This window comes from Dasypus novemcinctus, chromosome 17 (genome assembly GCF_030445035.2).
Source record: "Dasypus novemcinctus isolate mDasNov1 chromosome 17, mDasNov1.1.hap2, whole genome shotgun sequence".
NCBI lineage: Eukaryota > Metazoa > Chordata > Mammalia > Cingulata > Dasypodidae > Dasypus > Dasypus novemcinctus.
The window spans coordinates 67,679,689-67,748,735 of NC_080689.1; the positions used below are offsets into that span (position 1 = coordinate 67,679,689).

At 48.4% G+C, this 69,047-nt stretch overlaps 1 protein-coding gene across 50 annotated transcripts; it reads right to left on the reverse strand.

Annotated features, from left to right (window-relative positions):
* Positions 1 to 27,029: 27,029 nt before the first annotated feature.
* Positions 27,030 to 57,290, reverse strand: DCTN1 (dynactin subunit 1). 50 transcript variants are annotated; one of them, XM_071208917.1, is made up of 34 exons: positions 57,101 to 57,290; positions 56,230 to 56,317; positions 49,892 to 49,970; positions 43,330 to 43,575; positions 42,984 to 43,062; positions 42,751 to 42,785; positions 42,129 to 42,149; positions 39,838 to 39,855; positions 38,481 to 38,501; positions 36,988 to 37,179; positions 36,505 to 36,702; positions 36,141 to 36,345; positions 35,986 to 36,064; positions 35,667 to 35,826; positions 35,470 to 35,574; positions 35,076 to 35,267; positions 34,846 to 34,962; positions 34,456 to 34,608; positions 33,714 to 33,874; positions 33,425 to 33,593; positions 33,094 to 33,162; positions 32,810 to 32,872; positions 32,549 to 32,698; positions 32,226 to 32,387; positions 32,012 to 32,143; positions 31,688 to 31,813; positions 31,408 to 31,550; positions 30,977 to 31,131; positions 29,484 to 29,498; positions 29,155 to 29,288; positions 28,851 to 29,043; positions 28,514 to 28,593; positions 27,902 to 27,991; positions 27,030 to 27,500 (listed from the first exon to the last, which is right to left on the reverse strand). In XM_071208917.1, the coding sequence occupies exons 1-34, from the start codon at positions 57,273 to 57,275 to the stop codon at positions 27,363 to 27,365; spliced, it is 4,143 nt and encodes a 1,380-aa protein (XP_071065018.1). In that variant the 5' UTR covers positions 57,276 to 57,290; the 3' UTR covers positions 27,030 to 27,362. The 50 variants fall into 50 exon arrangements, with proteins under 50 accessions (XP_071065018.1, XP_071065017.1, XP_058134914.1 ...); XM_071208916.1 differs by having other exon boundaries at positions 30,965 to 31,131; XM_058278931.2 differs by having other exon boundaries at positions 30,965 to 31,131; positions 57,094 to 57,215.
* Between the last annotated feature and the right edge of the window lie 11,757 nt (positions 57,291 to 69,047).

Genomic DNA, 69,047 nt, shown 5'->3' on the forward strand with positions numbered 1-69,047 from the left:
CTACCACATGGGAGGTCCACGGTTCAAACCCCGGGCCTCCTTGACCCATGTGGAGCTGGCCCATGCGCAGTGCTGATGCGCGTAAGGAGTGCCCTGCCACGCAGGGGTGTCCCCCGCGTGGGGGAGCCCCACGCGCAAGGAGTGCGCCCGTAAGGAGAGACGCCCAGCGCGAAAGAAAGTGCAGCCTGCCCAGGAATGGCGCCGCCCACACTTCCCGTGCCGCTGATGACGACAACAGAAGCGGACAAAGAAACAAGACGCAGCAAATAGACACAGAGGACAGACAAAGCGGGGGAGGGGGGAGGAATTAAAAATAAATAAATAAATCTCTAAAAAAAAAACAAAAACAAAAACAAAAACAAAAAAAAAATCTCCCAACAAAAGTCCAGGACCAGATGACTTCACGGGTGAATTCTACCAAGCATTTTGAAAAGAATTAACACCAATCCTATTTAAACTCTTCCAAAAAATTGAACAGGAAGGAAAATTATCCAACACATTTTATGAAGCCAACATCACCCTAATACCAAAGTCAGATAAAGACACTATAAGAAAAGAAAATTACAGACCAATCTCTCTAATCAATATAGATGCAAAAATTCTCAGCAAAATATTTGCAAATCGAATCCAACAGCATATCAAAAGACTTATACGTAATGATCAATTGGGAATTATTCTTGGTGTGCAAGACTGATTCAATATATGAAAATCAATCAACGTAACATGCCACATTAATAAATTGAAGGAAAAAAACACATAATCATCTCAATTGATGCAGAAAAGGCATTCAACGAAATCCAGCATCCTTTCTTGATAAAAACTCTTCAAAAGACAGGCATAGAGGGAAGCAGATGTGGTTCAAGCAATTGGGCTCCCATCTACCATATAGGAGGTCCAGGGTTCAATGCCCAGGGCCTCCTGGTGAAGGCGAACTGGCCTGTGTGGTGAGCTGGCCCACCCAGAGTGCTGGCCTTCACAGAGCACTGCCCCATGCAGGAGTGCTGGCCCGCACAGAGAGCTGGTGCAGCAAAATGACACAACAAAAAGACAAACAGCAGAGAGAGAATAAGAGACACAGCAGATCAGGGAGCTGAGGTGGTGCAAGAGAATGATCACCTCTCTCCCACTCCAGAAGGTCCCAGGATCAGTTCCGGGAGCCGCCTAATGAGAATGCAACAGACACAGAAGAACACAGCAAATGGACACAGAGAGCAGACAATGGGGGAGGGGAAGTGGGGGAGAGGATAAATAAATAAATAAATAAATGTTTTTTTAAAAAGATAGACATAGAAAGAAAATTCCACAATGACAAAGGGCATATATGAAAACCTCACAGCCAGCATCATACTCAATAGGGAAAAGTTGAAAGCTTTCCCTCTAAGATAGGGAGCAAGACGAGGATCCTCACTGTCACCATTGTTATTCAACATTGTACTAGAAGTTCTAACTAGAGCAATTAGACAAGAAAAAAAAAAATTAAAGGCATCCAAATAGGAAAAGAGAAGTAAAGCTCTCACTATTTGCAGATGATATGATCTTATATTTAGAAAATTCTGAAATGTCTACAACAAAACTACATGAGCTAATAAATGAGTTCAGCAAAATGTCAGGTTACAAGATCAACATGCAAAAATCAGTAATGTTTTTGTACACTAGCTGAACAATCTGAGGAGTAAATCAGGAAAAAAAATCCCATTTACAATAGCAACAAAAAGATTCAAATTCCTAGAAATCAACTTAACCAAAGAATTACAGGACCCATGTGCAGAAAACTGCTAAATAGTGCTAAAAGAACTCAGTGAATACCAAAACAAATGAAAAGATATTCCATGTTTATGGATTGGAAGACTAAATATCATGACAATGTCAATCCTACCCAAACTGATTTATAGATTCAATGCAATATCAGTCAAAATTGCAACAGCTTACTTTACAGAAATAGTAAAGGCAATTACCAAATTCATTTAGAAGGGAAAGTGTACCTGAATAGCCAAAAGCATTCTAAAAAAGAGTGACATGGAAGGAATCTCACTGCCTGACCCTGAAACATATTACAAAGCTACAGTGGGCAAAACAGCATAGTACTAGCATAAAGATAGACACTTCAATCAGTGGAATAGAATTGAGAGTCCAGAAATAAAACCTCACCTATAAAGTCAACTGACTTTTGACAAACCTACCAAGTCCATGTTAGCAGAACAAAACTGTCTCTTCAACAAATGGTGCTGGGAGACCTGGATATCTATACCAAAAGACTGGAAGAGGACACCTATCTCATTCCCAATACAAGAATCAACTCAAAATGGATGAAAGACCCTAAATAGAAAAACCAGGACTACTAGAAAAAAATGTAGGGGAATATCTTAAAGACCTTGTGGAAGGTGGTAGTTTCTTGGACCTTACACCCAAAGCATGCACAACAAAAGAAAACAGATAAATGGGACCTCCTCCAAATTAAACACTTTTGTACCTCACAGGGCTTTGTCAAAAGGGTAAAGAGGCAGCTGACTCAATGGGAGAAAATATTTGGAAATCACTTGTCCAATAAGAGTTTAATATCCATGATCTATAAAGAGATGTTATGGGAAGCAGATTTGACTCAACTGATAGAGTGTCCACCTACCACTTGGGAGGTCCAGGGTTCAAACCCAGGGCATCCTGACCCGTGTGGTGAGCTGGCCCACGCGCAGTGCTGATGCATGCAAGAAGTGCCACACCATGCAGGGGTATTCCCCACATAGGGGAGCCCCAAGCACAAGGAGAAACGCGTAGCCTGCCCAGGAGTGGTGCTGTACACAGAGAGCTGACGCAGCAAGATGACGCAACAAAAAAGAGACACAGATTCCCAGTACCACTCACAAGATGCAAGTGGACAAAAAAGAACACACAACAAATGGACACAGAGAGCAAACAATGGCAGGGGAGAGGTAGGAAAGGGAAGAGAAAGAAATAAAAAATAAATCTTTAAAAAACTAAAAATTAAAAATAAAAATAAATAAAGAGATGTTATAACTCACAATAAAAAGACAAATAACTCCATTTAAAAATGGGCAAAACACTTGAGTGGACATTTGTCCAAAGAAATAACAGAGTGGTCAAAAAAACATATGAGAAAACATTCAACATCACTCACAATTAGGGAAATGCAAATCAAAACTACAATGAGATATCATTTCACACCTATCAGAATGGTCACAATTAAAAAAACAGAGAACTACAAGTGTTGGAGAGGATGTGGTGGGATAGGAACCTTTATTCACAGTTGGTAGGAATGTGGAATGGTACAGCCACTGTGGAGGACTGTTTGGGAGTTCCGAAAGAAGCTGCATATAGATTTGCCACATGACCTGGCAATACCACTACTGGGTATATACCCAGAAGAGCTGAGAGCAGTGACAAGAACAGACATCTGCACACCTATGTTCGTAGTGGCGTTATTCACAATTGCCAAGAGTTGGAAACAACCCAGATGTTCATCAACCAATGAATGAATAAACAAGCTGTGGTGTATTCACATGATGGAATATTATGCAGCTGTAAGAAGAAATGACATCATGAAGAATATGACGACATAGATGAACCTGGAGGACATTATGTTGAGTGAAGCAAGCCAGACAACACAAGCACAAATACTAGTATGATTGCATTACTATGAACTCAATATATTGTGTAACATATGGTATGATTCCATTTATATAAAATGTAAATATAAATCAATTTATAAAGAAGAAAAAAATCATGAAACTGCAACACAAACACAAGCAATGAACCTTAGGTTAAACCTTAGGTTAACTATAGTTAATTATAAAAATGTGCTTTCATCAACTGTAACAAATGTTCCACACCAATGCAATAGAGTGGTATATGGGAACCCTGTATTGTATTTTATGCATGACTTTTCTGTAAAACCACCACTTCTCTAATAAACAAACAAAAATCAGAAATTACCCAATGTGTATCAATAGGGGACTGATTTTTTAGAAGTTTTGTCTGTACATTGAAAAACCATGAAGCTTTAAACAGAATGAGGATACACTCTCTTTCCACTCTGCTATGGAAGGATATTTTAGAAATATCAAGTGGAAAGAAACCAAGGAGGCCACCATTTGTGTGGGGTGTGCCTCTGAGTGCACAGTCTACCCCAGAAAGGGGTCACCAGAAACTGGTCGTGGAGATGCTTCTTGGGAAGGGAGCTTAGAGGCAGGGGAGCAGGGGCACTGTATAGCCTCTTGTGCCTTTTATAAGGTAATGTGACAATTTGAAGTCATTTAATGAATCCCAAAAAGAAAAGGATTATGTTCCTGAACTAATCCATTCCTGTGGGTGTGGGGTGGAGGGGGTTCCTTTTGATTGGACTATGTCAGTGAGGCATGACTCAGATTGGGTCTCCACCCACTTACTGGAGCTTTAAATCAACAGAGACACAGAGAGAGAGACAGAGAAAGGAAGCCACCATTTTTTACCCTGCCATGTGAGAGAGGACTCAAAGATTGGTAGAAGCCAAAGCTTAAGTACAAAGCCCCAAGAGGTTGGGCCCATGGAGCAGCTCAAGGCTGAAGAGATGAGTCATATGCTTGACAGCCCACAGCTGAACTTGGAAAGAAAGTGGGGCAGCTGAGACTGAGCGAGGAGGCCCAGAATGAGACAAACCCTACAGTTGGTTGCCCACAGCAGAGCTTTGGGAGACGGTAGATTCTGGAAGGGAAAGTAGGGACCTTGGGTAGAGTTCAGCTGCCATCTTTGGCATGTGGCAGGTCACAAGGATAACCAATAGCTGACTTTTATACGAAAGCATCTCTTATGGTGTATTTTTTGTTTTTTGTGGGTTTTTTAGTCTTTTTTTAAAACGCATAGATCACAAAAAATGTTACATTAAAAAATATAAGAGGTTCCCATATACCCACCCCCACCCCTCCCCCACTCCTCCCACATCAAGAACCTCTTTCATCACTGTGGCACATTCATTGCATTTGGTGAATACATCTTGGAGCACTGCTGCACTGCACGGATTATAGTTTACATTGTAGTCTACACTCTCCCCCAGTCCATTCAGTGGGGTATGGCAGGATACAGAATGTTCAGCATCTGTCCCTGCAATGTCATTTAGGACAAGTCCAAGTCCCGAAAATGCTCCCACATCACATCTCTTCTTCCCTCTCCCTCCCCTCAGCAACTATTGTGGCCATTGTCTCCACATCAATGATACAATTTCTTCCATTGCTAGAGGCACAATTGTTCTATAGTAAAATACAAGTCCACTCTAATCCATAATTTTTAAAAAGATTTTTTTATTTTTATTTATTTCTCTCCCCTCCCCCTGAGTTGTCTGTTCTCTGTGTCCATTTTGCTGCGTGTTCTTCTTTGTCCGCTTCTGTTGTTGTCAGCGGCACGGGAATCTGTGTCTCTTTTCGTTTCATCATCTTGCTGCGTCAATTCTCTGTGTGTGTGGCACCATTCCTGGGCAGGCTACACTTTCTTTCACACTGGGTGGCTCTCCTTACAGGGCGCACTCCTTGTGCATGGGGTTCCCCTACGTGGGGACACCCCTGCATGACAGGCACTCCTTGTGTGCACCAGCACTGCGCATGGGCCAGCTCCACACGGGTCAGGGAGGCCCGGGGTTTGAACCACCGACCTTCCATGTGGTAGACGGACGCCCTATCCACTGGGCCAAGTCCGCTTCCCCTAATCCATAATTTATTCCCCCATCCTGTGGACCCTGCGATGGTGAAAGCCACTCCACCTCTAAATCGAGAGGGGGCTTAGATCCCACATGGCTGATGGATGCAATTCTCCTGCTTGCAGGTGTAGACACTCCTAGTTCCCTGGTGTGGTGGCTGACCATCTTCGCCTCTCTGCTAGCTGACCTAGGTACGTCCAATGAACCATAGAGTAGGTGTTGCAACTCTGCTGAGGCTCAGGGCCCAGCTGGCACATGGTGCTTTAATTTGGACATTTCACGGCCTCAGAACTGTAAGCTTTTACCCTAAATAAAATCCCCATTATAAAAGCCAGTCATTTCCGGCAGCCCTGTGGCAAACTAGGACAGGACACAATAAAGATATATGCCCTCTTCAAAAGCAATTAAGAATGTGAGGGCAATCTGGCTGCAACATCTGTCACCCCGTTGATCGCCAGGGTGGATTCGTCTGATCTGGCTGGCTAGGCGGGTGTCCCCTTCCTCCCTCACGGCTCCCTGTGCGTCCCTCCTGAAGCTGTGCGCTCGGCCGAGGAGGACGACCTTCCCGGCTAGAGGAGGACCATTCTGCGGTCAAGGGTATACGAGTAGCTGTGCTCCCCTGCTGGAGCCTCGAAACAAGCTCTCAAAAATAATGAAATACTTTTTTTCCGGCCATTATAATTTATTCACATGTCATGAATAACAAATGAGGAATGAGCTGAGCCACAGGTGAGATTCATTCTCTTTCTGCAGTGTGACAGCAATCACCAAGGTCCTGGAACTAGAGAATTTAAAACACCAAAACAAACTCCAATGTTAGGCCAATGGAAACACAAAAATACAAAAAGCATGGAAAACTTCCATTTTATGAAAGAAGGATACACAATGAAAGTTAAAAGATCTTGACAGTCTTAATGCACCCATCTACATTTCACAGTGTAAAAAAAGAGTAAGAGGGAGAGGTTACGGTTCTGACCTAGCATAAGAAATAAAGCATCCATTCATGCCCCTCGCACTGTACCAGTGCACTCTTTCAAACAAATAATGAACTTAGGTACATAAGCAAATAAAGAGACAAATCTTCATGACTTGGTATTTAGAATTCAGGATTTTACAAAGAGAAAATTTGAAGTCACTCTAACTCCTAAAAGGGTTGTTACTTTGTATTGTTAGGTATGAAGGATAAATGAAAAGGATTAGAATTATTCAGCATAAAAGAGTAAAAGGAAATCAGAGCCTGGTTATCATTAACTGCTCCGAAGAGCTCTAAGGTGCTAAGTGTTTTTGCTTCACTAAAGTAATGCAAAATCTTTTAATGCTTAATTTTTTAAAAAAGTCTTTTACATTACCCTAGATGTCAGCACATATCTCCTGGTCAGTAAACTAAGTAAAGTGTCTTTTATAGTAACAAAAAACTAAGTTTTTAAAATACTTTTAACAATGATATTCCTCTATTACTTTGACCTAGGTTATGTTAAATGTAGAGATTAATTACAAGGAACAGAACAAACAACGCTTTCCAAAAAAAGGACACTTGGTCTCCAAATACTGGCACTTTCCACACCAGGTGAACCTGCTCTGTTCTGCTGCCTGGCTTTTCGGGAATTTGTGGTACAGAGCTGAGGAGGTGAAAGGGCTGAATCAGGACCAGGGGAGAAGGGCAGCTTCGTCCAGGTCAGGAGGAAACACAGGAGAAGAGCTGATGGAGAGGCAGAAGCAGAGGAAATTTCCACCGGATCATGTAGACGTTCTCCATGAGGAAGGAGGCAACGTCATCTTCCAAAGGTGAGAGGGTGGGAGCTGGGGAGAGATTCTGAGAAGAGCAGAACAGCTTGGCCTTTGAGGAGAATATCAGAAACATCAGACCAGGGATGTGTAAAAGAATCGCCAAGTTCCACCAAGGACGCTGGTGAGGCTGAAGACCATAAATGTTGGAGAAAACTGTCCTACCCCTCCCCCCTCTTCTCCCTCTCCAGGTCACAAGCCCAGAGGGGTCAGAAGCCCTGTTAGTTAATACAGGAGGAAAAGCCGAAACCAGGGAGACCCCATCCAGTCCACCAACCACCACAGGCCCTTCTGTAGCCCCAAGCTGGGAATGAGAAGATGCCTCACCATAAATCAAGATTGAAGTTTGGATTATGATATGGTACTGGACATTATACTTAAATGAAACGGAGTCCAAGAGTGATCAGAACAATCATGTGACTTGCCTAAATTTCATCCAGAGCAAGATCCAGCCCCACAGAATAAATTTAAGAGAAGAGTGAGAAGCAACAATCAAGTTGCTTGCTGACTTTACCCCACGAGTCACCCTATTCCAAGGAACCGCGAGTGACACATTATTGATCGCCTTCCGGTGTTATTGTGCATGCATATCTTGCACCTCCCACTAGACTATGAGCTTTCTGAGGGCAGGGTCCATGTGCTATTTCTCCCTCCAAAGTAGCACGTGGAGGATATCGCCTCCAAAGCCAAGCACCGAAATGTCTGCTGATTGAAATGCGGACAACAGCGATGACCCTGCATTCGACAGGATTGTGCCTTTACTGTGCTAATACTGCACCCACCGAGAGCAGGTGAGAAATAAAGACTAAGCGAATTGAATGGGCTTTTCCTAAAGAGAGAAACTGTTTTAGGGAGTCACTATAAACTGATGGTGCCAGTTGCCTGGACTTAGGGTAAGAGGAGCAGAAATGACGATGGTACGGATGGTCCTTTCTGCTTTGGTCTGAATTAAGGAGAGGAAGGCGAAGACACAAGAGAAGGACATGCCGGACTCGGCTTCCCGCCCACGATACCAGAAGGGAGCACAGCTTGCTCCACTAGGCTTCAAACAATTTCTGAGTAAGAGTCATAAAGGGCTTTTGTCCTCAAGATAGTACAAATTACGTACTTCTGACAGAACAAATGATCAGAAGAAGCACAAAGTCTCAACTTTTGAAATTTAGAAGTAGGTCTCAGGTAGCTCAAGAAGCAAACTTTTCTGCAGATGGAGGCTGAGAAAAGAAAACCCATGACTGGTTGATTCTGGTTTGTGGAAGAGTTACGTTGGAGAACGCGCTCTACTGCCCATTTCTTGTGACTGCGTCACGGGGCTAAGGCATCTCCTTTGGTAACATGGCCCGCACAGTAAGAGGTTAAAAAGCTGTCATTTATTTAATCTAAGTGCTTAATTACTGCCTCTCTGGGAAGATAAACTAGAGAGAGAATGAGCAGGCATTCAAATCACCTACTGAACACCTTCTGTTGATGGCAAAAGCTGACTGTCCTTAGACAGGTCCAGCCAAAATAAATTGTGGGGGAGGGGAGGAAAAGCAAGGACAGTGGGTCTTCAGGGACCACTTTCTCAGGGACAGAGGTCCACAGGGCTAGGGGATCTGGGTTTCTAAGTTAGAATTCCCAAAGGGCTGCCTGACACTTTCTTTGGAAAGCCAGCTGGTCTCCAAGAGTCCCGAAACGCGAGAACCACTCAGCCACTAACATCTAAGAAGAGAGAAAAAGGAGGCAGCCAAGGTGGAACAGTTCCCTGGTTCTCACCTCCCTCGGTCCATAAAACCCCAAGAAGCAGATCCTCCTGGAAGGATGTCTCCTTCGGGTCAGAAAGACTAGTTGTCGTGGGGGGTTTTATCCAAGTCCCATGTCTCCTGGATGCCTAAGCACCTCAGAGAAGATGCTGGAAATAGCCCTTACTGAATCAGAAGCAGCACGAAGCAGGGACAGGATCAGCCACTGTATCTTCCAGAGTCCAAGACTGTGGGACTGAAGAGGGGTAGTCAGAACCTCTTTGCAGACCGTATGTCCAGACACAGATCTCACCCTCTTGCCGCAGAAGTCTGACATTTCACAGGGACGCAGGTGTCCCCCATTCACCACTTGCTGTTCAAAGCCGCCCAAACATAGAAGGAAACTGGAGGTGGGGCAGGGCCGCACAGAAGAGCAACACCCCTGCAGGACAACCTTGTCATTCATTCTCTTTCTTGTCCTACATTTACTATGTGGGAATAGTTAGGGATCAATTGAAACAGATCATCCCTCATCTTGGCTCTCTAAGACTTGCAGAGGGCTTTAGCAAGAGGCAATGAAATGGGAATATTCTTGCCTCCACTCCTCGCTTTGTTCACTCACACCCCCAAACCAGAAACCGCAACCAAGCTGTAGCTCCAAAGATTTAAAATCCACTCTACTCACCCCCAGTGCAGCAGCCCTGCGCCCTTGCTCCTGCGCCCTTGACTCCAGTCCCTTTAGGGTGGGCCTTGCCATTGAACCCACCCACCTCTCCTTTTTCTACCTCTGCTATTAAAATAGCCCCTCCTCTATTGCCTCACCAACCAACTATTTTAGAACCAAAAAGTCTTTGTCTATTCATAGACACTGTAAAAGGAACATTCATTTTAGGTTTTTTTAATCTCATGTCTGCACTCTTCCACAGCTCTCATTGGCTTATCTAATCAGCACATCCTAGGGAGGCTCATTACTTGCCTGCTCAGCGTGTCCAAGGCACCAGAGAGTCACAGCATTCGGCCGCGAAGAATCAGCTCCTTTAAAGTTGACACTCCTTGGACAAGGCAGCAGGCCATCGGCCCCTCTCCTCCATGGGTGTCCCACATCCCGCTACCCCCCGCGCTCTGCACACCCCAAACCCGGACTCTTCAGAGGCCATGGACAAGCACAACAGAGAAGGCATCTGAACAGACCACACTCCTCGAGGAAAACTTTGCATACTTTGTGATTCTTCTAAGTTTTGTGTTGATTTTTTTTTTTTTTTTTTTGCCTCATTTTTATCATTTCCTTTCCTGCCGGTGGGAGAGATGAGGGAGGGATAAGTAGGAGAACGAGTGGGAAATAGGAGGTTTGGAAGGAGATGGGAAGGGAGAAGGGAGAGGCGGAGAGAGGGAAGGGGGAAAGAAAGCAGTGCCAACGGAGGGGGCCACAGAGCGTTGAGGGACACGTGCTGGGGAAGAGGAGCGCGTTGGGAAAGGCTCCCGCAGTCACAGCCATCTCCAGGCTCTGGGCGGGGGCTTGGCGCACACACACACCTTCTCACACGTAATTCTCACAACAGGCAGTCGGTGGAGTTCATCCGCCCCATCTTGCAGACATGGAAACTGAAGTTCAGAAAATGTAGTACTTGCCCATGGACTCACAGACATGAGAGAAAGAGCAGGGGTTGGAAGAGCCATTCTAAAAAAAAAAGAGTTCTGCCCCTCGTCTTCCACATCCCCATGTGTCTTCAGCCTCCATATTTTAAGGTTTACTTTCCTTCTCAGGTAGGAAACAGTCTGGTTTAAAGCCCTCACTTTATTCCTGGACACGGTGTGGGGTTTTCTTTTGGTGTAAAAGTCACAGCCCCCAAGAACAAAAAATAAAGAAATGAAAAACAAAGTCAAGCCCCTGGACCTCGGGTCTGTCTGAGGCAGACGCGAGGAAGGAGGCCTTCTGAAGGCCGTTGTTGAGTACGACAGGTCTACGCTCTTGCTCCTCTTCGGCTCCGTGCCATCAGAAACGAGCAAGTCTAGGGCAACCACCTGGTTAGACCAGGACTTTCCTGGTTTTAGCACTGAGAATCCCACGTCCCAGGTCACCCCTTAGGCCAAGGCAAAGCAGGAAGTGGTCACTCTAGGCCACGAGGCACACTCTCCATCCTTAGGGAGGACCCAGCTGACCCGGGATCAGACGGATTCACAAGCTGAGATGGTGGCGCCCGAAAAGAAACATAAAGGGAGAGGTGCAACCAAAAGGGAAACCACATGTGTTTGGAGGGTTGATTCAGTCTACAAATGTTCTCTGCTTACCTTTTAAGGGTCAGACTTAGCCTAGACCTGTATGTTAAAAAAAAAATTTCACGGAGCAAATGGCCCAGGGATGGACAATGAAGATGGGGAAGGATTTAGAACAGCAGAAGTAAGAAGGGAGTAGTTGAGGCAGAGGGGAGAAGCCATAAAAATAAGGCCTCGAGAGGTGGGAGGCACAGCAGTGCATCCCTGGGCACAGGGCAGGTTGGAGAAGGTCAAGGTTTAGGCCTCTGAAGGCAGGTGGAGAGGTAGCAACGTGAGAACATGTGTCTGAATTCAAAGGAATGTGTAAGGGGAATTTGCACAAGAACAGGATAATTGACAATAGTACAGGTGGAAAGATAATTTGGGAAGTTCCTGCCAACATTGAAGTGAAAATAGCCTGACTGTCTAAGCAAAGAAAGTCTCAAGAAGGCAAAGAAGCTACGGAAAACCAGCGGGGATGAACACTACTCGGGGGCTGACTGCGGTGGCCAAGGCCAAGGGCGTGAGGCCCTCCTCCCCACCCCACTTCAGCCATGGAGCCCCAGGGCCATCAGCCCCCAGCGGTGGGTGTGGGGGGCAGGCCAGTGGGGGGGAGGGAGGACCCGGATGGGGCCGCCGGGGGATGGACATGAAGCCACAGTCAGGAGGGGTTCAAGGAAGAGCAGAAGGCCTCGGCTGAACACAGGGCCGGAAGGAGCACGGGCCGCTGCAGGGCAGACAGGGGGCCCCTCTTTCTGCTGCTCTAACCAGCGTGTCCCATCCCCAGAGCCCGGGACCTTCCTATCAGGCAGAGCCAGAACGACCTTTGCTCGCAGCGAAACAGGAATGACCCACCGGAAAGGCAGGGAGACTTACTGTCCTTCGATGAATTTCACACGTTCAGGCCCGATAGAAAGGACTTGGGGCCGGGATGAAACTGGAGGTCTGGGAGAAGGGTTTTCCCGCTGCCAGTGTCTTCCTCCCAATGTCTTACTGCTCCCACACTAACTGGAGGAGAGGGGAGCTGGGGGGGAGGAGAGGCCCCCTTCGACGGGAGGGTACCTGCAAAAGGAGAGCCTGGACTCGTTCCCTTCCCCAGGCCTGGCCCTTGGTGGAGGGAATGACAGAAACCCCGGCGAGGCTTGGGGGAGTCCTGGAGCTGAGGAGACCTGCATCCCCTTCCCAGGGAAAGCCAAGGGAAGCCGAAAGCCCCAGAGCGTACGCAGGGAGATGGGCCTCACGCCGCTTCCAGAGGCCTTGAGTCCCGGGCGGTTGCGGGAAGAGCCCCATGAGGCAGGGCCCCGAGAGGGGCATGGCACAAGCTGGGAGACCCTGACCCGAGCAGCGCTGCGGTGAGGAAGATGCACCCTGTCCAGAGAGCGCGGGAGGCCACACAGGGACAAAGACGCTGGGTGGAGGCCAGCATGGAGAGAGGCTCCCCCACCAGGTGCCTGCCGCAATGCCTCAGCATCACAAGCCCCCAGACTGAAACGCAACCCCCGGGAAGGGACGGGGGCTGGGGGGTGGTGAGTCCTTGAAAGAAATTGCTTCCACTACTTGTCCAAATGCAGACTCGCGATAGCGATTACTCTTGGAAAAATAAAGTTATGTACGTTATTGGAGAATCATACCTACTACATATACAAACATGAAGGACAGACTTGACTTAGGGAAAGAGAACCTGGTAGCAAAAGCTGCTCTGGCCAGCAAATTACAAATTCAGATTTCAAGAGCGAGAAGCAAATAGCCAAGGATGTGTTGAAGCCGCAGGGAGTAAATCAGACACAAAGTGGCGGAGATCCAGGTCACCAGACATTTGGGACAATTCTCCCTGAAGTTGATTCCTGCTTCTACGACATCAAGTGGTGGTAGGAGTCGAGAGAGGGCTATCTGGAGTAACATAAAATGACATACCCTCATTTTTCAAATAAACAGTAAAGTGTACAGAAGAAAGTAAAAGTCACCCAAAATCACCCGAGGAAAACTGTGAACGTTGTGGAAGAAACTTACATTCTTCCAGACATCTCTGCAACAGGCAGAAATGCCCGTTACATGTGTAATCGTGCCTACTGGCTTTGCAGAACACAAGGCGTCTGTATCTTTCCACGTCAAACAAAAGCAAAGATCTGCACCATAATTTTCAACGACCGTGTGCTATTTCATTTTGTAGATGCTCCAGGATCCCTTTAGTCACTCTCCTACCAATGAAGTCTCCATTTAGACGGTTTCCACTTCCTCCCCATTATGAATAGACAAGTTTCCATTCAAATCCTTTGTTAATTAATTAATTAATTTGTTTGTTTATTTTGAGTACCAGGGGCTGGGGATTGAACCCAGGACCTCGTATGTGGGAAGCCGGCACTCAACCAATGAGCCACATCAGCTTCCCTGAGTTGGTTTGTTTGTTTTGATGTTTTTGTTTTTTTCAGAAGACAGGAGGAACTGAACCCAGGACCTCCCGTGTGGGAGGCAGGCACTCAATTGCTTGAGCCGCATTCATTCCCTAATTTTTTTATTAGGTTGTTTGCTTTTTGCTGTTGAGTTGTTTTTTTTTACATATTCTGGATATTAAACCTTGATCAGACATATGACTAGCAAATATTTCCCCTCCTTCTGTGGGTTGTCTTTTCACTCTTTTGACAGTGTTCTTTCATGCAAAAAAAGGTTTTTAATTGCAATGAAGTCCAGTTTATCTACTTTTTCTTTTGTTGCCTGTGCTTTTGGTGTTATATTTTTAAAAAATAATTTCCAAGTCCAAGGTCATGAAGATTTCCCCCCATGTTTTCTTCTAAGAGTTTTATATTTCTAGCTCTTAAATTTAGGTCTTTGATCCATTTGGACTTAATTTTTGTATATGGTATAAGGAAGAATCCAACTTCATTCTTATGCATGGAGAGATCCAGTTTCCCAGCACCATTGTTGAAAACACTGTCCTTTGTCCATTGAATGGCCTTGGCACCCCTATCAAAAATTAATTGACCATATATTGTAAGAATTTGTTTCTGGGCTCTCCATTCTCCACTGGTATGTGTCTGTCCATACGCGAGTATCACACTTTTTTTTTTTTTAACAACTTCATTTCAAATTTTTTAAAAAATTAAAGAACAGAAAAAGGCAGCTCAACAAGTTATGGAAACATTACTCCTAAAAAATTCTCTTTCAGGCACTTTTATCTCCTCTAATTCCAATTGCTAAAAAAAAAAAAAAAAAAGAATATGGGGTTTGGTTGGTTTGTGAGATATGAATATATTAACCTTTTTTTTCTTTTTTTTCATTAATAATGGAGACCTTGACTGTGTCATTTAACTAATCTGTGCTCATCTGTGTATCTTTCTGAACACTAGATGAAAATTGAGTTAGCAGTCACACCCTTGAGAATTGTGGCTTTGTACTGTTTTGAAATCTGGAAGTATGAGTCCTCCAAATTTTTTTTTTCTTCAAAATTGTTTTCGCTAATGGGACCTCTTGAAAATCCATATTAATTTTAAGATATGCTTTACTACTACTGCAAAAAATGCTGGGATTTTGATAGGGATTGAATTGAATCTGTAGATCACTTTGAGTAGTATTGCCATCTTAACGATATTGTTTTCCAATCCATGAACAGGGAAGCAGATGTGGCTCAACTAATAGAGCTTCTGCTTACCATATAGTAGGTCCAGGGTTCTATACCAGGGCCTCCTGGCCAGTGTGATGCGCTGGCCCACATGGAGTGCTGCCACGCGCAAGGAGTGTCGCCCCCCATGCAAGGAGTGCCCCTTGCACAAGGAGTGCAGCCCACGCAGGAGTGCAGCCTGCCCAGGAGTGGTGCTACCCACTTGGAGAACTGATGCAGCAAGATGATGCAACAAAAAAGAGACACAGAGAAGAGAAAATATGAGATGCAATGAACTAGGGAGCTGAGGTGGAGCAAGAGAATGATCACCTCTCTCCCCCTCTGGAAGGTCCCAGGAAGGGTTCCCGGAGCTGCCTAATGAGAATACAATAGACACAGAAGAACACGCAGCAAATGGACACAGAGAGCAGACAACAGAGGGGCAGGTAGGGGGTAGAAATAAGAAAAAAAAGAGAATCCATGAGCAGAGGATTAGATAGATTTTTGTCCAAAAAAGACATACAAATGGCAAATAAGCACATAAAAAATGATGTTCAACATCATTGATCACTAAGGAAATGAAAATAAACACAATTAGATACTACTTCACACCTACTAAGATGGCTATGATTTAAAAAATGGAAAATAACAACTGTTGGCAAGAATGTAGAGAAATTAGAACCGTCATGCATTGCTGGTGCAGATGTAAAACGGTACAGTCACTGTGGAAAACAAGTTTGCAGGATCCTCAAAAGAGTAATCTCTTCATAGTATTACCCTATGACCCGGCAATTCCACTCCTAGGTATATATCCAAAAGAATTGAAAACAGGGACTCAGGCAGATGCTTATACACAGATGTTCATTGCAACACTTTTTCAGAATAGCCAAAAAGTGGAAATTACCCATATCCACCAAAAGAGAATGAATAAACAAAATGTAGTGTATACATAGAGTGGAATATTATTCAACCATAAAAATGGAGTTCAGATACATGCTACAACATGGAGGAATCTTGAAAACATTTTGCTGAGTGAAATAAGCCCACCAAAAAAGGCCAACTATCTACTTTTTTGAAATATCTAGAATAGGCAAATTTATAGAAACAGAAAGTAGAATAGAGGGGCTAGGGAAGAGGGGCTGCGGGGTTATTGTTTGCTGTGTGAGGTGATGAAAAAGTTGTGGAAATAGTGATGATGATTCGCAATATTGTGAGTGTACGTCATGCTGCTGAATTGTATGTTTCAAAATGGTTAAAATGGCAAATTTTACATTAAATATATTTTACCACAATAAAAGTATTCAGAGTTCTTGTCATTTGCCCACTTTTGAATTGAGCCATTTGTCTTTTTGTTGTTGAGTTCTGTGAGTTCTTTATATATTCTGTATATTAAATTCATCAGATATCCATATGTATGATTTGCAAATATTTTCTCCCATTCTGTACATTATTTTCACTTTCTTAATATTATCCTTCGGTGCATGAAAGTTTTGTTTTGATGACAGTCAAAATTTTATTTATTTTATTTATTTTTTATTTTTTACTTTATTTCTTAGGAGGTACCAGGGATCTGAACCCGGGACCTCATACATGGGAAGCAAGTGTCCAACCACCTGAGCTACATCTGCTCTTTTGATCTAAGAATTGTTGCCAAATCCAACTCATGAAGATTTACACCTACGTTTTCTTCTAAGAGTTTTCTTCCTGCGGAAATTTGAGGGTGAGCTTCAGCCCGAGTTGATGAGGGAACGGGAAGGCATGAGGCAGGCTGCTTTCCCTCCGTGGTGCACAAGCAGGAAGCAAACCTGTAGGCTGAGGATCCTTCCTAACAAAATAGGGAGAGTTCCTCTGGCAAGAAAGCGATTCCTCCTTGTGTCCAGTGCCCACTGGGAGTTAGCTGGAGCACTGCTTGTTTTTCTGTCCAGCCTTAATACCACGTTAACTGTCAAACTAAGCACATTCCTTTTCACTATTCTCTTTACAGAGGGCTTTTCTGCCTGCTCTAGAATGGCCATTCTGTGTGAGTGAGGGAGAGTCGGTCGTGAAGTTCCTCAGTTCCACCTGCTGCCACGTGGCCCACGCTGGTCCCAGCCCCTCAGAGCTGGAGGTTTCCCACGCCACTTTCTTCAGAGAAGTTTCACTCTTTTCACCATGTTGGGATGCAGGTTTCTTAGCAAATGCAACATGAGGTGAATCTAATTGGTAGAACCCAATTCACATCCAGAACTCTAGCAGCCAGGGATTCTGGGAAATAGTTTTCGGCTCTCCAAACTTTCCAATTCGGAGGGTGAAAGGAAGTTAGCTGAGTCAATCCAAGATCTACAGGTTTCTACCTCTTTACCAATTTAATAAAGATATATTGGGTTTCCTAATTAATTATTGTGTTTGCTCCCTGGAACAGAACCCAGGGTGAGAGGGGATGGTGATGAGATGCATTCCTACCCTACATGTACCCACCCCTGGGCCATCCAGCTTAGCTAGGAGCCAGCTCGGTTGGAACACAGCGGTCCCACCTGATGGGTGCTGGTGGAGGTCTTTCCACAGAAGGGAGAGCTGCTGGGCATCAAGTCCCAAAGAAGTCCACTGTACGCCCTTCTCTGTTTCCCAACACTGCTTTGGGAATTTTTCCTTTTTAAAAAAATGTAATTTTAGTGGGATATAGGGAGGGGATAAAAACATTAAGATAAGGGCTCAGTTTACCATCTTGAACTAGATGACTTTCATTTCTATTAAGGTTGATTTTCCCCCCACCGGTAGGGAACAATTGTTCTTGTGAATCGTCTGCTCACATCCTTGTTTATGTTGGTATGTTTCTCTTCATTATATTTATTTGAAAGAGTTCTTTATTAAATATTATAAAACGCATTGTTTGTCTTATGTCATTCAATATTGTTTATGGTCTTAATCTTTTCCTTACAGTAAAGAATGTGTATGTTTATAAATTTTAATGAAGTCAAATTTATCCGTATTTTCCATGTAAATTTCTAGTTTTGTTGTTATAGAAAGGCTTTAGCCATCCCCTAATTTACATATATTTTCTTCTAGTTCCTGTCTGTTTTTTGTTTTTGTTTTTAATTTTCTATTTATTTATTGGATTTTTAAAATTAAATTGTCTTTTTTTTTTTAATCTGGTTTTGTTTTTAATGTTTAAAACTTTCAGTCCATCTGGACTTTAATTTAGCATACAGTAGAAGATAAGGATTTAAATTTATTCTTTTTCCCAAATGTTATGTCACCATTCATTAAATTATTGACCCATTGCCCACTGGTTTGAAATGCTGCCTTTATCATCTACTGAAAGTTTCTGTGTGCTTGAGTCTGTTCTCAGGAAAACACCCTGATAGCGTGCCCTGCACTCAGGCTCCTTTTCCTACCGCCCACTCCCCCTCAGACCACTGTGTTCTGATTTCTCTCCCCACCGTGTCACAGACTTTCTGTGGCAAAGCTCATCAAACTCCTAATGGCCAAAGTTAGTGGACACTTTTCACTTCTTTTCTTAATGGGCCTTCCTATTAGATGTGACATTGTTGAACGTTTACACACACACCTCCCCTATTATTTTGGGCTCGTTTTGTGTGCATTTGTTTTGGTGTATTTCAGAATTGCTGGGTCACTGGGTTTGTGCATCTTCATCTTTAATAAAGCCACGCTTTTTCCAGAATGGTGGGTCAGTTTATATCTCCACCAGCAGTGTGCAGGTGTCTCACGGGATTATCAGGACAAGCATTGGCAAATCTGGGATGCTCTGATTCTCTGTCCTCTGGCATTTGCTCAGTTCCTCCCTTTGCACCGTCTCTCCCAAAATCTCTCTCCTGTGAGCCTGAGTCCTGCGGCTGGCCTAAGCCAGCCCCACCGCCGCCATCACCATCCCTCCAACACAGACAACTGAAAGCTTAAAGGACTTACCTTTCTAAAAACCTCCCTTTGGTATTTTATTCCCTGTTCCAAAATTGCCAGGGGCTTCCCAGGGCAGAAGAGATAAGGTCTGAATTCCCTGAATTGACTCCAAAGGCCTTCCCCAGACCTCACCTCCCATCACTCCCCACGGGGGCGGCCTCGAATCCAGTAAGGGGACCCATCCCGCTGCTGGGGGTGTCAACCAGTAAAGTCACTGTAAAACAAGTGTGGCATTATTTAATGAAGATGAAAATATATTAAAGACCCAGTGATTTCACTCCTTAGAGCAGCTTTTGCACATCTATACCAGGGCACATGAACAAGGATGTTTATGTAGCATGGTTTGTAGATGCTCAAAGCCACCCAAATGCCCATCAAGAGTAAAATGGATAATCTGTGGTCTCTGTACCCTTCTTCACTCTGTCACCCCAGCCCCCACTGGCCCCAGTTAAGCATGTAACTTTTTCAGACAGCATATTTCATTTAAAATAGGAGCCCAAATGTCTACCTTCTAAAATAAGGAGTTTGGGGAAGCGGATTTGGCTTGACAGATAGAGCATCAGTGTACCACATGGGAGGTCCAGGGTCCAAACCCGTGTGAAGAGCTGGCCCATGCGCAGTACTGATGCGCACCAGGAGCGCCGTGCCACGCAGGGGTGTCCCCCACATAGGGGAGCCCCACACACAAGGAGTGTGCCCTGCAAGGAGAGCCGCCCCGCGTGAAAACAGCACAGCCCGTCCAGGAGTGGCGCCGCACACACTGAGAGCTGAAGTAGCAAGATGACGCAACAAAGAGACACAGATTCCCAGTGCTGCTGACAATACAAGCAGACACAGAAGAACACACAGTAAATGCACACAGAGAGCAGACAACTGAGGGGGAGGGAAGAGAAATAAATAAAAAATAAATCTTAAAAAATTTTTAAATTAAATAAGGAATTTGGCTTTTTACTCCATTGAAAAATGATTTTCTAATATTACCGTGTTCATATGTAGATAAACTTTCTCTAAGTAGTTGTGGTCATGCATTATCATTTTGTTAACTGAAGTGCTCCTTGTTCTTTTTTTAATTCAATTTTTAAAGTTAAATATAGTAAAATTCATTCTTTTTCGGTGTTCAGTATGAGTTTTAACAAATGTTTAAGTCTATCCTTTTTGTCGTTTTGTTTTTCATTTTCACAAAAAAAAAGTGAGATGTGTTAAAAAGTGCTTTCTTTATCTTGGATTTTATTTACCAGGTCCTTGGAAAGCAAAATTTGGTTTCACAACTGAACAATAATTTGCTCCATAATTTCAGATCAGAAAGGCCACTTCAGACAAAGCATTCCTGGACCTTGTGCCTTGCACAGAACCTTCACAAACTATAACTGAAGGGCCACAGCATTTTCCCAGCCAAAGAGCTTTCTAATCCAGGTGCCCTTGCTGCTAAGTATGTAGGCAAGCTAAAACCCCGGTCTCTGAAACAGGAGGGTCTGCCACGTCTGAATTACCTTGTCTTCTAGAATGTGTCAAGGTTTGGTGGCCTAAGCACTAGGGGAGAGTGAACACTTAGCCCCCACTTCTCCAGGAAGGGCAGGGGGATTTGGACAATATTAGTAATGACATAGATTTCAAAGTACATTTTTTTTTTAAGATTTATTTATTTCTCTCCCCCCATCCCCCTGCCCCAGTTGTCTGTTCTCTGTGTCTATTTGCTGCATCTTCTTTGTCTGCTTCTGTTGTTGTCAGCGGCATGGGAATCTGTGTTTCTTTTTGTTGCGTCATCTTGTTGTGCCAGCTCTCCGTGTGTGCGGCACCATTCCTGGGCAAGCTACACTTTCTTTTGCCCTGGGCGGCACTTCTTACGGGGCTCACTCCTTGCGCGTGGGGCTCCCCTATGCAAGGGACACCCCTGCGTGGCAGGGCACTCCTTGCGCGCATCAGCACTGCGCGTGGGCCAGCTCCACACGGGTCAAGGAGGCCCGGGCTTTGAACCACGGACCTGCCATGTGGTAGGCGGGCGCCCTAACCACTGGGCCAAGTCTGCTGCTTCAAAGCACATTAATCAGCTGTTTAACCATAGGTCCATCATTTCATGTGTCCTGACATCATGCAAAAAAAATTATCACCATACACGCCATCCTGTTGAGACCAACCACTACCTCACTATTTCTCCCCTCCCCTCCCAGTTGTTTTGTCCTTTCTACTTCAACGGGTGACTTCAAAGAAACAATGAGCTTGATGGCAGCTCTGAGGTGGGTAGGAGTCAGCATTCCTGCAAGTTATTTGACAGGGTTCCCAAAGCAAAGGCTTCGATGCCCATCACGCAAAGTATCTCAAAGCAAGTTGCTCTCCCACCCCTCTCCTTTCCTTCTGCCCTGCCTTTCCTTTTGCAATGCTGCAGAGAAAGTCCCCCTTCTCAGATGAATGGGCACTAGGTATTTGGCTTATTAATGAACAATTGTGAGAAAGAAATGAGGATATAATGTCTTTCCTTAACACTTGTTTGGATGCCCATACTCTGGATGAAAGAAATCCTTATATTTAGTTTCAAAATATAGACTCTCTCCTTGACTTCTTATCTCTTTCTAACTTTGGGTCCATTCTCTTTTCATTGTACTTCTCTTCCGGGCAGCAACATTCTTGTGGGGTCAGGGAGGACATCTTTAAATTCCAATGGAAAACACTAAAAGGAAAATCTGTACAACCACCTGTGACTAACGTTCGTGCTCTTAGTCCATCTTGTCTTTGCAGCCTCAAGGTGATATTATGTATTTGAATTGCTGAAACACTGAAATGAAATTTAAGGTCTATGTATATAAAGCATGTGCTGTAGCGGGTATCACAATGGTAACTTAAAATTGGGAGCAGGGTGGGGGGGATAGGAAGAAACTTAAGAAACATTTAATTGCAATGTATAGACTTTGTCTTGAAACTTATCCAAACATAAATACTATAAAACAAAACACACAAAAAAAAAATATTCATGAGACTACCAGGGAAATTTGAACACTGGATATTTGATTTTTTTTAGACGGGATAATAGTATTGTAGTTTTATTTTTAAAGAACTTATCTTGTAGGGATACCAAAATACTTTTGGGTGACATGACCAGATGTCTGGGATTTGCTTCAAAATAGTAATAATAAAATAGTCTGGGGGTTGGGGGGGAAGCAGACAGGAGGGGTTATAGATGAAACATCAGCCATCAAGTGATCATTGTTGGGATTTGAGTACATGAAGATTCATTACACTCTACTCTTTTTATGTTAAAACTTTTCCATTATAAAAAGTAACAAAACGAAATACAGGGTGAGAGACACATTTTGCTCTGACATCAGTTATTTGGTGTCCCCAGCTTTTGGGACAGGAATGGAGGCCAAACATCCCAGGCTGCCCCTCCAAGGACCTCAGCAGTTGCTCCCATGTCTTTGGAGTGGCACTGCCTGTTTCAGCCGGCACACGTGAGAGAGGAGGGAGGCTGTGCAGGGACATGCTTCTCAACATACAGAGACAGAAGAGGGCTACACTGAGCCTAACACTCACAAGGAGGCAGGAGGGGCCGCTCACCCTCAGTGTTCTCCAGGTGCCCTGGACCTACCTGATGGAAAGTTCATCCATCTGGGCTATGAGGGCCCCCCTGGTTGGCACCTGGAGCTGTGGAGCACACCTGCTCCTTCACTTTCGGCCCCAAGCCTGGGCAGGGCGGTACCTGGGAGCTCTGCTCTCAGCCAGCAGCAGACTCAGGTGTGTTACCCCCACTCCTGCTGCCCACCGTGGGTCAGCCTGAAAGCCGACCTGCCCAGGTTCATTTCACTACACCACTGATGTGGCCACAGGAGGGCCCAGAATGCTCAAACCTCAGGCAGGAGACAGGATGGCAGCTGAAAGGCAGGAGCGCCCCTGGACCAGCCACCACAGTCCTGCCCTGTCACTAGGGCTGAGGAGAGCCCCTCAGACTGACAGAAAATGGGAACCAAGCAGTGAATTCAAATCAGGGGGTTGGGTGGAAGGTGCCCCAGGTTTAGGCTCTTCCTCAGCCTTGGCCTGCCAAGAGTGGGAGGAAAAAGTGCCTAGATGTAGAAAATAAGCCCTCCACCCATGGAACCAAGCTGAAAGGCAGGGCACTGAGAACCCTCTCCTTTCGGTCCCCAAATAAGAGTTTTTTGGGTCCTAAGCATGTGTCTCAGGAATGTAGCTGCTTATATTTCATTTCCTTCCGTGTTCAAGATCAGCCTCTCCGAGGTATGCTTTTTTATTGATCCCCCATGCCAAGCACGGTATCTCACCTAATCTTCCCCTCAACTCTGAGGAAGGTGTTGTTAGATTCAAACTGCAAATACAGAAACTGAGGCTGAAAAGTTAAGCAAGTTTCCTCAGTTCACACAGCCTACAATGGGAATAGCTAGGATTTGAGCCCGACTTTTTACCACTTTACCAAGCTGCCATGGGAGGTGACTATGGCCCTAGGAATCTGCCCAAGAACCCCAGGAAGAGAGGAATTCCCAGGAGACCGGGTTGAGGATGGGCACACCCTGCTGCCAGCCAGCCTGCTTGGTTCTTGTGTCACCCCTGGCGGCTCTGGGCTTCGAGGGCTGAAAGGCCATTCCATGCTATGGCTCATCCTTGATGCACAGTGTGCCTCGCCAGGGCTCTCCTCCCACCACCACATCCCAGTTTCCAGAAATCACCCGGGCTCCTAATTAGTTCCCACCATCATCTATGGGCAGTGACGCTCGAGTCAGGGTGCCTGCCATTCCCTGGCCACCCAACTTCCATGACACTGCTGAGGCCTGCAAAGGACACCAGAGTGCATGTGTACTGCTCTCTCCCATTTCTCACCTCCACAACCCAGTTTCTTCTCCTTCTATTCCCCGAGACACTGCTCTGGCCAGATCATCAGGCACTTGCTAGTCACAACCTCACAACCACCACTTTCCAGAACTCAGTTCACTTGACCTCTCAGCTGCCTCAAGGGTGCCAGCTACCTCTCCTTAATCCCTTACCTCCCTTGGCTCTGCGACAACATCCTCTCTGGGGTTCCGCTGCTCTCAGTGGATGGCCCTCCCGGCTCTGCTGTGGGCTCTCAGGGACGCCCAGGGCTCTGTTCTCCACCCTCACACTCTACACTCTCCCCAGAAGTGCTGCTTCAGATTCTCTCAGCCTCACAGGACTCCCAGGCCTTGCTCTACCCTGACAACTCCTACAGGCTATTACCCAGTTTCTTAGGACTTAGATGAAATGCCATGCTGCAGGACATGGGATCTGACTTTCCCAGAGCCCAAGAGCTACAATTGAGCGCCCCTGTGGGGCAAGTCAGGGGGAGTTAATACCCACATGGAGTAAACTTTGACCAATGAAGGGCAAAGACAGGAGGGAGAACAGGTAAACTTCCTCCCATCAATCTCAATGTAAAATTCTAGCCAGGCATGGTGTTTCTGTAGTCCATCCAGAGACATCCCGTGTGAAGGAGGGGCAGCTGTGCTTCTCTGTGAAGCAGTAGTCAACTCACTAAAACCTTTTCTTTTCTCCACCTTCTTCCCCGTCTCACTTCCCCTTTCCCTCACTCTAATTTCTCTGGGACTGCACCTTCCAATAAAGCACTAGCACTTAAGCCTTGCCTCAGACTGTTTTCTAAGTAACCCTACAGTGGTTCCACGTGTGCTAAATGTGTCCGTGACAGGATCAAGCATGCTTTCCTGATTGAGCGGAAAATCGTTGTGAAAGTGTTGAAAGCACAAGCAGAGTCAGAAAGCTAAACAAAGGGAAGACACCCCAGAGGAACACTCAGTCTGTCCAAAGGGAGAGATCAAAGAGTTAACCAATAATCACAGTGGAAACAGATGCTTCCTGGTATAAAGCAATGTAGTGAGAGCATGAAGTAGAGAAGGAAGCCTGCGATTCGCCAGGCTCTGTGCTTCTTACATGCACTATCTTCTTCAGCCTTCACAAAAGCCCTGTAAGGTAGCATGATTTATTCTGCAGTGGAGAAAACAGACGAGGTTAGATTCTTGGATGTCAAGGTCACAAGCCAACTACATCTGAGCACACCCCGATAAAAGTTCATATTCTTGCTGCCTCTAGACGAGGAGCACCTAACAGGCCCAAGGGATTGGAGATTTCCTGAGGTGGCCATGTCAGGGCTGTCTTAAAAAAAGAACAGGATGTCACCCTGGGGAAAGAGCGACAGGGAAGTGGAGTGGAGGGAAGGAGACAGATGATATTCTTGGCAGCGGGAAGAGGTCGGAGAGCACAGAGCCACAAGGGAACTTCAAGCTTCACCAAGACGGGAGCACAAGGGACATGTGGAGAAGCAGCCATGTGAGAGGCTGGGAGGTGGGCAGGACCCAAGTCAAGGACAGGCTCGTGTGCCATTCTAGAGAATTTAAATCCTATATTCTAGACACAAGGGGGAACCACTTCAGGATTTAAAGCAGGGGAGTGATAGGGCCCAGTCACACTTTGGACAGGTTCCTCTGGCAGCAGCATGGAGAACCAAATGAAGAGAAGCTAGCTGCAGGTAAGGTGACCGGTTTAAAACCTGCTGAAGTAGAGTAAGAAATTATGTACAAAGTTAGCAGTAGTGGGGGTGGGAACAAATGAACAACTTTGAGAGATATAATGCAGGAAAAACTGAACAGGTGCTGAGAAACTAGACTAGCTGAGGAGAATGAAGGAATCAAAGACACGCAGGTTTGTGGCTCATCCACACCCAGGTCACAAAAGAAACATTCTGTTTCAGACATGCTGACTCTGAGACAGCTGTAGGACTGTCACAGGGAGGAAACCAACAAATACCTGCGTGAGCACGTCTGGAACTCAGGAGAGCAGGTCAAGTGGTGAGAAGCCATCACCAAGGGAAGAGGAATAAGCGAGAAAGCCCTGTCCTCATCCAAGGGCGCCACCAGGACGAGCCCAGTCTTGGCCCGCGACATCGTAACCACCCGGCAGCCTGGGCAGAAAGGTCAGGAACACAATCCAGCCCCAGCGGAAGAACCTCCTTAACTCTGGAGGAGGCAAGGAGAAGCGAGGGAAAGACTCTCAGGTATCAAGATCTAGCAAACCTTCTCAACCAGTTCTGCGAAAATTAAATGTGAACACCCCGAGGTACTCCTTTTTACAATAAATTATACCCTATGCAGCTAGTATGGTATTATAGCCACATACAGTCCTTGGGAATGGGGAAAAAAAAAAAGTTACCCAAATTGTTTTCTCTTGGAGCCCCAGTTAAGAAAGGCTAAGGTACAGAGCAGAATTCAAACCCACATCCCACTGACCTTCTTCCCCAGAGGTGCTCAAATTGAAACCGTGCCCAGGAGTGACTGTGTCTCCTGGGTCCCCAAGCTGGAGCCCTTTTCCTCGTCTGCCCTTTCCCTCCCAAGAAAGGAAGCACTCGAGTGGAGGGGCTGCCTGGCTGAAGCTGTTCCTAAGCACCAAAGGTCTCTTTCTCCCTCTGGATCAGAGCCCGAGCCCTTTGGGGGATTGGGATGGATTTCCTCCAAGTAAGGAATAGAAGAGGGCATCAAGGCGCCAACTACACTCACCTGGGGCTAAGCTCCAAAATGCCAGGGGGCTGCTCACTGGCCCACTGGGTCCCAACCTAGAGGTGTTTTCAGTAGGCTGGGGCCAAGGACAGAAAACACTGATTTCTTTTTAAGGAGCTCCCTTGGTGATACTAATTTGTAGTGAGGTTTGATAACTTCCATCCTTTCTTAGTGACCTGCTGCTTTGGTATTCCTGTATTATTTAGTAAATGTTCCCTCTGAGGAGCCCCACATCTTGTGCAGACTCTGGGCTACGCATCAGAAAGTCAGCCAGCTCCAAAAACCAGACTGAAAAACAGTGCAAAACCCAGGCAGCAAAGACAGGGCTGGCAGAGTCTACTCACCCCCAGCCTTCCTAACCCCCAAAATGGGCTTAGGTGCACCCCCTCAGTCCAGCCTCTCCTCCTTGCTCAGAGTAACTTGCTGCACATGAATCGAGGCACACAGCGTTCTACCGGCCACTGCAGAGAGGAGCCCTCGAATGTGACACAGCCAAAGCTCCCTCTGCCTCTCCGCTCCCCACTCTTACCCTGAGCTGAATGGCCCGAGTCCCACTCCCAACACCACACAGAAAGCACTGAAGCAGAAGTTGCTTTAATCAAGGGGTGAAGTCCTCATTCAGGGGGATCTCACCTAACCTTTGGTGGTAGTGTCTCAGCCTACCCCCGACATGCCCGGAGGCCCCTCGGGAAGGACGCAGCAGCCGATCAATAAATCCTGATAGAGCCCAGGGACAGGGGACCTGGGGCAAGGGGCGAGGGCTGGGCACCAACAGGATGAGGCGTGAAGCTGAATGTGGGAAGAGCTTTACACAGATGCTCTACCTGGGGAACAGGTGAGGTGGCTGTGCATCGGGCACTGCAGCACCAGAAGGGCCTGAGGGTCGAAGGGGACAGCAGGGAAAGGCATGCTTAGGAGATTAGGCGGCCGTGGAGCCGATGCAGCTGTTCCTGAGTCAGCACCAGCCGGTGTCGCTGTCCAAGGCCAGCCGCACACGAGAAGGTCACTTTGCCCACATAGACTGTGTCGTCCTGCTGCTCCTCCTTGGCCTGGAGGTGGGCGAGGGGGACATGACCCCAGGTCAGGAGCTCACTTGGGCTGTGGGCTGCTGAAGGGGTCTTTGCACCCAAGACCAAGGCAGTCCCTGGGAGACTCGGGCTGGGCTACAGTGACCACATTTTCCAAATCAAAATCGGGGCACATGGTCTGACAAGGGAGTTTTGGGCCTCACCTGGTGTCAAAAGGCACAGATATTTAGGTACAAGCACACTAGACTTTCTGGAGGCCATGCAAACACTTTTAAGTTATTTGCTAGTAAGAGGTTAATAACCCAGGGGGGTGCAGTTGTTGGACCCAAGTCCCCGGAAGCCTCTTCAAATTCTGAGGGGAACAGGGAGGACCTGCCAGAGCCCTCCACGCTGCCCCTTCCCCTCCCCATGGTCCCCCTTACCCTGAGGAAGGCTGATGACGGGAAGGTGGCAAAGGCAGTGGGGACTGTGGCTCCAGGGCGCTGTGACACGGTCTCCTTGAGGACCTCATCCTGGGGGGTGGGAGGGAAACGGACAGACCCCTGTTCATATAGGGCTAACCCAAAACCTCCCTGGTTTCACAGGGACACGAGATCCAGAGAAGCAAGGACTAGTCCTGTCACTTTTGCTCTCAGCTCCTACCTCACCTCCAAACCCATCTCCACTACAGCATCCATCCTGACTTTACAAATCCTTATCCTTTAAAGCCCTGGGCAGATCCTACCACTCTGGGAAGCCACCCCATCCATCCTACCCCACAGTGGTCTCAGCTGCAGTCAGAACCACACCCTCTAACGATGCTCCTATCTAACTCATCTTATTTTGTTGATGAGAAGTTTCTTTTGTTTGCACCTGGACTGTGAGCCCCCAAGGCAGGCACCTTGCCTTCCCTTCCACCTCCCTCCCCAGTGCACTATCAGCACAGGAATAGGCCCAAAGAAACTGTGAAAGTGATTGAGGAAATGAATGTGCCGAAGTCTCCACCGAATGCTCTGGAGCAAGGTCTTTAGAGAAAGGGCAGAGTCTGCACTGACCTGGAGCTTCTCGATGGTGTCGCTCAGGGACTTGAGCTGAGCCACCTGCTCCAGGAGCTGAGCCGATGGGCTTTTGGCAGCTGTGGGAAGGCAAGGCTGGTGAGACCCACCAAGGCCCAGGCAGGCAGCTGCACTGGACTGCGGGTCTGCAGGGCAGGGACTGGGCCTTCTCAGGGAGCAAGCACTTAAGAGACAGTGGGTGAATCAAGCAAACTGAACACTGAGGCCCAAGAACACTGCTGGGAACAATGCATGGATTGTCTAGGGAGGGGCTAAACCCTGGAGAGGGCAGGGGGCGGGGGTGTATAATTCATCTCAGGGGCTGGCACACCCATACCAGGACTGGTGCGAGTGATGTCTACCACGTGGGTGTGCGTGCTCAGCTGATTCAACGTCTCCAGTAGCTGGTTGGTCTTACGATACAGCGCTCCAGCAGCCAGCTCACTGCCAGGGCCCTCATGGGGCGGGAGGGACAGCTTTGCCACATGCAGAGGAGGCAAGGCTGCCAAGGATGCCTTCATCTGGGATCCCTGTCAGGGAGAAAAGCAGGGTGGTGGTCAGAGGTGGAAGAAGGCCCCTGTCATCTATCAGTGGCGCAGGTACACTCCACCCCCACCCGGTGCTTCCTGTGACCTCCTCACCTTGAGGATGCTGTTCTCATGCTGGAGCTGGGAGATGTGCAGCCTCATGGCAGAGATCTGCTGAAGCAGCAGTGGGGAGTCCTTTACCAGCCCCAGGCCTGGCACAGACCCTGGAGCCTGCCCAGGGGCTCCTGCTGTGGGACCGCAACAAATGTCATCAGAGAGGTTGAAGGAGGGGGGTGAGGACGGGCCCCGCCCCTGCCCCTCCCGCCCCTCATGCCCTCCTCTCCCACCTCCCGTCGTGGCTGCTCCCAAGTGGGAAGCTCATTCTGCTCCCCCAGCCCTGAATCCCACCAGCCCTGGTAATCCCCACCAAGGTGGGTCTCTACCTCGCTGTTGCTCTTCTGTGCTCGGGAGAGCCCGTGGGGGAGCAGGGAGAGAGGAGGAGAGAGGAATTAGGTGATCTGGGTGTGAGGGGTCACACCAGAGTAATCCTGGACACGGCCCACAGGAAAATCCTTTTCCCAATCACCATACAGGAAACCCCTTCCTCTGGCCCCCATCTTTGGGGCGAGCACAGATATATGGGGAAAAAAGGTAGGAAAAGGGGAGTGAGAACACGAGACAGGGTGACATGTGTGAGAAGAGTGACCACACAGGTGTATGTGCTGGAGGAAACCTTGGGCTGTGAGGCTGTCCCTACCTCCCTCTCTCGAACTCCATCTCCAAGGAAGGCATGGGAAGGATCCAGAGACCCCAATATACCTGCCCCCTCCAAGCACTTATGCTAAGGATGCAGGGGCATTCCCTCATTGCTCTGAGGCAAGGGACCCTCTTTTTGAGAGGAAGTTCCAGAAATTCAGTACAAGTATTTGTTTAAAGAGCCAGTGCTTAAACAATACAGTGTGGAAATTCTGGAGATGCCTGTCCAGGCACACAGAGCTATCTGTACCACAGGAATCTAAAGCCACGAATGTACTTTGGTCACCTTGCTGACGAGAACAAGAACAGAGGTAAGGTCAGCTGACCAGACCCAGGAACACCAGGGGAGGTCTAGAGATCCTGCGCATTTAATTCCAGGGCAAGAAGTGTGGCTTCTGGAGGTGGAAAGGGTAAATAAGAAACTGAAGAGAGACCAAAACACAAACCACATGGCAGATGAAAACCAAGATGGCAGTGGCCACCTCCCTCTTGGTCAGAAAACTGGAAGTTCAAGCCCAGAAGGAAAAAAAACTCCAGGTAAGAGGATCTGACCTCACTGAGGACCTGGCCAAGGTCAGAATACAAGCCCCAAATGAAACCAGGCCAAGTCAGCAATGGAGATGGTCAGACTGCCCAGGGCCTAAACCAGAAGTCCAGAAGGAATAAGGTTGTCCTTCAGGGACCTGGGGCCACCACTGCAGGAAGAACAAGAGGATGGAAGAGGAAGTCACCCCACAGGGTGACCCCAGAAACTCAGTGGGCAAGGTACAGTGGCCAAGCACAGAAGCCATCAAAAGCCAGTGCCAGGCAAGGCAGGATGCCCAGCAGGGTTAGCCCAGCCTGCTGCGAGCTGACAACCCTCTGGGAACTCTGGCTGGGACAGAAAGGACAGACTACGGACCCAGAGGTGACATTTATTAAAGTCCAACTGTCCTCCTTATTCTGAGCTCCTTGACAACTTGCTAACGGTGCCCCTTGGTCAGAGAAACTCTGCACATCTCTCTGGACGAAGTGAAAACCTGGTGAAAGCCGGGAGTGACAGCAGGCAAGCACATTCCTGGCTGAACATCTGGGGTAAGACAGAGGCAGACGGCGAACCGAGGCCAAGGACAGGAGGAGGGCCGTTCCATCTCCTCTGGGTCACGGCAGCCTGCCCCGCTGTACTCACCACCAGCAATACCTGAGACCAGGGTCGCAATGCCCGAGGGCGGGGGCCCCCGGAGCCCCTCGATTGTGCGCTTGGACTGGCTGTTCAGCCGCTGCTTGAGCTCTGCCTTTTCGGCCTCCAGCTGGTCAATGTCAGCCTGGAGTGCATCCATCGTCTCCTCAAACTCTCTGTGAGAGAGAACTGCTCTTGATGACTGTCCCCTCCCCATGACCCCACCCGCAGTTTTCAATCCGGGCGGTCTGGGGAGCAGCCCCGCCCAGGGAGGCAGCAAGGGCAGCACGGGCTTAGGTTGGGGTGAGACGAGGGCAGGCCCTGAAGGAGGCCGGCGCCTGCCCCCTGGGAGTCCCACTGCAGCAGGGTCTGAGGGGGTAGCTGGGTGGAGGTAGAGAGCCTGCAGTGGCAGCAGGGGGCTGGGCGAGCAGGGCCCCGGGACGGTGCCTGACTTCTCCTTCTTCCTCAGCAGCGTCTGGGTCTCCTCCAGCCGAGTCTGGACTTTCTCAGCCCGCTCGTCCGCGTCTTTGGCAGCGCTGTCCAGCTTCTTCTCCAGGAGGCTCAGCCGCACGTTGGCCTCACTCAGTTCCTCCCCCTAGACGAGGGCAGAGCGTCCAGTTTCCTTACATCCCCCCACAGCCCCCAGGAGACTTGGGATAGACCATGAGTAACTCCCTAAGGGTCCCGCCGTGCCGCCCAGGCCCCCAGATCCTGGGCCTACCCCACTCTCACCTTGATCTTGAGTGACTTCTTTAACTCCTTGATAACTGTCTCTCTATCTTCAAGCTTCAAACCCAGGCCTTCAGCGTCTGTGATCTCTGCACGAAGGGCTGCTGCCCGCAGCTCAACTGGGGGCGGCTAATTGTTGGGGTGGAGCAGAGGGTGGAGTTAGGGAAGTTCACCAACATGCTCCTTTCCAGGGAAATCCAGCCACAGGAAATCTTCCTACTATCCAGATCCCTTCCTCCAGCTTCCCAGTCCTCCCACAACTAGCAGCAGCTCGGTGAGTCCAGCTGCTCTGGGCCCCGGGAGCTCCTCCTAGGACACTCCAGTCACCTTGCTGGGGGGCCGCTCTGCATCGTACTCCCCCTCCTGCATGGCTGTGGCCAGTTTGTTCATGGTACTGATGAGGATGTTGCAAGACTGGCGCAGACACTCATAGGGGCTGCCGGAAGGGCTCCCATAGATCTGCAGAAGCCAAGGGCAGTAGTGAAAGCCTCACCAGCCACCTGCCTGCCCGACCCCCCTCTGCCCAGCCATCTGGACCTACCTGCTCGCTCGCTTTGAAAGCCAGCTCCTCCAGAGCAGCCACAGGCAGCCCCTCATTCTCGGCCAGCGGGGCAATGAGCTGGGCGGCAGCAGCTGCCACCTCCTGCAGCACAGCCACCACCCATGTCAAGTGTTTCCTGCAGTCTAGGAGCGTGTCAGAGACCTGTGCAACAGGCCAGAGTCAGGAGCCCAGCCTGGGTCTAGCACGACAGTTCCAGCTACCCCAAAACCATTCCTGTCCCACGACCAGAGCCAGACAATGACATGCCAGGCCCTTCCTAGTTCTCCCCAGCTTCTTTCCCTTCCCCACTTGCAGCCCCAAACCTGTGGTCCAAAGGCCAGTGCAGTTGGGATCCCAGGAGCATCTGTCCCTGGCATTCGCCTCCTGATCTTCTTACAGAACTGGCGGATGTCACTGCATGATGTTTCCAGGTCCCGGAGCAAGAGGGCAATATCTGAAGCTTCCTGCCCACCCTAGTCAGGGAATAGGAAATGGGTGGGGCACCAAGTCAGCCTTAAGGCTGGGGATGAGGAGGTGGGGACTAGGAAGGAAGAGGAGTTCAGCAGATCAAGATGTGCTCTCACCTGCAAAAAGGCACGTAGCCGCCCCACCTCCACACTCATGCAGTCCAGGGCACTCTGGGTGAACTGCGAGGACAAAGCGTGTGCTTGTCAGCCTCCGACAGGAGCCCTTCTGCCTCCTCCGCATCTCTAAGAAGTTCCCATCCTCGGCTGACCCCCATGCCTAAGTGGGTCCTCTGGCTTCCTGATCTGGCCTTAGTGACACTGCCCTAGTCCCATGTGATATCCCTTGGGGGCCTGACCTCCTAACCTGGCATTCCCCTTTTCCTCATCTCTAAAGGGTTCACCTTAATGTGGTCAGCCAGCTGCATGGTACAGTCCTCAGGCTGCTCGGCGAGATGGATGCTGTACAGATGCTGAGGAGGGATGACAAAGAGACAGACAGCGTTCAGACCCTGGAAGGGTAGAGGGGTCTTCCCAAGCTGCAGTCTGAGGCCAGATCATCATGGGACTCCAAAGGTACAAGAGAATCCAAAACCCCCAAGCAGCTGCATCAGAAGGCAAGTTCATCCAAGAGCAAACCAAGCCTCAAGCAAGCAGGGGAGAAAACATCCATGGATACTCTCACGATAGCCCCCATTGGGAGAAACCTTTCCTCCCTCCTGTCTTGCCCCAGACCTGGTAGTACTTGATGGCCTTGGTGAGAGGTTCCACATTGACAGTCTCATCCAGCTGATCCTTGTGCAGCAGCTCAATAAGGAAATCCAAGGAGCGCTCGTGAGCACTCATCTCAGGGTACAGACTGCCCACCTTCTTATACACGTCCACACTGCACTGAGAGAGGGCACTAGGGACCAGAGAAGGGCTCAGTGAGGCCAGGGCCGTCCAAGCCCCAGGCCTGCCAGCAGTCTCAGTTCCAGCCTGTCGTAGGCCCAGGGCCCTGCGGAGTGGGGGAGGAGTCACTTACTGCTCATAGCGGTGGAGCGTGGCCTGCAGGAGACTTAGGGAGTACACCAGCCCGGCAGCAAAGCTGAGCTGCTCCCCCGCAGCTCCTCGCAACCCGGGCCGCTCTGAACAGTTCTCACTTAGTTCAAACTTCTCCTGGGCCTGCTTCCGGATCAGCTCCGCCTATGGGACGAAGCACCAAGGACCTGGGCCTCAGAGCAGAGGATGGGGAACCCAGACTCAGGAATTCAGGATACAGAGCTAAACAACCCTGAGGGCACACTGACACATGTGGCAGGAAAAGCAGCAACAACTCTTGGAAGGGCAGGGAGTCTCACATGGTGGCATGATTAATGGAGACTGTGATACTTTGGGATGTGTGGATAAAAGAGAAGCATGACCAGTAGGACTATGTTCTTTCCTGCCTGAAAGCTGCCACTCCTAGAATACTAGGCTGCCAATTATCCCCCTGGCTAACACTGTCCTGGTCTAAACTCAAATGTTATTCCTTCAGTGACTGCCCTCCCCGCCCCCCAATCTAAATTAGATTTCCAATTGTGCTGTGACACAATCTACCTCTACTTCATCACGTTCACTTTGTATTACACCTTCACGTGTGGCTTTGCTGACTGTGTGATCCCCCACTTCATCCTCAACTCTTTGTGGGCATGGACGCTGACTGCCACCTTCACTCAGCATCCTCAATGCCTGGCTCACAGCAGTTTCAGCAAGCATCTCCTGAACGGGCGGCTGATTGGTCCTACCTTACAAATGAGACGGGGCATGAGCAGCAGCACCAGGACACAGTCATGGTCCCCACCTGGCCGAAGGAAACTGTCGGGCATGAAAGCTGTCAGCAGGGACATGTGCCGGTTGGCCTGGGCGACCTCCATCTGCCTCAGCTCCATTTCAATTGCCTGCGAGGGGAGGAGGAGGGCTCTTAGCCAGGGTGAAGAGGGCCCCAGAACCACCGTGCCTTGCTCTGCCAGAGCCCTTGATTCCAGGACCAGCCCTGGCCAGGGGTCTTCCAAATCACCACACAAATACCGTACCCCTACCCAGGAATCTGAAGCCAACAGTCCTACGTCATGTCATTCCACAACCACATCCAAGCTAGGCTCCCCAGTACTTGGCCGCCCATCCACACTCCCAACCTTGGCATGGGCCTTTGTCTCAGCAAACTTGATTTTGAAGTCAAAAGTCTCTGGAGGTGGCTGCTGCTGCCTCTCCACAGATGCTTCCTGCTGGTTTGTCAGTTCTCGATTCACATCCTGGGAGCAGAGACAGACAGTGGGGCACAGCTGGTCACAAGTGAGCCCAGGGGTGGTAGCAGGTAGAGAGTAGAGGTGGAGAGCAGAGGTGGAAAGCAGAGGTGGGCAGGCACCTGTAGGTGAGCAGTCAGCTGGCGATACTTCTTGATGGTTTGCTGGTAGTCTGCAACCGTCTCCTGGGCTGCCTCGACACGTTTCTGGGCCTCACGCACCCGGGCACCTGCCATGTCCAGCTGCTCCCGCAGCTCCAGTTCTGTTTCGCGCGCATTCTCCTGTAGCTCGTCATTCATCTCATTCATTGCTTCCTGGGAGGCCACAGGTAGTTGGGGGCAAAGGAAAGGCAGGGTCAGGGTGGCAAGGCCAGGATGGGTCCAGTCACCACACACCCTGCTCAAGTGTCAGGGGTCATATGTCAGTCCCTCTCTCAGCTGGTCTCCTTTCAAACACCCTCCCATCAAATGCTGGAAATCTCGACACCCTCTGGTCAAGGGTCTGCTCTTCTCTTACCAGGTCCCCCACTGTCTCCCTCAATTCCCGCACTTTCTCTTCTAGATTCAGGTTCCGGTCTGTCAGCATCTCCACCATCTCCTCAGCACCCAGAGCAGCATCCACCTGGGTTACAGAGAGGGAAAGTTGTCTACAGAAGAGGGCCCAAAGGAGAGTCAGGTGGGGGGACGCAGGGCGAGGGGCGAGGCTCTCCACACCTGCTCTTTGAGCTCATCAATGGTGCTCTCTGCCTGGCTCAACTCCTCCTGCAGACGCTCCCGCTGTTGCCTCACAACTTCCAGCTCTTGGTTCTTCTTTTCCATGAGCTTCTGGAGCTTCACATGCTCTTGCTTCTCCGAGGAAGAAAGATCCCGCATCCTGAGTGGAAGTGGGGAGAGAAGAGAAGAGGGCGAGCCTGTGTCAGTTGCTGGGCGAGAGATGCCCTAACACCTCTGGAGATGAGGAGAGTGAGCTCCAGAGCCAGGAGCTGGTAGGGCTGGTGGGGCTGGTGGGGGAGGTGGGGGGGTGAGGACCTACCTCACCAGGGCATCCTTCAGACGGGCATTCTGCTCCTCGAGCTGCTTGAGCTGATAGCTGGACGCAGCCCCATCCGAGCCTGGGGAAGATCATGAATGCTTTCAAACACAGCCCTGACCCTGCCATTTGGCCCCCAGCAGCTCCTGGCCTCTCACCTTTCTCTTCAATCTCAGCCTTGAGGATCTCCAGGTCAGTGGTGAGCTCATCCACACGCTCCTTCAGTGCCTCGACCTCCTGCTGCAGGGACTCTGCCCGCTCTTCAGCCATCTCTTTGTCCAGAGTGGCCATCTCGATGGCATCAGCAGTGTCAGCCATTTCCTCCATGTAGCGTTCCTTCGCCTCCAATGCCTCCTTGGCTTCCTGAGGACAGGGTGGAGTTTGTGGGTAAGAACAGAGAGATGCCTCATGCCACCCTTTCTCACACAATGTTCCAGGCTCCAGCTCTAACAGAGTTTCTGGTACACTTCTTTGGGCTTCTCGACCTCCCCAACCACCTGCCCCCTCCACCTCAAGTCCCACCTTTCGTGCTTCCTTGAGGCGCCGTTGCAGGTCTGCCTGCTGCTCCTGCATTTTGCTCTTCCATTCCTGCACCTGCTCCAGCTGGATCTTGTATTTCTCCAGTTCTTTCAGCTTTGCCTTGTCTTCTGCCCGTTTCAGCCGCAAAGTCTCCAACTTCTCCTCCAGGTCCCGCACCTGGGCCCTCAAGCCCTCCTCCTCCTGTGAAGAGAGGCTTCTTGGTCTGTGCATAGTCCACCCCTCCTCCCCACCAAGGCTGAGCCAGAGCAAAGAGGACAGGGATATGGGCAAAAGTCACCCCAGCCCTAGGGTCAAGAGCAATTTGTCATACAAAATGTCAGAAAGGAAACCAGGACACAGTACCTTAGGGGGAAAGCGGGGAAGGACAGAAAGGAAAGGGTAACTCAATCAGTGGTGGGATACCCAAATACTACATCCCAACTCTTCCTGTGTCTGGTTTGCCCCCTCCCCCATCCTAGTCCTTACCTTGGAGGGGGAAGGAAGGAGAGGAGCTGCTCCAGGAGAGGTGAGGGCTGGTGTGGGGATGATAGGTGCTGCCAGTGGAGTCTGAGCTGGGGTGCTGGGCTCACTGCTGCTCAGTTCACCTGCCGATGCCGAGCCAGAGGGGCCCAGGGAGCTACTGGCCCCAGCCACCCCAGAACTGGCTGGGCGGGTGGGCTATTAAGAGAAGGTAGGGTAAGCCAGAAAGAGAACAGGGGGCAGGGGTGATGAAAGGAGGAAAGAGAAAATATGAGAATATAGCAAGGGAAGGAGACAGAGAAGGGAAAGGCAGAAAGAGTATCAAAACATAATGAGAACGGAGAAACAGAGTGAAGGGGTAAGGGAAAACGAGAGAGTCAGAGTGAGAGAGTGACAAAGGGCAGGGGAAGAGGGGAGAGACATGAGATTACAAGGCTCCTCCCTTGGCACTGACCCCACATTCCTCCCAGCTCCAGCACTACCCCCTTAGAGCAGAGTCAGTCCCTTACTCCCCACAACTCCCCTCTGTGACCCAGTTATACTCACTGTAGCAATTCCTGAATACTCCTAGTCCCGTCCTTGCTCTGGGCTAGTGCCTTCCTCCCCCAGGAGGGAGAAAGAGCCTCAATGTCATTCCCAGAAAGAAATAACAGATGGGAGTTTGTTCTCTGACTTTCATGTTCCCAGAGAAGGAAGGGCTAAAAGGGACAACAGGGCTTGGGGACGGTCAGGCTCTCCAACCGGCGAGGACCTCCCTCCTCTTTGGGAATCAAGCTTAATTTCCCTCACTCCGTTCAGTTCAGGTAAGAGGACTGGGGATAAAGCTGTGCCCTTCCGTATCTAGCCCCCACCTTTTCAAAGTCCTTCCCAGGATTCCAAGCTCCCCTTCCCCTATCACCAGACAGACGGGCAACAGAAATGCTGCCCTCCTGAGGCAAGGTGAGCAGAGCTGAATCTTCTGCTATCTCCCTTCCCCAAGACTAAAGGGCACTAGTTGGGAGACAGCACTGAGAGGGTGATGGGGACGTTGCAGGGGGCTGCCCTGTAGACCTAGACCTGCCCAGTGCTCTCCCTGGAAGTGCTCTCCCAGTGCTCAGAGATCATGTGCTGTCCACAGACACCCCCTCCACCGAAGCCTTACAGACATACCCACCTCCTCATCCGACATTTTTCACTGCCAAGTTCTTACCTCTCTTCCAATCATTCCCCCACCCTACAAAAACTGGTGAAAATTCCCTCCTTCAAGAAACCCTGTCTTGATTAACCATAGCCCCTCTCATCTCTCTTTTGCACTCAGCTGCTGGCTCAGACAACCTCCTAAGAGCATGAAGCCATTTTCCCAGGAGTGGCCTGTCACCATCCCCAGCCCTCTCCCCCCAAGAGAACCAGATGCTCTCTGACCAACTGTGACCTGCTCACACACATGCACACATGCATGCACATGCCTGACATGCGCCTATACACGCAGCAGAGGCTTGCAGAGGGCTGTCTTTTCTCACCTTGGGCCGCCGAGTTGTGGTCTGGACAGGCAACAGGAGCCAGAGGAGGAGAGGTAATCAGGAAAGAAAAGGATAATGGCAGAAAGACAGACAGCAAAAGGGACAGCAATGAGAGCAGAAATAACAGGAATAGAGCTACAACTGACACCCCGCCTCACCCCTACCCTCCCATCATCTTCTTCCTCCAGGGACTCAGTCTTGGCTCCAGTTCCCAGTTTTGCCCAGCCCTTGCAGGTCTCACCCTTTCAGACACCCTGGAAATCCCAGAGCCCCGGCAGAGCCACAGAAGACCCAAGGCAGCAGCTCAGGGCGAAGGTCTCCAGAGGCCAGTCCTTGGGTGCACAGCCTCACTCCAGGCCAGAGCCAGAGGCCCCGCCCAACCACCACTCCCCAGGACTTCTCAGTTCAGCCCCTTCCCTTCAAGTGCTACTCACCAGAGGAGTCCCTAGAAACCCCGTGTGACAAGAGAGCCCAGAAGTGGGAGATCTGGCCCTGAAGGCAGAACAGCTGCTGTCCTCCCCGCCCCCTCCCCCAGGACCAGATCGCGCAGCAGGCCCCATCCCTAGGGCAGAGGGCTCAGGTGTCAGGACCAGGAATACTGCATTAGCCAGAAGCCCAGAGCGCAGCAGAGCACCCGGCCCAGCTGCAAGGAAGGGGGGCACTGGCAGCAGCACAGGGAAGCTACTGCCCTAGAGCAAATCCAGAAGTCCCCAGGTCACTACAGACTGGTGAACGGGTGATTCACTCCAACTCTAAAACAGAGTTCTTGCTGCCCAATGACCCACTGCTCTGGCAAAGACAAGATTCAGCTTGGGCCCTGTTCCCAAGAGTCACTGGGCCCAAGAAGACCACCCCCCACCCCCACCCCTCTAGCCTCAGGCTAAGCTTCCAGAGTGTGGAGTCAAAACCCATCCAGGGTCCCCATCCCACCTTGGTAGAGCCCACTGTCACAAACACCAATGGAGAGGTGGGGGAGGGATGCCGAGGGGAACCAAGAGTCATTCTGGCAAAGGGGTGAGGCAGCCTGCTAGAGACACTGAGACACCTGGGCCTGCTTCAGATTCACCATAGGAAACTCCCAGAGCCTGTTTGCAGCAGAGGCTGCCTGCAGGCCAAGCCTGTGAGGCCACTGGGTGCAAGGCCCGGAGCACAGGCAGGGCAGGGCACAAATGCTTGGGCCCAGGGCGTGGAGCATGGCAGTGACATACACCTCTCCCAGCCCTCCACTCCGCCACCCGGCCCACCTCCCCCAACCAGGTAGACAGATTAAGTCGCTCAGCCCCCACCCCCACCCCGGCGGCCGGCTGCCACCATCACCCTAGCAACCCGGCAGCAGGACCAGAGCAAACAAGAGTACCTTGCGGGCTGTCGGTGCCTGTCTCATCATTGCAGAAAACCAAAGAAAGCAGGGAGTGGAAAGAGGAGGGACAGAGGAGGATGGAAAAACACAAGGAGGAAGGACAGACGGCGGGAAGGAGGGAAAGAGACCGAACAGAGGGAAAGGCGGCGGAGAAAGGAGATTAGTGCATCAAATCCCAACAGTGCAGCCTCTGCTTCCCAGCCCAGCGGCTTCCCGGCCTGAAGCCGGCTGCAGCTCCGACGCAGAGGCCCCACGCGCGCAGCGGGACAGCCGGGCTCAGCGGGCACGGGAGAGACGCCTGGCCCGTCGGCCAGCTTAGGCTGATGGCAGCCTCGGCGGCCGCAGCACCAGCTCCACCTGACGTCATGCACCCACCCTCCTCTGCTCCGTGGGGGAGGAGCCACGGCTCCTGGGTCACCTAGCAACCGCCCAGGGTGCTGCTGGCTCCTCCTCCTTTTCATGACTGGACAAAGTCCTGCGCAGAGCGGACCCGGCCCCTCCCTCCCGAGGATAGGTTCTGCCTTCTCCTTGTCCCCAAGGAACTGGGCAGGGGCCGCCCCAGAAATGGCACCCTATAAGGCCTGGGCACCACTGGGAGGGACCTAGGGCTCTCATACTCACGCTTCCCTTCCCCCCCCCCCGCCAGCCCCATCCCCTCCACGTCTGCCTCTCAAATGCACTGACCACCTGCTTCTGTCTCCCACCCACGAGGTCTCCTGAGGCACCCCCCCCCCCAGAGCACTCCTCCCACAAGGGGCATGGGCTCTGGGCAGCACCTGAGGAAGGCAGGCTGGGAACCATTTCATCTGGGCAGCAGCCCGAATGACCGTGTCCGGCTCCTTTCTCCCTCCTCCCCTGGTTGTGAACTAGTTAAAGCCTGTCTCTCAAGGGCTTCCAGAAAGTCCTGGGCACTATGCACAGGCATCTGGGGCTCTCTTCTACCCTCTTCCTCAAGGCATGTTCGTTTGCCCCTGGAGCGAGCTGCCTATCCACACAGGGTGAGAGCAAGGGGGCCCAGGGCTCAGTAAGCTACTGCCAGAGAACCACTGGAGAGGAAGGCTGGCGAGCAGGAGAGGGACTAACTGACATTTTCCACCAGGAGCCAAGAAGGTGCTGTATCCCAGCCCAGGCAGTCTAGGCTGGGCAGAACCAAAGCCCCAGGATTTGACAGTGACTCTCAGCCTAGGCCGGGGTCAGGTCAGGCTGCAGCTAGAACTCTCCACAGAGAACAGACTGCAGTTCCATGCTCTTCTCTATTCAGGAGCCTGAGGTCAGAGGGGACCCCAACCAGGAGACCATAAACAAGGCAAGAATCCAAGTTTCTATGGCCCTGGAATGGACCCAACAGCCTTCATGGTATTCTTCTCATTCTTACATCCCCATTCCCGCCCAGACCAAGACCCCAAAGCAAGTACCAGAATGTGGTCTCTTCCACAGCAAGCCTCAAGATGGTGAGGATCATCACCAACTAGGAGTCCAAAAGGAGAGGCTTTCCCCCTTCCCTCCCACTGCCCTTATCTGGTAGCTCCCCATGCAATGTCAGGGGGGCATGAGCCAGGCCTGCCACAAGGAAATCACAGCATGGTACAAGGGACACAGCATATACAGGCACATGCAGGTCAGAGAGAGCTGGGCCAGAGGGTGGTGCAAGGAAGTGATGATGGCACTGACTTAAGAATTTAAAAGTACTGGCAGGTGGGGCAGGACACAGCTGAGCCACTCCAAGGTTGGCTGAGGGAGGGCTGCAAGGGGTGAGAGGTGGGCCTCAGGCACAACACCAGAGGAAAAAGAAGTGGGGAAAGCCTGGGGGCAGGGTGTTCATGGCAGCACCCACCAGAGGCAGGCACCATAAAGATGCTTAGGCTTTCCAATTGAACCTGCTCTTCCCATGCCCTTCTCCCTGACTTCCCCCCTCCTTGCCCAACCACCTCACTCTGTATGTGTCCTGCTCCCGACCCCACCACCACCACCCCAAAAGCTGGGGCTAAGTGACAGCCCAGTGCAATGCTCTACTTCACGATGCTGCTTTTTACAGAGGCAAAGGCTTGGAGTCTCTGACTAGGCATCTTGTGGGAGAGGGGGTGTGTAACTGTCCCTGATGAGTGCTGCCTGGGCCTGGACACTCACACCCCTCAAAGGAACTATGAAAGCCAAGGCCACCATTTCCTTGAGGCATCCCAGCTCCAAGGTCACACGCAAAGGCATGCAGCAGCTCAAAGACATGCAGGACAGCTGGGGCGGGGGTTCGTGGTCCCAACCCACCCAGGCACAACGAGTAAACACACCACCTTCTTAGGCTTCAGTCCCCGCTGCATGAGGAGTAGGAAAGGGCACAGTTAGAGAAGCAATGTTGCCCTGCGCCAGCTGGCCAGACATCCTGGGTATAGGAGCTCAAACCAACTCAAGAATGCACAGGTAAGGCAGAGAGTCAGGTTCCCTGGGTAAGTGAGATGAGGGATCCCTCACGGATTGCCTTCCAGAACATCCATACCCTGATCCAGAGAAATGAGGAGTCTGAGCCCCACCTCACCACCCTGCAGGGAGTGGCAGAGGAGCACCATATATGGCCTAAAACAGGTGGCCAAGGACCCGACTCCTGGCCATTCACTTGTGAACAGGATAGCTCCTTCCTCCTGAAGCTCCTACCCTTCTCCCACCCCCAGATCCTTTAGATCTTGGCATCCATGGATAACAAAAAGGTGGAAAGTTGGCAACACTACTGAGGTCAGACCCATCTTTCCCAGCCATTTGACCTTGAACTTCTGGGGTCTAATAGTTTCACCTTGTTGCCTTTACTCTAATCCTAAAGTATTAAATCACACCTGCTAGAACTAGGTCTCCCTCCTCTTTTCCTCCTTCTCCTCTCTTTCCCTTCACATCACTCCTCACTCCCGCCCTCCAACCACTCACCAGTTTACTGGTCTTTGCGGCTGCATCAGTTCCCTCTGTAGAAAGAAAAGAGATACAGTGTGAGTTTGTATAGAAGGATGGAGGAAAAACACATCCTGGCAGGCTGGGGGAGATGTCACAGGGGAATATGGTCAAGATGGAAAACTTTCAGGATCTACTGTGGCCTCATGTTATGGGGTGAAGCCCTGGGGACTCCTGGATGTGGGGAGGCAACTTAGGTGAGTAGTCATTACCTCTTTTGAGAAGCTTTGAGGCAGAAGAATCAGGTGTCTCTGGGGAAGTAGTATCTGCTCCATCTTCAAATACCTGGATCTAAGGTCACAGAACAGACTCAGTGTAGCCAGATCAAAGATGGCTGTATTATGGGCCCCTCCCTAATCCCCAACCAAGTCTGGGGTACAGGGCCGCTTCCCTAAGGAGGGGTCTCCAATTATCCCTCCCCACAGCCACCTCCCACTCTCCCAACCAGAGGTTTATTGCACACTCCCAAGAAGAAGCAGCACCAACACACCAGCTTCACATGCAACAGAGCTTGTACGCCTGCCTGCACGCACACCAACAAAAGCAGGATGTCAGTACCTGGGATTGGCGCACAAAGATCCCATGTCCCTCTTCACAGGTGAAGTACTTCCTGCCTTGGACAGTTCCATCATTTTTGCCCTTTGCTTCATCCAGGATCACGCCTACCCATTTGCCAGTGGCAAAAAGTGTGGCTCCAACATAGGCCACTGTACCTCGGTGGCCTTTTCCAATCACCTCCACGCGGGAGCCCACTCGCAGAGGCCGGGAACTTGCCTCTGCACTCATCCTGCTGCCACTGGGCGTCTGAAAGAAAGACACATGCAAACAAACACAGTCAGAGGCCTAACATCAAGGGTGCCATCCTCGTGTGTCAGAAATATCCCCAACCAGGAACTTGGGCTTAAAGATATGTCACTTCCCGGAACCCCATTCTCAGATTCTCCCCAAAATTCCTCTTTGGAAAGCATCCATGATGTGTTCTTCTAAGATTTCTCCAAACCCCTCTAGAATCTGCCAGAAAGTGAGTTTATATTTAAATTTTTTAACAAATAGTAATTCATTGATAGACTCTGAATGTCACCACTGGCTACTTTCTCAGGAGTACTACCCCCAGTGAGAGGAATTATGTTTAAGCAAATAACTCACTTTAGAACGGACTCCCCACAACCCAGTGCCTTGACTCGGGAGCCTGAGCTGGGAAGACACACAATTCAGTGGACGACCCTACAGAATCCTGTTCCCCACCTGCCATCCCACCCCACTGTCGCCTAGTTCTCTCCATCCTTCACATGACTCTCCCAGGCCTCTTCCTTTAGAGCCACACAGCTGTGCCTTCCTCCAGGCCCTCAAGCCACCAGCGCCCCTCTCTAACCTGACTCCCTTCACCCCCACCCTCACCACACATCACCGTCACACTCCTGGAAGCCTCACACAGCCCAGCCATTCAAATCCCTTCTTCCTATGCTCTCTGAACTCTCTATCCCAAGCTCTGCAGAGATCCTGCCCCATGTTACGCTACTAAGAAAAGAAAAACAAAGACCAGGTAAATCAGATACTATAGGTCTATCCCTCATTCTGTCCCCAGACTCTGCCCAGTGGTCCAAACAGAGGGTTCATCATCCCATGGATGGGCAAGGCAAACAGGCAGAGGAAGACACTGTCCTTGGGAAGCGCTGTCTCTGATGGCAGAATATACTATGAAATTAGGACCTGAATAGGCCCATGATTTAGAAGAAAATCACACCTGAGTCATTTTTAGCACTAGCAGCTCCATGAACCAAGAGCCTTGCAGCAAAGAGATGAATGAGGCATGAAGAAGTGAAACCATGATCCTAAAGACCCCAAGAGTCTCCCTCAGATGTCTCACCTCAGGAGCCAGAATACCTTCCAGCCCTATCACGCCCTAACTCCCCTCTCCAAATAGCTCATCCAGGAAGGATATGGCTTCCAGGGTCTCCAGAGCCCCAATTCACACATGGGGCAGCAGGGTGGCTCTCATGGACCCAATGATTAAAGGAACTGACAGTGAATTAAAAACTTGCCCCAGACCCCGAGACATCCCACCCACCTCCCAACCCCAATAAGCCTCTCAGAACCAGGTGGATACAACAGTGGGTACAAATTTAAGCTCAGCCAATAGAGAGAGAGAAAGCAGGTGACAAAACAAAGCAGCTCTAAAGAAAGGCTCCGGCGCAAGGCCATTCCAACCCACCGACCCCATTCCAAGTCTCCAAGGTATCCTGGCCCCCAATCAGGAACCCCTGGCCTGCAACCCAACTAGAGTGGAAGGCTAGCCTAGCCAGTGCCCATTTAGGGCCCAGGCCTAGGAGGGGAGGCCTGCCTGGCCTAACAGCACCGGAGCTGCGAGGGCTCTTGGAAACACGGGCTGTGAGTGCCCCCAGGCAGGCTCCAGCCTGCTGCCCAGCCCCCACAGCGATGAGGTCCACAGGCGCCCAGGCCCCCTCCAGCAACCCTGCCAGGTCCGTTCCAGTCAGGGCCACTTACCCGGTTGTACATGTGCCTCTTGCTCTGGGCCATGCTGCTCACTCAGCCTCTACCCCCTTCCCCAGATGGAGGGGGAGAAAAGGACAGAGAGAAAAGGCAGAAACCGAGGCAGGAGGGTCAGGGCTCCAGGCCCTTGTGGACAGACGCTGGAGCCGTCAGGCCCGGCCCTCCCCAGTCCATGGGCCTCTGTCAGTAGCCACCAGGTGAGGGGTGGGGGGCAGAGACGGGGGCTGAGGAGCAGGTCCCCTCTGCTGCCTGAGGATTCCTGAACCCAGAGACACCGAATCCTGCTAGCCAGCTGATGAGTCTCACTCTGCGCTAGTGCTGCTCTAGACTTGTCAGGGACGTGCCAGCCGCTGGGTCCTAGTGCCCCCCTGCTTCCTCTGGGCCAGACAAGAGGTGCAGGGACCAGTGACTGGGCCCAGGCCACAGACCCTCAGCGCTTACCCACAGAGTGCACCACCCACGCACTGGAAGCACAGCCCTGACGGGGCCTGCTAGTCTGCACCCCCTCAGCATCCCTAACCACCCCCTACCCCTCAACCCAGGGTATGAGTCTCTCCAGGCCCACAAGCATCAAGCGACAGTTCAGAATGATCAGCTGCCTAGGACCTCTCCACAGCCAAAATAAGGGTCCCTCACCCCACTTTCTGATGCTCTCTCTCTAAACCCTGAGCTCAGGGTCCAAATCCATTTGATAAGGGACTGGATTTCAATCTCACACTGCACCAGAGGAGCCAGGCTCTGTCCAATCATCAGCAAGGGAAGGGGCAGTAATGAAAGCAACTCTGTGCACACAGCAAAGCAAGGCAAGTCCCCCAGTCCCCACCCGCTGGCAGAGACGGCCACAGTCACTCCTCCTTCCTCTGGCTGTTATAAGGGACCAGGCTCTGAACCCCAAGAATATGAAGAGGGGTAGTAGGCAAAAGCAGACAGCTTACCTCCCCCTTGCAGCACAAGGCACAGGCCACCTCAGGTGCCTGCTCTTGAGCCCTTGGCCTGGCACCCTGGGCATCTCAATCCTAAGGCGCTCTTTAACAGAAACAATGAGACGGTTTATTTTCTAAACTCAGTGAAAATGGTGTACTCTGGTGAGAGGTCTCCAGTGGACTTAATGATACCATTTCATATTTATTAACTTACGTGCCAGGAGCTGGGAGTCAACAGAGCAGGGCCCCAGCCCCAAGCAGCCTATGGGCCCCACTGAGCATGGTCTGGATCTGGATCCCCCAGGCCTGGCGATACCTATCTTTTCTGCATTGGGTGTCACTGGCAGGACACTCCACTTTCTTTCTAAGATAGCCCAGGTCGTCCAACAGTAGAATGAGAGCCAAGTCAGAAATGTGGCCCCCAAACACTTCTCCACAGCTTCAATCCTGACCAGGCCCCCTAAGGAACCGCCTCTCTCCTCCATGACAAAATATCCTACTTGCCCCCTCCCTTCCCTAGTCACCACTAACAGGAGGACAGGGCATGAGTGCAAACCCTCCACCCCAGGCAAGTAGCAAGACCCTTGTAACCCAGCCCTTCAATGTTCAGTGCCCTTTACAGTCACACCTTAAAAAACATCATCTTACAGTGTTGTGGGTAAGACAGCCAGCTCTAGACTCAAGCTGCTCATGTTCAATTCCTTGTCTCACCACTTAGTAGCTACATAAACTTGGTCTAATTACTTAACATCTCTGGGCCTCAATTTTCTCATCTGTCAACTGGGAGCAATCGAAGAACATACCTCAGGGGTTGATGGGAGGATTGACAAGATAACCCATGTAAAACATTTAGGGACAGCCTGGTATTTAGGAAGTACTCAGTAAAAGCTAATATTATTATCACCATCATATTTGGATGCCACAAAAACCCATTAGAGAGGCAGGCCAGGGATGAGGATGACAAGGAAACTGAGGTCTAAAGAACTAAGCAACTTCTCTGAAGCTACAGAGATGTTAAGGAGTGGAGCTGCAACTGGAACCAAAACTGAATTGGAGCCCTCTACTCTTGCTACTGTCTCTCACTGCTGCCCCACACATCTGCAACCTTCCAAGGCCAGGTACTTCCTCTAAACCACACTGTCTTCAAAGATTCAGAAGAGCTCAGATCTAAGAACACTCTCACAACTCACTAGGTTTATACTCCAATTAACTTGCATGGAGGCCACTTCTTCTCCTACAAAATGATAATATTTGCCATGTCTATATAAGTGTTACAAGCCTCAAATAAGATAAAGTACATAAAATTGTTTTGTAAAGAATACAGAGGTTATAGACATGTAAGAATTATTACCTGACATGACACGAGATGGCACATAAACCTTAAAATAAAAGGTCTAGAAAATAAGGATAAAAAGTTACAGGCAGGAAAAAGATGAACTAGAAAGAAAAGGGGTACCTGATGGTGCCTTGAATTATGTGGAAAGGAAAAGTCCACAAAACACTGTAGTTGTGAACATAGTATAAGTAGAGGCAGCAGTAACTTTCCTTGACTAGAGAACATTAAAGAAGACAGGCTTGGCTGAAGTGAAAAATTCTAAATGAGTTCTTCTATCAAACTCTAAGCCTTTTGAAGCCTGAGCCCATGACTTTTCTTCTTTTTGGTCCCATGGCCTTTGTAACAGTTTGATATTACTGATGAATTCCAAAAAAAAATATTGGATCATGTTTGCAATCTGATCTGTACCTGAGCATGACTGAGTTATGATTTTAGGGTGTTGAGTCCCCACCCACCAAGGGATGGGGGCTCACAGACAAAAGGCATGGCAAAGAACAGAGTTGAGGGTTTCTGATGTTGGAATTTTGATGTTGAAATTTGATGCTGAAGACTTAAGCTGGAGCCCCGGGAAGTAAGCACACAGAGGAAAGAGAAGCCAGTCCCAGGAGGAAAGGAATCTTGAACCAGAGAAAGGCAAGCCCCAGGAACATAGGAACCCAGGAAGCCTGAACCCTCACAGACATGGCAGCCACCTTGCTCCAAAGAGACTTTGGTGAGGGAAGTAACTTATGCTTTATGGCCTGGTATCTGTAAGCTCCCACCCCAAATAAATACCCTTTATAAAAACCAACCAATTTCTGGTATTTTGCATCAGCACCCCTTTGGCTGACTAACACGGCCTTTATCACAAGGAGTCAAATATTTCTTGAATAAACAAAAACACTAATATTGAGCTAGACTAGAAAGTAAGTATGAACAGGCAGGGCAGACAGAGACAGATGGACTTGACCCAGTAACAACAGGAAGCCAGGATGAGATCATGAGCAGGAGGCTGGCACAACGAAAGTTGTTTTAGAGGATCAAACTGGTGGCACGTGTGGGATGGAGTGGCAGCAGGGGCAACTTGGCAAAGACAGGGATAATGGCAAGGAGTCTCCTGAAAAAATGGGCAAGGGGCAAAGAGGGTCTGGAGAGAGAAATGGTCATGAGAGGGAGGGAAAAGGAAGGGAGAAACAGTACCAAAAGACACTGAGGTCTTGTGACAGATCAGATGTGGGGGAGAGAGACAACATGCCTACAGGTCAAGATGATGGGCTCTGGAGCTGGGTAGACTGGATCCCTCCAATTGGTTCTCTCATTTCCTCACCTGTATGACCCTGGGCAAGATATTTAACTTTCTCAGCCCCTGTTAACTCATCTGCAAAAAGAAGGAAATCATGTCTACTGTACAAGGAGGTTGTGAGGCTTAAATAAGATTTAAGTAAAGTGGATAGCACAGTGCCTGGCACAGAGTATGTGCTTAACAAATGGTATACATTATCTTCCTCATTAATGAGAAGATACATCAATGATGTGTATACAGTAGGAACTCAAGTGTTTCACGGAGAAATGGATGGATGGATGAATGCATGAATATGCAGATGAATGCAAAAACTTGGAGTTTTCAAGCATGAGTAATGGAAGAATGATAACTGAAAACATTAACAGAATTGGGGAGAAAATGCAAAAGAAAACTGAACATATTAGGAGAAAAAAATAAGTCCTGTTTTAGGACCCTAGCCATTTCTTTCACTATCGTCTTTGAAAATGAATCTGTGGGGCAGCGGACTTGGCCCAGTGGTTAGGGCATCCGTCTACCACATGGGAGGTCCGTGGTTCAAACCCCCAGCCTCCTTGACCCGTGTGGAGCTGGCCCACGTGCAGCGCTGATGCGCACAAGGAGCGCCCTGCCACGCAGGGGTGTCCCCGGCATAGAGGAGCCCCACACGCAAGTAAGGAGAGCCACCCAGCACAAAAGAAAGTGCAGCCTGCCCAGGAGTGGCACTGCACACACGGAGAACTGACACAAGATGGCACAACAAGATGACGTAACAAAAAGAAACACAGATTCCCATGCTGCTGACGACAACAGAAGCGGACAAAGAAGACACAGCAAATAGACACAGAGAACAGACAACCGGGTTGGGGGCGAAAGGGGAGAGAAATAAATAAATAAATCTTTGAAAAAAAAAAAAAGAAAATGAATCTGTGCAACAGTCAAAACAGAATTCATTATCTCTATTTTAGAGAAAATGGAATTAAGTCTCGAAGTTAAATGACTTGCCAGGAAATGACCAGCTGTACAAGTAGGCACTCTTTCCACAGCCCCACAGGGTCCCAGCCCACGCCGTATCAGATAATCCTGAGTTACCTGTTTTCTCAGCCAGGAAGAGACAGACAATCCCTGGATTTCTAATCCATTTTCTGTTCCAATGAGACTTCCAAAATGTCTAGGAAAATGGGAACAAAGGGGACTAAAATCTCTGTGGTAAATAGGTCACCAATGGTCTTGGAGAAAATTTCAGAAGATCACAGGGAAATAAGCAGACTGTCGGGAACTGGGGAGGAACTAAGAGAGGAGGAAAAGCATCTTTGGCACACAGCCTGCAGGTTTTCTACCTTGCTTTTACTGGTGCCCCTGCATTCTTTGACCTTCCCTTGCTTCATCTCCCTGAACTTTTATCCTGGGTTATCCCAACTGTCTGCTTTCTCCAGGAGCTGTTTGGAACCCAGGCAGGCTGACAGCAGAGTCCACAGGTTTGAATTAAACTGCATTAATAACTCGGTATAGATTAATCCGGTTGCAAAGAAACATGATTGTAATTAGAGGGTATGGCAAGATCCAATTTTTCTTAATACCAGGACAAACCTATACATCTTTAAAAGCACAAGTAGGGAAGGGATAAATATGGACAACTTCAGGAGTCAAGAAGCGAGATCTGCTTACTGAGTGGAGAAGGAAGACTGGGGGACTCGACACCTGGAAGGCTGGATTCCAAATAATCATAGGAACCCAGGAAGAAAACACATAGACAGCCTTTTGTTCCTAGGTCCTACTCCTCTATCTGCCTTACAGAGCTCATACAGATAGGACACAGACCCTACAGGGACCTCCTTCTACCCCTCTGGCTGATTATCCCAGAAATGTCTGCACCCTACTCCCAATATGAACACAGCTCTGCTCTCTCCCAGGGGGCCACTCACCCCCAGAAATACCCAGGACCTGCCAGGCCCATCTTCAAAACACACAAGAGCGGCTGCTACACAAAATGCCTCCCTTATCCCCAATAAAAGAATTTCCTTGGGGAGGCAAGAGGCATTCAGCCCTGTACTGAAGAACTGCAGCCCGCCCAGTGCTAGCAGGAGTTCCACTTAACAGCCTCTTTGAAGTTCCCGCTGGTTCCTCCCCCTGAATCTACCAGCAAGTCCCTGGCGCTAGGACCTTGCAGATAGGAAACCCTGAGCCTGCGCTCTAAAGAGAGAGATGCACCATTTCACAACTTCAGCAAAAGCCAAAGCAGCCAACAAAGCCACAGCCACCTGGACTCTTGCTGTGCTCTGCCTTTTGGGCAGCTCACCAGCCACTAACTCCCCAGAAGCAGAGCATTCTGCCTTTTCTCTTTTTTAAACCCACGTCATCATCTGATCATAATGGAAATCAATCTCCTCAAGCTACCACGCAAAGGCGTTTCCATGGCAACCTCCAGAGGAAGGACACAGAGATGATGCTCCAATGGCTGCAGCAGGAAAGGGTGAGTCCGTTTCCCTTCCATCCATGCCATCCCACCACTCTGCCATTTCAGCTAAGTCAGCTGTGTACCATACCTGCAAACTCGGTCACACCAAGGGGGAAAACACAGGAGGTGAGTGCTAATAATAATGCTATTACGTAAGATTATAGGTCTGTCTAGTCTCATAACTGAGTGGCAGAAAAAATTCTTTTACAGGGTGGTAGGGATGGGAACAAGGTCTCTCGTTTTAGTCGCCATCTCAGGCAACAAGGTCTCAGCTTGCAGAACGTGACCAAATCACCTAGTCAGGGTGCTAAGAAATCACTCAATGATTTCAGGGGTACCCTACGTAGTTGCAAAAAAATGGCAGAAACTGATCCACTGCCCTGCACATCCATGGTATTATCATGCCCACAGACTGGCTTGGTAATACTTCCTTCTCAGTAGACCTAGACACCAAACCCTCAAGGTCCAGAAATTGGGATTAAATTTCTGCCTTCACTGGTGGCCCCCGGGGGAGGATGCCATTTGTGCAGAGATAAGAGGTTCCTTAACCACAAGGACATTAAGGCAAAGGAATTCACCATGCCTTAATTTCCTCCTCTGTAAAATGGGGAAAAAAACAATACCTTTCTAAAAGAGGTGCTTTTAAAAACCAGGAGAGAATGCATAAACAGTACTTAGAAAAGTGCTGGGGATAAAGCACTCAATAAATGTTAGGCATCATCATCATCATCATTGTAGTACAGGACTTAACTTCAGATGGCTACTCAACACCTGGAGCTTGTCTCAAGGCTGTCCTCCTTCCCTTCCCGCAGGACAGATGTCCCAAGCTTCCTTTGCCACTTTTAAGACCCTATTCCTGCCCAAGCCCATGCTGTGTTCCTACCCCTCAGCAGATATCTTGCTGGGAAAGAATATGGAGCCTATTAAGTAAGAACTTCTTTGCAAATTTAGATTTGCCTCCATCGTTGCCTCTTTCCTCCTACTTCAGAGGGAATGGCAAACTGTTCTTTGCAGGGTCACTCTCTCCAACTTCCTCTGAGGACTTGAGTTAGCAATTATCTTTTCTCTTGTGCCTTCAGTTGCACCCTTCCCACTGGGTCTTACATGTCATCTGATAACCACGCTCAAGACTTTTCTATTCTAGGAAGAAACCATCCCTAGGCTCTGCTAACTCCTCCTCAACCTGCCACCATCTCAATTCTTCCCTTCCCTGCCAAACTACTCAAAATGAGTACACCTCCTATCCTGACTTCCTCACTTCCCAACCACTCCTCAATCCATTGTATCTGGCTCCTGTCACTACCACTCCACTGAAGCTGCTCACACTCAAAAGTAAAAACCCTGGAGACCATAATCTCTTGACTGGTCAACCTGCAAGCTCATCCTGCTTGACCTCCCTGCAGCAACTGAGGTACTGATCCTCCTCCTGGAATTTCCTCCTCTCCTAGCTTCCTGGACAACATTCTCTCTTACCTTGCACACCAATCCTTCTCATCTCCTCTGTCACCTTCAGAGGTGCCTAGGAGCTCATGCATTCTCACAGCTTCTACTACCACCGACATCTACCAACCCTCGGCACAGACTTTCCTCTGAACCTCAAACACACCTTCCACCTGTCTGTAAAGCGCCATAGACACACCTTAAGTTCAACATGATCCAAAATGCACTTGGTATCTTCCCCTCAAAAAAAAAAAAAAAGTTCTTCTAAATTCCCTCTTTGTTATTGGCAGTCATCCACCCAAAATGGAAAACTGAGTCATCCTCAACAACTCTCTCTCTTGTTTTCAACAACCAATTAGTCATTAAGTCAGGTTAACTTTATCGCTAAAATTTTTCTTAGATTCAACCCCTCCTTTCCATCCCTGCTGACCTAAGTCTTACTTCAGCCTTAATTCATGCCTAGGCTATTATAAGTCTCCTGATGTCCCTACACAGGTTCTCCCTCTTTAGTCTATTTCCACAGTTCACTCCCAAGATACAATCATGTCTCTTCCCTGCTTAAAAACTTCCAGTGCCCACAAAATTGAATCTTAGCATAGCATTTTAAAAACCTGACCTCTTTCTCAGTCCAGTCTCATCAATCACCTTTCCCTTGATGCTAAGATTCACTTACACTCCAGCCAATTGGATCTACCTACCTTTCCCCTCTTGCAAATGCTGCATGTCACCAGAGTCATTCTCTCTCCTTATACTTCAAGACTCAGCTTAATTATCCCCACTTTGCTGAAGATTCTCTCGACTTGTCCATATAAAGCAAGTCTTTCCTTCCTTTGCCTTCACATAGCACTTTGTACCTACATCCATTATAATACCATTTTATTTAAAATTTTGTCTCCCTTATCCAATCATGGATTTTTCCAGAACAAAGAGGCTTTACCCATGTCCATATCCCAAGCACTGAATACAGTACTTTGGACAGAGAAGGCACTCAGTGTTGAATGAAAGCCTGCACTAACACTAGGATCTAGGGATATAAACAGGATCTGACAACTTTCCAAGAGAGCAGCTCCATTCTTAAAGACCACCACCACGGAGAAATTAACAGTCAAACCCACCCACCCCCAACTTCCTTTAGCAGATGTGGCTTTTTTTTCCCTCCAAATAGGAGCCTGAGAACCTAACAGCACAGGGCCTACAGAATGTGGTCACCAATACTGAATCTCAGTCTCTTATGCTTTGGGGTAAAAGGACAACAGAGAAACCTCAAGGCACTAAATGAAGTACAGATCTTCTGGGGAAACAGATTAGGGTGAGACCTTCGGGGTGGTGAGGGCCCTGTCTCTGCTGCAGTGAGGCCCTGAGGAGATATAAAGGAGCTTGAGGACATCAGACTGGACACCTAATCTGTCCATCTGCTTAACGCAACTGGTACCAGCCTGAGCTTCAAAAAGAACAATAAAAAGCCAAACTTAGAGTCTCCAAAATGGCAAGGACCCTAAGACAGATTTGAATCGCTCAACCACTCAGCACTTACCTCCCCAGGTAACAATGAGGATTCAGTTATCATGTCCCTTGGCATGGGACAGACAGCCCAGGTCCCCACGGCACCACCCAGCAGCTGTGGACAAGACATGCAACCTGGGACTCCACTAGGAGAAGCCTTCCCAACCCATACTTCTAGGCAGTCTCTAGCTATAGCACAGCTGGCAGACTAAAACCTAGAGTGGCAGTTGTCATTGGTATTAAGATTTTCCCAACTACTCTGACTCCTCCCTGAAAACTTTTCTTCTTTTCTACCCATACTCAGTGAGGCATAACTTATCAATTCTCCCTTAGTCCTGCCTCCTTCCTTTTAAGTCCACTACCACTGTCACCACTTTTTTTTTCAAGGAGGTACTGGGATTGTCCCCAGGATCTCGTACATGGTAAGCAGGTGCTCAACCACTTGAGCTACTTCCGCTCCCCATGTCATCACTTTAGTCTGTCATTCACTAATTTTGAGAATTAAGGCAAATCATTTACCTTCTTTGATGCCTCATCTGTAAAACGGTAACAACTGCTTTGTCTACCTCACATGATTATTAAAACAAAAGCGAGCATGCCTGTGAAAAATTGTGTAATCTGTAAAGTATTATACATAAATAAAAGGCATTACTATTATCCTCAACCTAAGTTCTCTAGACTGACATATGAAGCATAACTGGCTCCCTGCCTCTCTCCTTCCCCACTTCCAATCACATTATACTCCACAATAAGGCAAATACATACTCTAAAATAGTGCTTTGTCCAAATAATCACCCACCCAAACGTTTTATTGACATCATCATTTCTTACAAAATCACTGTCCAACTCCTGATCTGAGCAAAGTTAGTGCCTGGCAGACAGTGGGTATTCACACTGTGATGTCCTGGCCAACAAGGCCCTCCACAGTGTGAATTCAACCTTACCTTCCACTACTCTCAAGACACCTTCACTTTAGCTACTGACATCAAATACTCCTGTATCTGAATCTGCAGTCTCACTCTGCTTAGGATGTCTTCCCTAGTCATGCAAGCCCCACCCACCCTTCAACACCCAGTTAAAGCTCCACAACACGCTACGCAGAACAAGGACTAAATTCAAGAGAAGGATCTAAAATTACATCACATAAAAATTAAGGACAATTGAGCCTGGAGAAAACATTGTAGGAATAGCTGCCTTCTAATACTTTTTAAAGAGGAATTATACTTTTTTTTTTTCTGTTTGTTTCTAAGAGATACCTAGGGCCAATAGGATGACAGCTGCAGGGAGATGTGTTTCGGCAATATGAAGAACTTTCTTACTGAGCTCTCCCAAGGTGAAACGGGTTGCCTCCTACAATTAAGTTCCCCATCACTAGAAATGGTCAAGCCCCAAAGAGCCGTTTGGCAAAGATACTGCACAAGGAATTCAAGTATCAAAAGGGTGACCGGACTGAAATCACTGCATTTTAGATTTGAAAGGAACTTTAGAGATATTCTAGTCCAGCCTTCAGTTTATAGGCCCAGACAGGTGAATCGACTCATCCAAGGCAGCAGTTTGTTCTGGAGAGCAGGAAGCAGCACATGGTCCCTCCCTCTCAAACTAGTGATCCTTGCCTTTGCTTTTCAAAATGTGGTCCACAGAACAGCAATATTAACATCACCTGGGAGCTCATCAGAAATGCAGAACCACCAGTATCTGATTTTAACAAGACCCCCGGGAATATGCATCAGTGAAGCTGGTAGAGCACTGGTCTACACTACCACTTCCTGAGTTCCTAAAATTCTGGAATTTGCATTTCCCAAATTGTTCCAGTTATTAAATAGAGGCACCATCCATGAAAAACAATATTCCCTGGTCAATTTTGGGAAACTCTCCATTCCATACCCACAGATGGAGATTTGGGTAATCATCAGCATACTGAAGACTCTGAAATGTTCTACAGTAAAGAAAGCTGTTTAACCACGATGAATTTTCCAAACATATTTGAACACAAAATGCCTTTTAAAAAAAGAGAAAAAGTTACTATTACCTCTTTTTTAATATCCCGTGATTCAGGCTTTGGCTGTACACCAGGTAAAGAATGGCAATCGCTACCTCACTGCCCTTTGACTCAGTACCTTAAACATAGGACATTAGTAAATAGTCAATATGGGCTTGCTGCTCACTGTAATTAATAATGGCAAGTTATTTAAATGGCTCTTAAAAACAACAGAGTCCCCTCATCTATGTGATTTGATGTTGTTCTGCCGAAAGAGGGATGCGCAAGATGACTTCTCGAGGGTCATCCTGCCCGCTAAGGCGGACCTGAGGAGTGGGAGCAATAGACACACCAAATCCACATCCAGGCCCCCATGCTTGAGTACTCTATGACTTCGTTTGTTTGACACAGAACTTCTCGAACACATGCCCACAGAAACCCTGTGGCCCGGCATGGGTTCGGGGGTGCCTCGGCCGCTTCCAGAAGAGGGGGACCCTAAGTCCCGAAAAACCGGGAGGCGCAGTCACTCGGACCTCGGGAAAACACCGCAAGGTTGAAGACCTCAGGTGGGCCGGGAAAGCCGGAGGTCAAACACTGCGGGGCCCCCCAAGCCCGGGCGGGAGCCCACCCCTGCACGGCCCATCCCTGCCAGTCCCCGCGCCGCACACAGGGCTCCATGCCGCGCCCCAAGCCAGCGCCACGCCTCCTGCCCGCCGCCGGGAACCGCACGAACATGCGAGGGGCGTCGGGGTAGACCGCTAGCAGGGTCCCGTCGCCGCCGCAGTACCTGTCGGCTCCGCGGCCGGTTCCGGCCCCACCGGCGACCGCCGCCCAAGACCCTGCCCGCCCCGCCCCACTCCGTCCGCCCCACCCGCGTGAGCTGCCCGGCGCGCCGCCGGACCCCTCCAGGCCCACCCCAGACCCCCTCGCCCGAAGTCCTGGAGGAGCTCTGCGTTCGGGAAACACGCTCCTCTTCCGCACAGTTCGGACGGGGTTGAGAACCGGGGGGTGGAGGAGACATCGATCAGGCACAAAGCTGGACACCTGCGGTGGCATCTGCGCACGCGCACTGTGCCTGAGCCGCCGATTAGGACCATAGGAGAGCGGGCCCGTATGGGCGAGCGCCCTCTGCCGGCAGAGAGGAGACAGCGCAGAAGGGTTAAAGGAATTACTTGCAAAAAAAGGGTCTCCCCAAGAGGGTCGCTAAGCTTTTGAGTGCTAAAAACGGGTATTTAAGACAATAGTGTTAAGTCACATCTCATCGTTTATCCTGTAGGGGGGGAAAAGATTGCTACAACTCAGTGTAATCCATTACATAGGGAAACAAGCATTCTCGAGCCCTAAGGAGGGGAATGTAAAGTAACAAGAAAGTACATACCAGCATATTGGCACTTTTTTATCTAAACATATTTTAAAGTGAAAATCAACCTAAGGCTAACTGCTTTTTGACAAGAGTGCCAACACCATACAATGGGGAAAGAATTCTTTCTATATTTTGAAAGTTAGATGCTTATCAGATAAATAATTTGTAAACATTTTCTCCTATTCTGTAGGTTGTGTTTTCACTTTCTTGATAATATCCTTTGATGCACAGAACTCTTACAACTCAACAACAAAAAGACAACCCAAATTAAAAATGGGCATGTTGAGGAATAAAAAACATAACCTTGCAAAAATATCTAACAAGTCACTCCTGCCCCCGCTTCTGTGGATCGGCCTGTGAGCGCATGGCCTTGCAGGGGAATAGCAAATAACTCCTGCCCCCTGTTTCTGTAAATCAGCCTGTGAAAACATGGCCTAGTAAGAAGATATCAAACGAGAGACATCACACCCTTCTGTAAATCAGCCCGCAACCTCACAACTGCATTCTGCCTCTGTAACGCTCCTGCTTGCAAAATTTTGCCTAACAACGTGGTAGCCAATGAACGAAATTTATGCTGATCCCACCTGAAATCCTATATAAACCTATGAAAACTGAAAAACGGCTCAGAATTTGGAGATTGACTCTCCTCTCAGCCCGCGTGTAATAATTCTGTTCCCCCACTTCTCCTGAAAAGCCGGTTTTGGGTTTTGATGTGGTTCAGAACTCCCGGCTTTGCTGCAACATTTGGTTCCCTGACCAGGAAACCCAAACGTGCTGGCCCTTTGAGCCTCCGGTTTGGGACTGGCGGACGTGGCCGGCGGAGATCTGCGCACGAACAAGGCGGTGCCACCTGTCCCACTGACGGGCCTTCTTCGGGGAAAGGATTCCTGTGGGCCACGTCCTCCACTCCAGCCTGACTCAGTGGAGAGGTGGATTGAACAACAGCAGGAGATGTCAGAAAGGTAAAGCCCCAGGGCTCCGAGTCCCAGTCAGGTCAGTCTCCCGATGGAAGGGGAGACTGATCACCTCCCAAAATCTCGAGATTCGAGATTCCAGGATAGGGCAGTCCCTTGGGTGGGGCTGTGTAACCTCTGAGTGACTGAGTGAATGAATGGGGACTGCAGGGCTTGCTTCTGCTGATCCAGTCTGCGGCTCCACGGTGTGCGCTGTGGAGTCCGAGTGGGCCCCAACCTGCGCTCTGCGGCCAAATTATACAGCATAATGGCTCATCCGGACTCTACATGGGCACCTTAGCTAAAATGAGCCTAAATTCTCGCGAGAGACGCAGACAGGCGGGCATCTGAGTGGCCTTGTGAGGGGCCCGCCTCCTTTGTTTGTCCTGCGACACCAGTTCAGGGATGGGATCATCACAGTCCAAACATGCCTTAGAGTGCATGTTAAAAAACTTCGAGGAAAGTTTTTCCGGGGATTATAGTGTCCGTATGTCCCCTGGAACTCTCCAGACCTTGTACAAGTTGGAGTGGCCCGCGTTTGGGGTAGACTGGCCCTCAGAAGGAACCCTAGATGTCACCAACATTCATGCAGTTCGGCAGGCAGTCACTGAAGCCCCCGGCCACCCTGGTCACCCTTACATGAAATCCTGGTTAAAAATTGCCCAAACCCTGCCCCCTTATGTTCGATTCTGTGTTGAAAGGAAGGGTCAGAGCAGGGTCCTGGTAGCTCAGATGGCCAGACCTCGAAAGCCTATTATTCTTATTCTACAAGGACCTCCAGAGGAAGACACTTTACCTTGCCGTATGTTCCAGCCCTTCCAGGGCACCTCCTGCCCCGGAGCCTCCACAGGCAGCTCTCCCAGAGACTCCTCCACCTTCAGTGTCCCCAGGCCTGTCAGCCTCCCCCGAGGGGGGGTCCTGAGACCCCTTTGGCAAGAAAACCTCAGTCCACACAGCCTGTACTTCAGATGCACGAAACACAGGCCCAGCCCAGATGGGTGCAGGCGGGACTGTCCACCCAGGAGGCCACTCCTGTTTCATCAGCCTTTCACCACTGCAGATCTTTAAACTGGAAGCACCACTCCCCTTCACATTCAGAAAAGCTTCAGGCTCTTAGCGACCTCGTGGAGTCGGCTTTCCAGTCCCAGCGCCCCACTAGGGCTGAGTGCCGCCCACCCCTCCTAACCCTGGTCAATCCCGAGGAGAGACGCAGGACCCTCACGGAGGCCAGAAAGTGGTGTTGAGAACAGGCCCCGCAGGGGTCTTGAAGCCGGAGGAGTGGGCCGGAGAGGCGGCCCCGGAAGCCCCACCCGCCCGGGACTGTCACACAGCTCAGGGGTGGCTGCCCTTCAGCGGGGTCGAGAAGCCCCCCTCAGGGGGTACGGGAACGGGCGGGGCGGCCCCAAACACGTCCAAAACGGCCGGTCTCCGTCACTCAAAAGCCTGCAGAGCCTCCGGAAGGTTTTTATAAACAACTTTACAAAGCCTTCAAGATTTACACCCTCTTCGACCCAGAGGCCCCAGAAAGCCAGAGAAGGGCCACCGCGGCTGTCGCCCAGGCGGCGCTGGACGTCAAACAAAAACAGAACTGCTGAGGGGAAAACGAAAGGCAAATGAAACTGCAGGTCTCCCTGTTAGCAGCAGCCTTAAAAATCCTGACCCAACCAATCGAGAAAGGCCACCCCAAAAAGGAGGGAACGCTTCACCCTGAAACTCCCCGTGGGGCCAGTACCTCCCGGGGCCGCCTGGGGCCGCCAAGATTACGCGTCTGGATTTAAAGGACCCGATTAATGTGGACTCGGCTCCCGGCTCCCGCAGAGCTGAAAACACAAAAACCAAACTCCACCCCCCCCCCCACCTCTTTTCCTAAACCCTGCCGCTTTCCGGCCCACCGAAGGAGGAACTCCTGGACACAACTGCGCAAAAGTGACAAGAAGGTGTGTACCGGCCGCCCCAGCTACCAGGACGGGCCACTTCCTAGCCCAGACCAAACCCTGTTCACAAAGGGCAGCAGTTTGTCAGAAATGAGGAGAGGCGTCCAAAGTGCAGTCAGTGCAGCTAAGTAAGCAGTGAGGGCGGCTCCGCTACCTGGGGGTGCTCTGCACAGCAAGCAAACTCTGGGCACTCATTCAACCGTACAACTGGCCACCGGGCAAACGGTGAACATTTGCGCTGACTTTGAATACGCATTCGCTGCTGTACAGATCCATGGAGCAATTTATAAGAAGGAACTCCTAACTGCAGGAAAAAAAAAAAAAAGAGAAAATCCTTCAACCGCTGAAAGCAGTCTGGAGGCCAGGCAAGGTGGCTGTCCTGTGCTGTCGGGAGCATCAGAAAAAAGCAGATGCAGTTGCTGGGGAAAGTGCACTGGCCATTGGGGCGGCTGGACAGGCACCCCAGGGGGCCCTCGAGCTGCAGCCCCACCACTGGTGCCTCACCTGTCCCTTTTAAAACAATGCATTGAAAGGCTGACCTGTACCCAGGGGAAGCAGGAGTGGACAAGGAAGGGGAGGGACACCAGCCTCCAGAGAGGGCCGCCTACACCCTTGTTCAACAATACCACCAGTTCACCCACTTGAAACAAAAAACTGCTTTAAAGGCCCTGCTCAGAAAACATTGCTTCATTGCCCGGATGACCTCTCTCTGTGCCACTGTTGGCAGCCGGTGCCACACCTGCGCCGAGAGCGACCCCTGCCAGGAACCCAGGCCCCGGCCGCATCCAACACAGGAAAACTGCCCCTTTTAAAAACTTAACAACGGACTTTGCAGAAGTGAAACCAGGTCAAAGGTATAGGTGCTTATTAATGATAATGTGCACTTCCTAGGGCTGGGTGGAAGCCTTCCCCACCCGCACGGAAGAAGCAAGAAAAGTAACTAAAGCTTTACTCCAAGAAATAGTTCCCCAGCACGGGATACCCTTGTCCATAGGCAGTGACAGTTGTCCAGCTTTCGAAGCAGCCATTGTCCAAGAGCTACCAAAAATGTTAGAAATTAAGTGGAAGCTTCACACAGCATATAGTCCCCAGAGCTCAGGGAAAGTAAAATGCCTAAATCAAACCCTCAAAACCACCCTAGCCTAGGTCTGTAAAAAAAATAAAAAACTGGCCTCCCAGGAGTAAATCTTATCCCATTAGCCCTCCTTAAAGTCAAACTGCACCCCCACACACCCTCAGGCTTCTCAGCTTTTGAAGTTCCCTTTAAACAACCACCCCCAATTATTCAGACCTTCGAGGGAAATCTCAGGCTCCTAGGAAAAACTGGCCAGGATTCTATCCTCCAGCAGTTAAAAAACCCGAGCCCAAATACACAAAACTGTCCTGTCTTGGGATCCCATCCCATTAGGAAACCTAATCTGGGTTTAAAAAAAAACAAAAACTGAATTAATAATAACGAAAAGTAACTTTATAACAGGAAAATTTAGTGGCACCCATCCTCCCCTGCCAACTTGTTTCTAAAAGACTGTTTCTAGTATTGCATGCCACTAGGTATTTAACATTTTTTAGTTCTATTTCAATATAACCAAACTAAATCATTATTTTGACAAGTTTATTTAGTGTTAATGGTACGTGTATGTTATATGAGGCTTGCTTGGAGACTGTTTCCAAAATCATTTTGGTAAGTTGTCTATGTAGGGTATATAGAATGTGTTTTTATTATTATGGAAACAGAAAATAATTTTGGCCTAAAATAAAATGATTGGTTATTTAAAAACAGTAAAATGTGGAACAAAACCTGAACGAATACAGAAAGTGCAGAAGGTCTGTGAAAAAGGAATTTTTTATGGTTAAGATTAAGTAAGATTTGATGGGTCTATTTATAAAATTTTAAAAGTTTTAGTATCAAATAGTATACTGATGCAAAATTGAAATTTTGTTCTTTCTCTGTTAGTGTGACAAAGTTTAAGTCATCAGTCTGTTTTAGAAAAAGTTTATAAAAGTTTTTCTCCTGAATAATCAGTATACAAAGAAAGTCTGTTTTATCAAAATAGCTTCCTGTTCTTTAACCTTATCATTTATTTGGATTTCTAAAAAAGACAAACAAGTCTTATCTCTTTTTAAGGAACATAATGTTCAAACCTGCTTTCTCAATATCAGATCCTGAAAAATATCTTATTTCAAACTATTGCAAAAGATTTCTTTTACCTTGAAAAATTAATGTAATAAAATAGTTACGTTCCTTTAATATGTTATAAGTTGAATGGAAAGTGGTTAAAAGTGTTACAAAATTAAAAGGATTATTTAACCCTCTGTTATTTAAAGTTGTACGAGTAAAAAGTTCATATATACTTAAAGAGCATATAAAATTCCCAGAAATATACCAATGTTTCAGCATAATATTAGACAAAAGTACAATGCTGTTAATCATGGTTGTAATTATTTAATAGTATGTGTCACAAAAACTGAAAAAGAGCCCCTCCTACCTACCTGATGGGCCCACATACTGGTGTCCTTGTAACCCCCCTGCTCTCAAAGTTTCAGGGATTGGCCCGTGGATTCATCATACTAGAGTTAAAAGGGCACGCTCCAACAAGAAACAAAACAACTGGACAACTCACCCCATACCTGACTGTCCCTTGAAAATCCAAATGGCCCAGAGCCACCAAGAGTCACCATCGCCTGACTAGTGGGCTCCTATTCCTGGGTTCCTCCTCCTCTTTGGCCCGCTCGGCTTGCTGTTTGGGACTGAACTGGCAGCTACAGCTCCCAGAGACTGAAGTGTAGCTGAAAGGACACTAATCTTAATAGTGTACTTGTGTCTTGTAGAATGCTTTACTCCCTAAGTTGTTTTTCCATTTAGCATGAGTAACGCCCTATAAAAAGTGTATAGGGGCATCAAAGGGGGGATTGTTGAGGAATAAAAAGCGTAACCTTGCAAAAATATCTAACAAGTCACTCCTGTCCCCGCTACTGTGGATCAGCCTGTGAGCGCATGGCCTTGCAGGAGAATATCAAATAAATAACTCCTGCCCCCTGTTTCTGTAAATCAGCCTGTGAAAACATGGCCTAGTAAGACGATATCAAACAAGTGACTTCCCTCTCCCCTCCTCCGCCCCGCTTCTGTAAATCAGCCCACACCCTCACAGCTGCATTCTGCCTCTGTAACCCGCCTGCTTGCAAAATTTTGTCTAGCAACGCGTTAGCCAATGAACAAAACTTATGCTGATCCCACATGAAATCCTATACAAACCTATGAAAACTGAAAAACGGGGCTCAGAATTTGGAGATTGACTCTCCTCTGGGCCCGTGCCATCATAAATGTTCCTCTACTTCTCCTGAGAGCCAGTTTGGGTGTTTCAGTGGTTCACAACTCCTGGCTTTGCTGCAACAAATTCACTTACAATTTATAAAAATGATTGTTAAAGAATTCATGCCTCTCTGAACTACAGATCAGTGTATTAAAGAAGTACAAGTGGCTTATAAAAAATTAACCATTTTTTAAAAAGCACATAAGTATCCCACTCATCCCATCGCAAAGATCCCTACCCAAAGCAGTGCATTACGCTGGCTTTTGTGTGTTGTTCGAGAGTCTCTGAAAACTGGAGCATTGAAGTGCTAATAATAGCTTCCTATACACACTGTTCTGAGCCTTGCTTTGCCCCCACTGGACAACAAATCTTTATCTTGGAGACTGTCCATGTTAGTACATACTGATACGCCTTGCAATAAATAAATTATATGTTTCTATATATTATTTGGGCTGGAGCCTTTCTCCTGGGTGGCTTTAACATCTTTAACAGATCTGTTGAGCTTCTGGGGTGATGTTGCCAGGCCCTGGGTGGGGGTATGGGATGTACCTCAACTCCAGGAAAGGCAGGGAGGGGTCCCACTGGTCTAAAGGGCAGGATGAACTAATATGAGAAACATTGTTTGACATTGGATTAGGCTGAGTGGTCTTCAGGGAAAATTAATATTGTTTTTGTCCTGTGTGCTTTCTTCATAGGTCTGATGTAAGAAATCCAGCCTGCCTGCAGCTCGCTCTGATGAGGAGCCCAAACAAGACCCCCAAAGATGCCCAAACCCTCTCACTTGCTGGGCCAGAAACCTGTGATGCACCACAGAGAAGAACATCTGTGCTTTGCAGGGTGGAATCCCAGGGGAGCAGGACTGGGAAGGAACCAAGGGGGGAAATCTCCCCCTGAGGAAAGGAGTGCTGTTTTCCAGGGAGAAGTTGGGTTTTCAGGCGTGAGACTTGGAGAAGGGCTTTGATAAAGGCCGAGAACAAATCGAAGGTGACAAAGCCAGGGGCAGCACTGGGGGGACTGGAGGGAGAGAAGCATCTAAATTAGCAAGACCAGCAACGTCCAATATAAATAAAAGATAATTTTTAAAATTGCCATTAATTGAGAAATGGGCTAATAAATTTCAGAAAATTATTTAAATTAAATTTATTATGATGTAAATAAGTTTCATAAAAGTGAGGCACACATATTATAAACTTTCCAATAGTCACAATTTTAAAGGTAAAGGGAAACAAGGCAAATTAACTTTACCAATATGTTTTCTTTTACCCAATACACTGTATTAAAAAGACACGAAGTTTAGAAATGAAGAAATTAAATGGTCATTTTTCACAGATGATATGATGATCTACCTAGAAAACTCAAAAAAAAAAACCTTCCAAATTATTAGAATTGATTAAAAACATTTAGCAAAGTGGCTAGATAAAATCAGTACACAAATATGGATTGCATTTCTGTAATCAGCAATGAAGAGTTAGATAATATTTGAAAAGATACTAATGTACCTAGCAATAACTCTAACAAGAGATATGCACACTCCAAAATTTTATAATAATTTTTAAAGATTAAATAAAGCCCTAATAAAGGAGATATAGCATATTCATGGACAAGAATATTTAATAGCATAAAGTAATTAGTTATAGATATTAATCTGTATATTTGAAATAATTCCAACAATGTCCTTTCAGGATATTCTAGCAACCAAAAACAAATCAGCAAATTGTTAAAATTAAAGGGGGGAAGTGGACTTGGCCCAGTGGTTAGGGCATCCGCCTACCACATGGGAGGTCCGCGGTTCAAACCCCGGGCCTCCTTGACCCGTGTGGAGCTGGCCCATGCGCAGTGCTGATGCGCGCAAGGAGTGCCCTGCCACGCAGGGGTGTCCCCCACGTAGGGGAGCCCCATGCACACTTGTGCCCCGTAAGGAGAGCCGCCCAGCGCGAAAGAAAGTGCAGCCTGCCCAGGAATGGTGCAGCACACACAGAGAGCTGACACAACAAGATGACGCAACAAAAAGAAACACAGATTCCCATGCCACTGACAACAGAAGCGGACAAAAGAAGAACACGCAGCGAATAAACAAAGAGAACAGACAACTGGGGTGTGGGGGGAGGGGAGAGAAATAAATTTTTTTAAAAAATTAAAGGGGAAAACAAATGGCCAAAGTCATCAGGAACTCCTAAAGAACATGGTTTGGGGAGGATATTTATTTTAAAGTTATAGTAATAAAGGTGCTGTGGTTTTATTGTAGGAACAGAAACAAAGACCATTAGTACAAAAAAGAGTCTAGACCTAAAACAAACACACACATATATATGAAAACTTGATACATGACAAAATTTATATTGCTGACCAGTAGAGAAATTACAGAATATTCAAGAAATGGTGCTAGAAAAATTGTTACCCAAATTCAAAAGGGGAAAGATGAGGAAGGAAAGAAGGGAGGGAGGAAGAAGGCAAGGAAGGGAAGTAGGAAGAAGTTTGGAGATTCCATTTCTGGCAATACAGTGGACTATTTATCACAGAAATTCCTCTTGATAAAGTGCAACTAAAAATGGCTGGGTACAATTTTTAAATCATTCACACCTATTGGAACTGCCTGGTTGAACTGGTAGGAAAGTAAGGGAATTCTTCATAAATTAGAGATGATAAAGTATAAATCCAAAGGCACAAGTGATGACTGGACCTAGTGTTTACCCTCAAAATAAAAGCCAACCTGGTGGCCTGGAACCTATGTTTTAAAAACCTATGAAGGTATATATATATATATATATTTTTTTTTTATCAGTTTATTTTTTCTCTTTATTTTTTTAATGTTACATTAAAAAAATATGAGGTCCCCATATACTCCCCACCCTCCTCACCCCATTCCTCACCCCATAACAAGAACCTCCTCCATCATCATTCATTGCACTTAGTGAATACATCTCTGAGCACTGCTGCAACCTCATGGTCAATGGTCCACACCATAGCCCACACTCTCCCACAGTCCTCCCAGTGGGCCATGGGAGGACATACAATGTCTGGTAACTGTCCCCGGAGCACCACCCAGGACAACTCCAAGTCCCGAAAATGCCCCCACTTAACATCTCTTCCTCCCACTTGGAGCAGCCACCATGGCCACTTCTCCACACCAATGCCACATTTTCTTCGATTACTAATCACAGTAGTTCGGAGGTATATTTTTTAATGTAACATTTTGTGTGATTTATGTATCTTTTTTTAAAAAGACAATAAAAAATAAATTTAAAAAAAATTTAAACTTATTAAAAAAAAACATATAAAGGAGCCATAAGATAAAATTTAGGGCTAATCAGAGAAGGTTGAACTGGAAAACTATCTTGCACACACATAAAGCCAGGATAATCAAAGAGTAACATCCACAGAGAGTGAAACTAAAAAGAAAAAAAAAGCCTCACAGAGGAAAAAATTAAAGATAAAGACCTGGGAAGCTGATGTGGCTCAACCAGTTGGGTGCCCATCTCTCACAAGGAAGGTGCCAGGTTCTGTTCCTGGTGCCTAATCTCAAAACTGGAGGATCAAGAAAAAGAAGGGCAAACTAAACACAAAGCAAGCAGAAGGAGGGAAATAATGAAGATTAGAATGGAGATAAATGAAATAGAGATTGTTTTTTAAATAATGAAAATGGGGAAGTGGATGTGGCTCAAGTGATAGAGTTTCCACCTACCATATGGGAGGACCCAGGTTCGATCCCTGGGGCCTCCTGGTGAAAAAGAAGATGAGAAAGCATGCCTGCACGGTGAGCCAGTGCCTGTGTGAGTGCCCGCACAGTGAGCCAGTGCCCATGCAAGTGAGTCATGCAGCAGGATGATGACTCAACAAAAGAGACCAAGGGGAGAATCAAGGTGAAGCACAGCAGAAACCAAGAACTGCAGTGGCACAGCTGACAAGAAAACACTCTCCACATCAAACGTCCCCAAGATCAAATCTAGGTAAATCCTAGAGGAGAAAAAATGAGAAGACAAAAAAGAGAAATAGCTATAGAAGGTCACACAGCGAATGACATAGACAGCAAAAAAAGCAGGGTCGGGGGAGGGGAAGGGGAAATAAATAAATCTTTAAATAAATAATGAAAATGCTCTAATAATGATTGAAGTGATGAATGCACAACTATGTGATTATACCAAATATCACTGATTACACACTTTGGATGAATTGTATGCTTTATTAATATGTATCCATTAAATTGATTTGTTAAAAAATGAAAGAAAAAAAACAATTGAATCAACAAAATCAAAAGTTGTTCTTTGAAAAGATCCATAAAATTGGCAAACACTTAGCTAGACTGACAAAGAAAAAAAAGAGAGGATTCAAATAACTAAAATGAGAAATGAACGGGGAAACATTATTACTGACCCCACAGAAATACAAAGGATTATAAAAGGATACTATGAACAACTGTATGACAATGAATTAGATAACTGAGATGAAAAAGACAAACTCCCAGAAACATACAAAGTACCTACACTGACTCAAAAAGAAATAGAAGATCTCAACAGACAAATAATTACTTAAGAGATTGACTCAAGTCATGAAAAACCTCCCAACAAAGAAAAGCCCAAGACCAGATGACTTCTACCAAACATTCCAAGAATTAACACCAATCCTGCTCAAACTCTTCCAAACAATTGGAGAGAAGGAATCCTGACTCATTCTATGAGGCTAACATCACCCTCATACAAAAGTCAAATGAAGATATTACAAGAAAATTGCAGAACAGTATCTCTCATGAATATAGATGCAAAAATTCTCAACAAAATGCTAGCAAATCTAATCCAACAGCACATCAAAAGAATTATACCACCATAATCAAGTAGGATTTATCCCAGTTATGCAAGGGTGGTCCAACACAGGAAAATCAGTTAATACACCACACTAACAGAACGAAGAGAAAAATCACATGAGCATCTTGATGGATGCAGAAAAGGCATTTAACAAAATCCTGAGCCACTTCTCGATAAAAACTTAGACAATTAGGAATAGAAGAAAACTTCCTCAACATGATAAAGGGCATGTAAGAAAACTCACAGGTAGCATCATACTGCAGTGGTAAAAAACTAAAGGCTCTCCCTTTCAGGTCAGGAGTAAGACAAGGCTCCCCACTGTTACACTGTTATTCAACATTGTACTGGAAGTGATAGAGCAATTAGGTAAGAAAAAGAAACAAAGGCATCTGAATTGGAAAGAAGTAAAACTTTTCCTATCGGCAGATGACATGACCCTATACATAGAAAATCCCAAATAACCTACAACAAAGCTACTGGAGGTAATGAATTTGGCAAGGTGACAGGGT

Excerpts from the sequence above, each read along its gene's own strand:
- DCTN1 (XM_071208916.1), bottom strand. The coding sequence starts at position 57,275 with ATGGTCCTAATCGGCGGCTCAGGCACAGTGCGCGTGCGCAGATGCCAC. Across the intron at positions 32,699-32,809 it reads GGCTACGTGCCTTTTTGCAG|GGTGGGCAGGAAGCTTCAGA; the intron begins GTGAGAGCACAT and ends TTCCCTGACTAG. Across the intron at positions 31,814-32,011 it reads CAGAGCGGCCCCCCAGCAAG|CCGCCCCCAGTTGAGCTGCG; the intron begins GTGACTGGAGTG and ends CCCAACAATTAG.